The sequence below is a fragment of the Theropithecus gelada genome, chromosome 8, assembly GCF_003255815.1.
Source record: "Theropithecus gelada isolate Dixy chromosome 8, Tgel_1.0, whole genome shotgun sequence".
Taxonomy (NCBI): Eukaryota; Metazoa; Chordata; class Mammalia; order Primates; family Cercopithecidae; genus Theropithecus; species Theropithecus gelada.
The window spans coordinates 53,157,700-53,229,788 of NC_037676.1; positions in this window are offsets into that span (position 1 = coordinate 53,157,700).

Here is a 72,089-nt window from a genome sequence, read left to right on the forward strand (position 1 = left end):
AGCCTCCCGAGTAGCTGGGACTACAGGCACGCACCACCACGCCCAGCTAATTTTTGTATTTTTAGTAGAGATGGGGATTCACCATGTTGGCCAAGATGGTCTGAATCTCTTGACCTCCTGATCCGCCCACCTCGGCCTCCCAAAGTGCTGAGATTACAGGCATGAGCCACCGCAATTGCGCAAATTTCTCTATTTTTGAAAGAGAAGACTAGTTTAAATCATGAATGGCCTTCATCTGTAATCACTTTGTAAACCATTGCCTCTATTTCCATGTGCCTGTATCTTTTCTATAATTGCAAATACGTTCTATATCATTTTCTGTTGCTGTTGTAATTTAAATGTGTTTTTGCCCAATATTCTTTCTTGTGTGCAACCACTATTAGGCTAGCCCACTGGGTGTGGCTCTAAGGTGTGAATTTCTTGCATGGAGACTCCCTAGCCTGAGTGGAAGCATTCACCAGATCTACAGAATATATAAAGCAGTTTGTTAGCTTAGAGAACTTCATATGAAGAAAAACAAGGAGTCGGCAAGCAGACAAGGTAGTAAGAACGTGCCTGAAAATATTACAGCTTTATGTGGTGGAAAAGGCAACTATAGGACTAAAATTATCTCTTGGGAACCCTTTTCATCTGCTGAGTTAGAAGTGATTTGAAGTCATTTCTAAATGTACTTTTTCTAGATGGATATACTCAGGGTGACAAAGAGTTACTCCATAAACAATCTATTGAGATTTGAGATTTGGCGGCCAGATACTTCTTTCTTTTTTTTAACAAGCATTCTCAAGTTGGTTTTTTTTTTTTTTTTAATACATCTCTGGACAGTTTTAAAATGATTAAGCATACATATTAAAACTTACTTATCTTGTGGGGTTTTATGGAATCCACTAGCACTTTTTGGCATAGAGTCTATCGCACTCTATTAAAATTGTCTGTGTATATGTCTGTCTTCCTCCACTACTAGGCAAGAACCATGTCTTTTTTGCTATTTTATGTCCAGTGCCCAGAGAAATAGGATGTAATATAAAATTCATCATCTAAAAATCCAGACTAATGCAGCAGACCAGTCTGTAAATTTAATTAATTTGTCTGACAGTATGAAAATGGAAGAGCTCACTAAAGACAAGAGCCATAATCCAGTCAGTGGTTATAGAGCGATTACCTGCTTTAGGGCTGATTTCACTAGAGGTGGAATTTTTATTGATTTCTACAAGAGAGTGATGTGATGGTTTTAGAATCATTAATGCCAAGGAAAATACCTTGGTGGTGGTGAAACAAAATCAATGATTACTTATGTATTGAAGGAGATACGGCCTGAATGTGTTTCCTCTGAAACAGAAACAGAGGAAGATATTAAACATTATAATGTCTGCACATGATGCTCCACGACCGTCAAATAGTCTGATTGCATATTCCAGCAGTAAAATAATTTTAAATATACTCCCAATGCATGTTTGATTTCAAACCACCAGTAAAGAATAATTCTAGATACTTATCTATTAGTTCAACATTAGCTATACAGAAAGTATTAATATATATTTATATTTCAGATGGTTTCTTGCCCTTATTTTGTCAGATATAATTACATCATCAGTAATTTTTTGATGAACTAGTTAAACCAAATAGTTCTTACTATGAACAGACCAGGTGTTAGTTGTCCTTTTATACTTACTTTATTCATATACTTATTTCAGGATTTCTTGACACAATGCATTTTTATTCTCCTTCATATTTTAAGATATTTTAATTTAGATAATTTTGTCCACCTAGAATACATAAAATACATTGTGTTATGATATTCTAAAATAGGTAAATAAGTAAAAGTTCACCACCTGCCAATACCACCACTTTGCACAAGACCCCTTCTTCCCAGGTGTGCCTCACATAACACATGAAACATGATATGCTGGTCATTAAAAAGAAGTAAAGTCATCAGTGTCAAGCTACACATTGAATAATAAAGAAGCTGAATTTCTTTCTTCTTTTTAGATAAAAATAGACATAACTTCGAAGATCAAATATTTTTCTCAAACCCCAGTAAAACATTTAGTTCACCAGCTGGCGGGGGTCCAAGAACAACATTCACAAGATAGATCATGACTACTGAAGGAACATAAGTAAGATAAATGGAATTAAGATGCACTAAATATTGAATTACTTGAGGTTAGATTTATCTCCTTACAGATATCTCTGCTATCTTATTACATGGTTGTGTAGAAAAGAGTTAACATGGCAGGCCTAGGAGCTGTCCTGTTTGCAAGACTGGCTCTTGAGTGACATCTGAGAACTTAGATTTCAGGAAGACGTTCGCTTGCCTAGCTTGTTTGTATTAACGATGTGGTTTATGCCAAATTCCTATTTTCTTTAGGAGGATCTTAAATTTGGAAGATGCTAAGCAAAGGGTACCTCGAGACCAGCCTCCATTAAAAACCCTGGTTATTAGATTCTTAATAAGCTCAACTGGTAGAAAATATTGCACCTTTTCACAATTCATTGCTGGGGGAATCAAGCACATTCTGTTTGACTTCCTTGGGAAAGGACTTTTGGAAGTTAGTGCCTGTTTTCCCCTGTCTTTTCCCTTTTTGGCTTTTGCTTCGTATCAGCTTGCTGGAATCATAATCATAAGACTCAATACTGAGTCCTGTGAGTCCTCCTAGCAGGCCAGTGAATCTGGAAATGATTATGAAAAAATGGTTTGGTAGATTTGACAGGAAGAAAAAGGCCACCAAATTTGTGCTAACTACATATTAATTTTTCGAATCTACTCACAACTTTGGTCAACTTTATAAACTTTAGTTAATATTATTAGTAACTGCAGATATATCTTTAAGTTGTTAAGGAAGTTAATGATCTGCTGTGCTGCAGCAACCATCGAATGACATGTGTTCTACTTACACCACCACCACCAACTTGCCTTACATTATAAACTTTATGCGTGCTAAGAACTGGGGGTCTGGACCACTTGAATCCTGCTTTACACAAAATAGCAAAACCAAAATTGGTGAAACAGGCTAACGAGATTTGAAATGTTACCAGTCATAGTTTACCTAAGATAGTTTGGAAAGCACAAATGTCAACCCAACTCTGGTTTCTTCTTTCTATTTTGCCATTTCTGCAATGGCAAATAAGCCCAAGTTGCTCTCCTAGATGTGTGTCCACAGTAGTGTGTGGCTAAAGGGCGTCGGCAAGTAAAGTCCAAAATTTGAACACATCAGGAATAAAACTAGACATTTAAATACAGGATTCCATGTAATTTGGTAATCTCATGGTTTTGTGTATGAATTTGGTCAGAATTTTCAAAATACTTTTGAGTAATTTTGTTAATAAATTACTTATTTGTTTTCTCAACTTGCTCACCTACTAAACGCCATTGTCATCTCTCCCTTCTCTCCTCACACGTCTCTGCATTTCTCCCTTCACTAATAATTTCCCTGCACTATTGGCATGTCCACTGCCAAGGTGCCCAACAGACATTTTCTATGCTAGCCATTTCAGCTTTTCCAGCCAGGCAGTCAGCCATACTATGTATTTGTCCTTTTGACTTTCTCTTCCTTACATTTTAATTCATTAATACTATTTTTTCTTAAAGACATTCAAGGTCTGTGGAATACCAGAAACTTAATATTAATTTATTACTTTTTTTTTTTTTTTTTTTCGAGATGGAGTCTCGCTCTGTCGCCCAGGTTGAAGTGCAGTGGCACGATCTCAGCTCACTGCAACCTCTTCCTCCCGGGTTCACGCCATTCTCATGCCTCAGCCTCCTGAGTAGCTGGGACTACAGGCACCCTCCACCATGCCCGGCTCACTTTTTGCATTTTTAGTAGTGATGGAGTTTCACTGTGTTAGCCAGGATGGTCTCGGTCTCCTGACTTCGTGATCCGCCTATCTCGGCCTCCCAAAATGCTGGGATTACAGGTATGAGCCACTGCACACAGACCTATTAAATTAATTTCTATTCAAAATCAATGATATTGTTCCTTTTAATGTATCCAGGGACCCTCGGCTTTCTGCAAAAATATCTCTGAAAAATAAGGATCTCACAAGATTAAAAACCAAGATTTTCATAAAAATTATTAGAACCCAGGGGAAAGTTTCTAAAAATTGAAAGCTCTATGGAAATAAAATGAAAAATACATTGCATAATTTTTTCACAATTGCATGATTTTGACACACCTTTTGCCGTGTTAAAAAATAAATGAAGGATTGACAGTTTCTTAGAAGTCACTTCATCCCTAATACCTTTTTTTCCTCTGGTCGAAGACCCAGGCTTTATACTTAGAAGACAACCAGAGTCTCTGTCATCCACAGATGGGATAAGGTTCTGCATCTCCTCAACTACCCTTTCCCAGCATCATTTTAATTCTATACACTACTTGAAAATAACAAACCATGACTGGGAGAAAATATTATGTTCTAAAGCTTTATAAATTTTGGGGGAGGTATTTATCACCAAAAAGATCATGTTTTGAAAACTGTCATTTATCATGTATGTAATTAGGTTTTCGTATCTGAGAGGAGGCATTATTTTTATTCTCCAGAGGTATTCTAGATGAATGGTCGCACAGCACTGCAAAATCAGCTGAACATCTCATCTTCTAGCTGTCAAAGTTATAATCACTACCAAATAGTATGGTAGTCATGTATGCCTTTTCTTGTTTGAAAAATTGGGTGCTTGAACTTTCTTTATTGAAAATAAAAGTTCTAAAGTGAGTACTATGTAAGGATTCTTCCTGGTCAGATTGCCAGTTGAATATGAGAAGATGAGTCACAATGCCCAGTATTCTTCTTAAATCTAAGAGGTTAGAGCAAATTTTGCTAAACTTTTTCTGTAATGGATCAGTTAATGAAAGCTGTATGCTTTGTGGCCCATATATCAACTCTGTTACTAGAATGCAAAGACAGCTACTGACAATATATAAATGAATGAGCATATTGTATTCTAATAAAACTTTATGGACACTTACATTTGAATTTCATATAATTTTCATGTGTCATGAAATATAACCTTCTTTTAATTTTTTTCAACCATTCAAAAATGTAAAAACCTGGCCGGGTGCGATGGCTCATTCCTGTAATCCCAGCACTTTGGGAGGCTGAGGCGGGAGAATCACCTGAAGTCAGGAATTTGAGACCAGTCTGGCCAACATGGTGAAACCCCATTTCTACTAAAAATACAAAAATTAGCTGGGCGTGGTCGTAGCTGTAATCCCAGCTACTTCGAAGGCTGAGGCAGGTAAATCGCTTGAACCTGAGAAGTGGAAGTTGAAGTGAGCCGAGATTGAGCCACTGCACTCCAGCTTGGGTGACAAGAGTGAGACTCTGTCTCAAAAAAAAAAAAAAAAAAAAGTAAACTTTTTCAGTTTGTGGGCCATAGAAAAATACATGTACAAATATACATTTACAAAGTCTTATTACATAGATAGTCTTATGATATCACAACTTACAAATGGAATCCAAATTCAGTTTAAAAAGAATAAGAATGATATTCAGAGTAAAGCCCGAAAACATTAACATTTTAACCTCTGCAGCAGAAATGTTTAATAATTTACATTTTGACGGATTATTTTCAAATGAGCTGACGTATGCTATTATTTTATTTCCAAAACAAAATTCAGCCTCAGTCACTGATACTTGAAAGGTTTAAATCATCTACAATATCTAATGTATAACAATGCATCTTCACACATCTTTTTTTAAAAAATAATGAACATGTATTAGCTTTCTGATTACAAAACATTTTTAAAACATTAACAAGACTGAAAGTGGTTTATTCTTTTTTGTCCTTCTAGCATTTGATTTTAATAGGGCCTCATTGTTGCTAATTAGCAGATGTTTTTGGCCCTGAGAATGGAAGGCAATTTAGCAAGAAAGGAGCAGAGCTGGACCAAGAGGCAGGCAAGCAACGCACCCTCCTGGGGTAGTAATTGATAGTCTGTAAAGACCACTAAAGTGTTCATGGAGCAAGTCAGAAACCCTAATTTCGTATGTAAAGATTAGCATTGCTATCATCACCAAAGTGATCGGATTCTCTAGCAGACATTAATATCAAAATACAAACAAAATATCCATTAGCCAGAGTCAACCAAACTCTCACTGAGAGTTCGACCAAGTCCAAATATTCTCCCTCTGGGGACAGTGGCATTCTGGATCCCTCTCAGGGGTCCAGAGCTTGCCCATCTGACATAGGTAGAGATCGTGGCTTGGATGAAGCATTTGGACAAGTCTAGGTATTCCTCTAAATATTCGACTTGGGCAAAAGATTATTTTAGTCTTTTCTTACAATATATATGAGAAAATAAATTTGATTTTTAAAATAAAGATCTTTGGAGCTTTTGAATTGTCAGAAATTTACATTCAAATGCAGACTTTATGGAAATGCTTACATTGATAATATCTTTATTTTAGAGACCTGGTCTTTCTGATTCAAGGGAATTTTTTTTTTTTTTTTTTTTTTTTTAGGTGATAGAAATGTATATATTTCCAGTGATTTGTATTGTAAGAATCAATCATCTATTAGATTTCTGTGTTTTGAACTTTGTTCCACTGTAGAAAGATCGTGGGCTTTGAAGTCAATGAAACTTGTTTGAGCCTCAACTCTGCAGGATTCTTCAGGCCTCTGGTGTGTTGCTTCATATCACAAAGCCTGGTTTCCTTATCTTGATTATGTGGGTAGTAAAATCTGTCAGGATTTGTGAAGATTAAATCATGTAAACTGTATAGTAAATATATATGTTAATTCCTCCAATCTGCTGAAAAGACGTTAAGAAAAATCATAATATTTAAAAATCACAGTTAATAAAAATGCCTTAAAACATTATTTTTTATATTTATTTGGCCATACTTGCCAATACTCATCCATTATTATTCAGTTCAGACGTATATTTGGGAAACTATACAGCAGTATGGGAATTTTAAAACTTTATTGTATTTATGTTTTAACTAATTTATTCATTTTTTATTTGTATAAATTGAAGGGGTGCTAGTATAGTTTTGTTACATGGATACATTGTGTGATGGTGAAGTCTTGGCTTTTGGTGTAACCATCACCCAAATATACCCATCATATAATTTCCCATGTTTTTCTTTTTTAACACCAATCTTAAAATAACTGCCAATAATGGAGGTTAAAAATTTGTTAGACATACACATATTTCTTGTATACATCTTTTAAAAAATTGACAAAATGTGACAACTCATTTGAAATAAGAAATAAAGGAAGTTGATAAATGTTACTGCATTAATTTCAGATTTTGAGATTGCATTAATAGAAGAATGTTTCTGATATAAATTGTAAAATTTGAAAAATTTACTTTAAAAAAAGATAAATTTGATTTTTATTTATTTATTTATTTTTATTTTTTATTTTTATTTTTTTTTAGAGACAGGATCTTGTTCTGTCACCCAGGCTTCAGTGCAGCAGTGTGATCATGGCTTACTGCAGCCTAGACTTCCTGACCTCAAGCAATTCTCTGCCTCAGCCTCCCAAAGTGCTGGTATTGCAGGCATGGGCCACTGCACCCAGCCTGAATGTTATTTTGAATAGAAATAGTTAAAGCACTGTTGGCATTGTTAGGATATCTTAAAAGGAAATACTCTCAATTTGGTTTAAGTGTTGGGGTGAGGGAATTAAAGATGGCTGAGGAGAAAAAGTAGCTCATAACTTACAGATAATTTGGGAAGAAGAAATTGAGGTTTTGTACTTGAGTAGGAGTCACTGGAGAAACCCAGAGGTGGAATTTGAAATTTAGGAGGGAGCTTATAGACGAGGTGTAAAGTTAAGTAGCATCTTCACTGCCCTATACTCAAGAGGGCAGATGTGTGACAAGGACCCATTCCCTTGAGTGCAGCTACTTCCAGAGTTTTCAGCTCTCAAATTCCTTCCAGATAGAAGCAACTTCTTACCAATCATTTCAAAAAATCCCTCAACAGTTTCGACTATTTGATAAACAGAAAGTACAACCAATTTTAAAATTAGTAGAAATAACCTTTCCTACCCACTTCTCCAAAATCAAGTCTAAGATAACTCCAAAAGTCATTTATTATTCTAAATTACATTTTCCTTGAGAACAACCTGGATATGAAATGGGTTTAGTTCATCTTTGTTCAATGGGTGTTGCTCACATGTGATGCACAAATGAATGTTTGTTGAATGAATAACAGAGGTAGTGTTTGTGGATCTACAGAAAATCATCAGGACCATGTTATAGAAACAGGGCATGCTGTTAATACTGTATCTAGAAAAGTTTTAATTTCAGGCAAGTCTTTTCTACTTCTGTCTGCTCTAACCTAGGGTTTCTCACCTCAGTACTACTTACACTTTGTGATGATGTCTCTTTGACAGGGGTCTGCCCAGTACCTTGCAAGATGGTTAGCTGCATCCATAGCCTCTGCCCACTGGATGCCAATAGCATCATCCCCTGTTGTGGCAACCAAAATGTCTCCAGGAATTTCCAAATATCTTCTGAGCCCTTGGGGGCCGAGAAGCAAAACTCATACCAATGTATCTTCTGTGCAGTTACCCCAAGATCGTAGCTGTAACACAAACTAAAACCTTTGCAGCCATAGAGCAGAAGTCATAAACCAAAAAGTCCTCTGGTACCATGGGGAGTATGGCAATTGAGGGGTGTTGATCTCACACATTCACTGAAGAGTTAACATTTTGTTTAAAAGAGGAACTTGTTATTCAGGTATTCTTACTATGTGAGCAGAAACCTGTAATCCAGATGTATTTATGAAATTCCTAATATTTAAATTCTAACAATTACTTCAAATGCTATTTGTAAGCATGGTGTCTGCTATACCTATGAAAGTCAAATAAAATGCATGCATGGGCTGTCTTTAGAACTTAGGCAGCTCTATTTCAAAGGGCTGCCATAGAGATAAAAGACAAGGGTACTGCGTATATCAGTGCTGCCAGTATCCCTGGATATTCTGATATTCCAGGAAGGAAATGTAGCCTTGCTTCCAACAATTAACTTACTGATCTAATCTTTCTTTCCATAACCACCATGCTGGGTAGAGGCAGGAAATAATGAGATAAATGTGAGTGTAAAATTTAACTTTTGCCTTAGACATACATAACTGGTTTTTTGTTGTTGTTGTTTTTTGTTTATTTGTTTGTTTGTTTTTCAGTTTAAAGCTGTCTGTTTTAACTTCAGATTCCCTTGGGGTAATTAGTCTTTCAAAAGACTTTTTTTCTTGCCTCCCTAATAGTACCCAGTCAGTGGCAAATTACTTGGGCAGGCCCCTGGACAGTATGGGAGAGAGGTCCTCAGACGTGGTCTCCACCTTTGGGGCGTAGGACATTTATCATCTGGATCTTCCCAGCATCGTCTGGCTCTGCTGCCAGCATTTTACTGGGACCCAGTCTGGAAATAGTCATATTCCAAAGCCACAGAGATCCATCCTCTTAATATCCCAGACTCATCACAGCTTCTTCTAAAATAAAACTTAGCAGTCGTGTAGATGCCAGCACCTCTCTAACTGGCCTGTTATATTCCAGGTTGCACACTGGAGAGCTCAGTTACTCTGCACTGTGTTTGGGGCCCCACTTCTCTCTTTTCTGGGTTTCTATTTTCCGTACACCCAGCTCCATCCTACAACGAGGCCATGGATGCTGGGGGTTAGGGGTTACTCAGGACCTATAAACTCAACCTCTGTTCTTTCTCTCTCTCTCTCTCTCTCTCTCTCTCTCTCTCTCTCTCTGAATCTCTCCCTTCATTTTCTTGGAAATGTCTCCACCTCTTCTCCAATAAAGTGGATTCCTCTTATCATCTTCTCACTTCTATGTATTTGTGCCCTACAGAAGATCTTGACTTGCCAAAACATTGCACTTGTTATATAAAGCAAGAATTTTATCTAGTCAAATAATTTTCTGGCAAGAAACTCAAAGAAGATTGTCTCTGAAGCCCATATGCTTAATTAGTTCTTTCATTCTGTGGTATTCACCCGCCACAAAAAATGGGTGAGGACCATTGATGTGGGTGGTGGGAATTCACAACGCCACAGCCTTCCACAGTATGGCAGCACATTCGCGGGCCTGTGTATCTTTGAATCATTATTTTATATTTCCAGCCTGTGAAGCTGGATGAGTCACGTAATCTCTTAGGCATTTGTTGTGAACAATTCTGAGTGCTCCGTGAGTCAATGGCTCCTGATACAAACGGAAGCGCTGATGTTACCCCCACCCACACAGCAGGGGGATGGTCCTGGGGGCCTCCATCCTCACATGACATCTACACAGCTGTGCTCACATCACAAGTCCAGGCATCTAATGCGTCAGAGGAAGTTGGAATTTCCTTTTTCTCTGTAAAACTTTTTAGTGATTTTCTTAAGAAATTTTTAAAAGTAATTTTGTCTTGATATCACCTTGAGATACTAGGAAATCAGAGTTGCAAATGTTAATTTTTTATTAACCTAATGCAATATTTTAAAACAATGGAAGTAAACTGCCCCCCCAAAAAGCTCTATTTTCTTGTATTATTAAATAGTACTTTGCTCAGCCATTAGTGATAAATTAGCCAAAACAAAACAAAGCAGCCAAATACCCATTTCTGACAGCACCTAGGGCAGAGCCTCTATAATAAGCTGAAGTCCTGGTGGAGGGAAGGGCTTGGGCGAGGAGCGCAAGATGCTGCCCAGGAGCACTCAGAGACTTCAACTCTTCCCTCGGCGATGTGTCTGAAGGTTTTACCCCATCCTCTATCCTATGGTCCAGGACATGCAACATTCATGTTATAAACAATGATGCAGAACTTGGTAAGTCTCTGGCACTGTTCTAGGCATTTTGCAGTTTTCCTAACCAGCTTCTACTGCAGGCCCTGCTACATTCTCCAGTTTAGAGGATAATAGGGCCTGCAGAATAGGTTTGACAGAAAGTAAGGTGGAGAATGTGTCCAAGATCACGTCGTACCACCCAAGTGTTGTACTTTACTCTCACTAAGGATAACTCATCTTTTCCTAAGCCAAGGGTGGCCTGAGGGTGAGGCTGACTGGCTGAGCTCCAATGCACTCACTGTGTCACCCAGCTGCTGCTGAATGCACACTCTCTGCAGACATTTGGGCTGGCTGATCCCCTAGAGAGAGTGGTAAGACCTAATGCTCTTCCATAGTGGGACTGTGGGACATGCCTTAAAGCACTCCCAGGAGGCCAGAAGTGCATGGCAAGGGAAGAGTTTTGTGCTCCTGGAAACTCACACAGTGGCTTCTAAAACTTGCCACCTGCTCTGTGACTGGACATAGGAGGAAGTAAAGGCCACGTCTGAATTCCCTGCACTCTGTTTATTTATTTAGTATTTATTTTTGATTCCCAGGCACATGTGTGGGTTTCTTACAGGCATACGTTGCGTGATGATGAAGTTTAGGATACTAGTGTACCCATTATCCAAATAGTAAACATTGTACTCAAAAGGTAATTTTGCAACCCTTGTTCTCCTCCTCCCATCCCCCCCGTGGAGTCCTCAGTGTTTGTTATTTCCATCTGTATGTCCATGTGTACCCATAGTTTAGCTCCCACTTATAAGTGAAAACATACAGTATTTGGTTTTCTGCTTCTGAATTATTTCACTTAGGTTACAGCCTCCAACTCCACCTGTGTTGCTGCAAAAAAAACATGATTTTGTTCATTTTTATGGCTGCATTGTATTCCATCATATGTACCACGTTTTCTTTATCCAGTCATCCATTGATAGGCACCTAGGTTGATTCCATGAGTTTGCTATGTCAATAGCACTGCAAAAACATGTGAGTGCAGGCATCTTTTTCATATAATGATTTCTTTTCTTTGGTGTAGATACCCAGTAGTGGAATTGCTGGGTTGAATCGTAGTTCCAGTTTTATTATCTCTTAAAGTAAAACAAACAAACAAACAAACAAAAAAGATTGTTAATATCCATATGAAGAAAATGGAACACTTATATACTGTTGGTGGGAATGTAAGTTAGTGCAGTCCCCAAACTTTCTACCAGGTTCCCTCAGGAGTGCTGCCTACATAAGGCTTGTGTCTTCACATTGAGAACTGCCTCTGAACTTCTTTTTAGTAAATAGAACGAACTGCCATGGACGAACATGTCAGCTCCCCCTCCTAATCCTACCTGTTCCAACCTCTAACTATTTCCTGGCAGGCCTTTGCAAAAACTTTATGTGTCACTCATTTTCTCCCTGAATTTTGCCACCAGAGGACACATAGAGGCAATTGAGAGTTTTCATTTTAATTTTTTTAATGCTAAAATTCTAGTTTTCTGTTTGTACCAGGTGAACAGCTATTCACTCTTCATCTTCATAGATAAAATGAAGATATGCAATTTGTAGCGACATGATCACAGGTGGGACAAGGTCGGAGCCAAGAATGTAGTCTATCAACCATGGGACAAAATGACAAGGCCTCTTTTTCTGTGGGGCCTTTGAGAGCCATTTGCAAAAAAAAAAAAAAAAAAAAAAAAAAAAAGGAAGTCAATTTCACTTCTGTCAGCCATGAAGACTATAACTTTAAGCAAGTCATTGATTGCTTGGTCAGATTTGTAGGAAACCAAAGGTTTTTTTTTGAAGCAGAAGAAATTGGGATGACGAGAGAGAAGGAATGACAAAAAAAAAAAAAGTGAGTTAATTCTAAACAAGGTTTTATTTATAACTTATCTACCTGTAAAAGAAGAGGTATCCTTGAAGGAGAACACTGGCTCATGGGAGCCCCTAGTAAGATAGAAATAGTGCATTTTAGAAAGAGGGGACTGTCAACACCAGCTACCCAGGCACCATGATTCTCTACAGCCACACCACCTGTAATGTAGCAGATAGTGAATAGAAGAGCTGCCACAAGATTCTGACTGTTCACCCTTCACACACATAATGCAATGTGCAATGAAAAAGAAGAACATCACTTATTCTTTCATGAGGTACAGTTACAGAGCATCCTGGGTGATTGCATTGGAAGAAACTGCATGTATCCTAATAAATGTATTTTCTTATGTTCAATTCAGAGAAAAGCCAGCCTGGAAGATTGCCTTTGCTAAATAAAACAAGCTGTTAACCTTGGAATAACCTTCATTCTGGGCCCAAAATCAAAACGTTCACAAAAGTTCTGCTTAGCCAGTGTTAATTATTAAGCTAAAAACAATCACAGGAGGCTGATGTTTTTTGTTAGGTATATTGGTTTAAAAGACGATCAGATATTTTTTACTGAGTATATGTGTGTGGCATAGGTAGATTCAATTTTGATCATAAAAACATTTTAAAGGCACAGTTGTCCAATAGTATATTGAGATGTGAATTTACTAATACTGGTGCACAGGTTAGCATACGTTTTTGCAAAGATATGTATGTTCCATAATAAAGTGAAAAACAAAATAAAATAACATATGATGAATGCAAATTTCTAACAATGTTCCATACATTTAACTTGGACTATTATTCTGAGAATATGTCAACATTTTGCAAAACACTCATTTGCAGAAAATTGCTTTATGAACTATGACATAGACACATGGTATACAGTCCTTGTGATATCTCCTGATTTCAGTACATCATGAGATGCGTACCTAGATTTGCATATAGACTGTGAGTTACATTACAGGATTTTGCCGATGTTGAACTTTCTTATTTTACTAAATATTCTGAGGTTGTGTGGTAATTCAGGGCTTTGGAATTATTACATGTTAGTTTAAAATATGTGAGATTGTTAAAATTTGAAAATCATTTTTCTTTATTCTAAAATTGAAATAAAATTTGAAAATTTATTTAAAATAGTGTAACTTAAAAACTAATAATTCCAATATGAAAAATGTATGTTAGGAAGATATTAATTTGAAAAAAGCAAAAAAAATATAATTGTGAAAAAATCAAATCATTTGCATATCTAAACATTGGGAATGGTTAAATAAACTTAACTTTATTCAAGTATAAGTTATTAGGATTTTGCGAAACACGGCAAAAACATGTTTGTTTCTATTTTACGGAAAAAGGAAAATATAGCTTGCTTTAGTATGTATTTAAAAAAGCAAATTCCAGGAATAGGAAAAAAGTGATCAGAGGACAGCAGATTACAAATAGTGGATTTCCTGAGGAATTACAAAATACATTTCAAAATTTAATTTTGAAATACATGACAAAATTTTAAATATGTTAAAAATTTCTCTTAGTGGAATCAGAGGGCTAGGTATTTTCTGGTTCACAGGGAAGCTATAATAAATTGATGAGAGAAGGAGTTTGCTGTGTCCAGGTTGGCTAGTTTTCCCCCTTCTGATGCTGAATTTTGCTTACAAAGTAATATTGCCTGAGATTTGAAGACACTGTCTTTAGTGCAAGTGCACTGCAGTGAGGACAATTTTCTGGGATGGTGAGGTCCCATGAAGAAATGTCTCTTTCTAAAACCGTCCTTGCTTGCCGAGCTCACAGCCCACCCGGCTGCCTACTCTCTTAGGACCCCAAACGGGAGAAGTGCATGGACGAAAGAATTGCAAATGCTCGCATTTCCATGTCACCAAGGTCTTCATGTCATTTTAACAGTGATATAGCAAAAGAAGATATTTCCACACTCTATTAGGTGATCCAAATAATCACCTCTTTATATCTTGATTTACTGAATTATATACAAAAGTGATTCAAAGCAGAGACAATTTTTCATGTACTTAACGTTGATTTCCTTATCTTTCACTTGTACAGACATCTCAACTACTTCTGACCAAAAAATCAAAACCAAAAAGCAATAAAGAGTTTATCATAAAAAGTTCAAAACCTTCATTGAAATAAAATTGTATGCCTGCAAACTAAACCAAAAACAACTTGTTGGAATAAACGTAGAAGAGAGAATAATATCCGAATTAATTTTCTTAATCCTATTGTCTAACTCCAGTGCTCTCTCTTTCTGTGTCTAGTGTGTGTGTGTGTGTGTGTGTGTGTGTGTGTATGTTGTGTGTGTGTTTGTGTGTGTGTGTGTGATCTTTCAGATGGGCATTACAGTGGCTGGGTCAAGCAGGTTAGCTAACTCTCTTTAAAACCACCTGCAGTATCATACAGGAAATCCATGAATGGAAAGACACTACTCTCCCCTAAAAATGTTTAAAAGGCAGATGGCACCAATGAAAATAATAAAGCAGTCCTGTTTTTGAAATCTTTCAGGAGAATAGAAAGTAAAAAGGCCATTGCTACTATATCAGACACAGAAGTGACAAAATAAACCTTCCAGCACTGGAGGATGCACTATGGGAAGCTCCTGTGTGATGTGTCTCCTGTGAGGGCTGCTGCATGCCCCACTATGGAGATGCTTATTGATGGTTGTACCAAAGGGGAGGTACAGGCAGCTGTGGACAAGGAAAGGCTGGCTTTTGCCACAGCCTCTTTCAGTTTTGATTATGGTGGAAAGTTGTACCAATTATCTTACCCACAATTAAGAAAGAGTCTGGAGTGTGAGAGTATAATTCAGAGAAACCAAACTAGAAATGGTAACAGTAATTTAGCAGGGAATACGAGAATAGCAAGTTCAAGGAAAAATTCAGAGGGGACCCAGAATGTGTGCAATATTTATGCAAGCATATAGCAATAATATTTACTACTTCCCTGGGTAGATGCTTCTCGTGGCAATTGTAATACTAGTAAGTACAAATATTTAACTAAAATTTACAAGTGTTTAGACTTAATATTTAACATATATGTGTGTGTGCATGTGTGTGTAGGTATATATAACGTTTTAAGTTAAAATCCCAAGTTAATCAATCACAAGCAGTTGTTTAATATAAAATCTCTAGAATTTATTATAAATATGTCTTGGCTATGAGGAGCATTACTCTTTAATTATATAAATGTATGGAATTTCTAGGTAGAAGTATAACATTTCATATTTTAGAGAAGCAAATGAAAAATAACTCTAAAGGAAAACATTCAGTAAAATGAAATCCTACCTATGCCACCAGCCCAAAGCCAATCCTTACTAGTACCCTAATGCAATTAAATCCAAGAATCTCCTCCCTAAAATAAGTAAATAAGCTCATCTCTTGATTTTGAATCAACTCTCGCCTGGGTGCTCCTCCCCAAGTTGATTTCTTCTTCTCAGAAGCACAGTCATCATGCCTTCGCCTCTCATTCACATCTCAGCCCCATTCAACTTCTATTTCTGTCACTACCACTCTCTTGAAACTTACTTTGTTAAATCATCAATTATACTATGAATAATGAATAACAAAACTAACAGAAATATTGTTACATTATTATTATTATCATCATTGTAGCTTATGGTATTTATTCTCAACTAAGTAATATGCTAAGTGCTTTACATTCCTGTTGTAATTTAATTTTCATAATACCACTGTAAGGTATGTTGGAGGATGGGGTTGCGGGAGAGCATTAGGGAAAAGAGCTAATGCATGCTGGGCTTAATACCTAGGTGATGGATTGACAGGTACAGCAAACTACTATGGCACATGTTTGCTATGTAATAAACCTGCACATCCTGCACATCTATCCCAGAACTTTAAAAAAATATATATAGTTTACTCATGAATAAATGATGCTCAAGGAGAATTCTTAGGCCAGTGAACATAATTTGTACTATAGTGATAATATAATGGTGGATACATGTCATTATACATTTGTACAAACCCAGGAAATGTGCATGGCCAATATTTAAACCTGTGCACTATTTGGAGTAGTCAGGACTATTTTTAAAATACCTACATCCTATTCCTGACGATCTTGATATAATTGCTCTGAGGAAATTGTGTTAGCTTTTTCTTTGAGCTCCTTATTGGCATTGTGAGGTCAAAAGGGTTATCTATTTGTGTTTCCCACTAGAAAACATACAGCTAATTTTGTGACCTATCTGTAGCAAGGTTTGAAATTTTTGTGATATTCATCTTAAAAAAATTAATTTAGAACAGCTTTATATTTACAAAAATTATGAATATAGTAGGGAAATTTCTATAAACCCAAACCTAGTTTTCCATGTTATTAAGACCTTATAATAATATACAACAATTAATAAACCAGTATTTACACTTTATTAACAAAAATCCACACTTTATTCCCATTTCCTTAAGTTTTACTTAATTTTCTTTTTCATAATAGTGTCCCATCCAGGTTATCATATTGTGTTTAGTTGTCATTGCTTAACAGGCTCATTTGGGTTATGATAGTTTTTTTCAAACTTTTCTTGTTTTTTTATTACCTTCATAATTTTTATAAGTACTGAGTAGGTATTTAAAGAGTATTCCTCCTTTGGTATTTTTCTGATATTTTCTCATAATAATACTGGATTTATGAGTTTTATGGAGAAAAGCCAGAGAGGTACAGTGCCATTTTCATCCCATCATATCAAAGGTAAATACTACCAACATGATTTATAACTGCTGATGTTGACCTTGATCAACTGGGAAAGGTAGCATTGATCAGCCTTCTCCACATTGAAATTAGTCATTTTTTCTCTCATATTTTAATTTTGTAAGAAAGTTACCATGCTTATTTTACACATAAAGAGTAGGAAATTATGCTCTGCCTCCTTGAGGGCAGACAATCTACAGAAACTCTTTGAAATCCTTCTGCAAGAGAGATACGTTTATTAATCTCTAATATTTATTCAATCATGAATTTATGTCAGTATGGATTTGTGAATATTTATTTTATGATTTCTGTATTTGATTCCCAAATTACTCTTATCTTGACCACGAGGAACTCTTTCAGTTAACCTGTGTGTCCCTTCAGTGTATTGCTGCCATTGTGTTTGTTTATTACTCAGTATTTTATTACTTTCTGATATGATAGGGTGCTTCAAGTTTATCTTGCAAATTTTCTGTCCAAGTCCTAGAATGAGCCATTTCTCCATGAAAACGCTGTGGTGTTTTGTTTTTGTTGTTGTTGTTGAATACTATTAGACACAAAGATCTGTGCAGTAGATGTGCTGATTATTACTTGAGTGTCGTTGCTTCTAGACCCTCCAAACTAATGGAGAAAGGGAATATATGTGTGTATACACACTGCTGTATTGACACATATCTGTAAATATTCCTGTAAGTAAATATCTGCATCTATATTAAGCTGAAGATGAGCTCATTTTGATACGTTAAATTATCATCCAATAACCCATGAATCATCCCAGTCTCCACCACTTGTTTATGACTTTTCATTCCACAGTGAGAAAACTGGTTCCCACCATCCACAGTACTCAGTACTTTCACAGAATTATTCAATTATGTATACATTAATATTCCAAATTATATGGCCAGCAATAAAAGGGCTTTCCAAATCTGGCTCTTACCTTCTTTCTTCAACTTCATGTTGTCTATTTGAGGCTCACAGAATCTTATATTCTAGAAATCTTTACAATAAACTCATTTTAAACTATACAGTGAACATTCTCGTTGCTTCCCTATGTACCTTCCAAATTTCTATTAACCAAAAAAACCTTATCTCAAATACTATTGCCGCTCAAAAGTCTTCCTTCAATTTAGGAAGTCAGTTCCTGACCCCATCCATTATCTTAACATTGTGGCCATTTTCCTAAAATGAGGTGATTCATATTAGTTCAATGAATATACATTAAATTATTCAATATTTGACATATGAATAATTTTTAATTTATGTATATATTTTTCTGAAAAATACTATCTTTTTTGAGGGGAGCACAATATTTACATTAATATATCACTAACTAAAGTATAATGATTGCATAGTATACTGTATATTATAGAATAAATTATATTTCTTAGACATATTTGGAAAAGTTGAATAATTAAATTCAACTCACTCTATTATAACAAATTGGAAACATTGAATTAATATCTTACACGTAGCCACAGAACGTTTTCCAAAGCCATGATTAAATTTAATTGCTTTACTCTTTTTAGTTCTTTGACCAGATAGACTAGAAAATTTATATTTTCCTTCATAAGGTTTTCATAAGAGATTCAAGTACTTGACTTTCAGGGTTATGAAGTTGAATAAAATACAATAATCTATTCAAATGAGAAAATAAGATTCATTTGTATGATTTAAAATAAGTGAAAATGGCTGATTCTTTTTAATGTATGAAATAATTTGAAAATTAAATTTTCTAATTTAAAGATCATAATTCATAAAATATGCATAATTTTATTTTTAAATAGTGTACCTTAAAAGATTTTCTCCATGCTCTTTCAAACACTGTCAGCACATAATATTCACTCATATAGAAACTCCTTAAATACCGAACACTTCAAAGATAAACCATGACATGAAGCATCTAAAGGCTCAGTGTGAAATTATGCAGTTCTATATTTAACATATCTGTAATTGTCAGTGTTCCTTATGAAATCATTTTTATACTGCCATAGGAAAAGATGGCCCTCATATAAAAACCTTGAAAGAGTATATATAGTAATAAAGTCCATTGGTTATCTTAGATCTTACATACAGTAATCTATGCATAGACTTAATTTGGTTTGAGAAAGAGACACTTGAAAATAACATTTTATGATACAACTTGTTTAGTTGTTACTTAAAGCTTCAATAAGTATCTAAGGTTAGATTACTGGTGAAATAGACTCTGGAAAATTTTTGCATGCAGAAGCTTATAGTTGATGGCCCCTCAGATCAACACCTGATAGAAAGTGGCGGAAGCAGGAATGGACAGCTGTGGTAGATGAATCGTGATAAGATCCCAACAAAGGTCTCAGCCAGTGGGAGTGAGCGCTCTGCAGCTGGGCTCTGCACATGGGAAAAAGGGAGACTTTCAAATAGGTGGTAGGACTTCTCGATGTGGGGGCTGCCTGTATGCATGCGTAATTGTGTGTGTCTGTGTGTGTGTGTCTTTGTGTGTCAGGACACCAATGAATACTAATTCTGTTCTATTTTATTCCATCTGAAATAAATGTATTGTCTTATTTTCTGCTGCAGTTTTCTCTTGGATCTTTACTGTGCAATGCCATAGTTAGCCATTGGGACATTCAGCTGCTTTTCAAAAATCATAGGGAATAAAATTACTGCAATGATTGATAATGGCATTATAATTACTCAAATTCAATTTTTTTCTTTGAATAATCTCTTAAAGGGGCAGTAACATAATCCTCTGTAAGAACAAGGTAGTAGGTATAAGATGAAGACGTGCTGAGGACTTAGTCTCTGTTACACAAGTGAAAGGTCATAGTCATTATTATAATATTCAGTGTCTAATAAAACCGTTTATCTAATGCTTTATTTATTAATCACATCATAAGGTCCAAGCATTAAAGTCAACTAAAAATTATATCTCTTTCAAACAAGGTACACTGCCAGCATCTCCAGTCAGAGTATAATAAAATTGTCTAGCATACAACTGACTGGAACGCTCTTTTAGTGTCATATTTACTGCAGCCCATAATCAAAGCTAATAAAAATAACCATTTAAGGCAGCCAAACAAGAAGCTAGCAATAATGTAAACAATTTTATCACATTAATTTAACAATTAGCATGGTAAAAAATGTTCAACACCTAACATACGCCTTTCAGTGCTCTCATTAGAAATAATTTTCATTCGCTCATACATTCAAACATTAACTCTGAATGCATTTAGTTGACTTTAAAACTGTGATATGTGATTCTCATTTTTATCCTTATAGATTTCTTTCTCTTTAGTGTCCATTGATATTATGAGGCTACACTTTTTAAAAATAATATGTTGCTTTATTTCACTGTCAAAATAAGTGAGGGATGTTTCAGTTTTCTATTAAATGCTTATAAAAAATGATACTTTCTTAGAATTCTTGAGATGAGTCATGATTTTTTTCTGTACTTGGCAAAAAAAAAAAAAAAGGCACAAATTTTTAATTACCAGTTCTCTTGAGGTCTATTACATAGACTAAGTCTTCATAATGCAGAACTCATTGTACACAGAACAGATACAGTGGACAGTTATGCAGAGGCAGGAATTGTACAGAAGGTGAACTGGAACGTATGCTATAGAAAATTCAAAGGTCAAAACCCTGTTCTTTCATTATGAGTGTGCTCAGGGGAAATAACACTCTCTGTCAGTCCTCTCTGACGTCTGACGTATTCCCTGACAATAAGACAATCAGTACCAATATCAGAAGTCTATTAACTCTTTTAGGCGTCTTAGGAGCTAGTAAATATGTTATTTTTATACTGTTAATACTGTGGTATACTACATGCTTAGTATGTCTCTTTAAAAGGCTAGCATACTATTATAAGATGTAATAAACTAGATTTATAATGTCACTGTATATATAATTTATATCCTATTAATTTCCCCTGATTTACTGAGAAGTCTACCTTGGCATTTCAAAATCTGTAACATTACTGCTATGCTTCTGTTTTTGTCCAGGAGATCCCACTTATTTGACAAGGATAGACTTTTGAACATAAACAAAAAAATTGCAAAGCCGTGAGTTCCCTTTTGCATGTATCGGGCATATTGACCTTAAACATAGATATTAAAGATACATGCAAATATACACATCTTATTTTAAAGTTAAAATTTAGTAGTTTTTTCAAACTGCCATCTGCTAAAGACTAGCAGGTTATCAGAAAGTCTCTTTTTCTGACAAAAAAAATCCTACATTTTTTTTAATAAAAAACAGTATAATAAATATAAAACTAGTATTTTAGTTCCCATCACCACTACAGCTACCTAAAAAATGATGCTTTTAAGAAGTAAACAGGATTAGAGCCACTTGATTTTTATCCAAAGATAGCATGCCTGTTCTGCGCTTTGCCCGTATTTGTTAACCTCTTAGAGCCACAGTTCTTCAGGTGAAAACAGAATAAATCTATCTGTCTCACAGAGTTGCAAAGATCAAATAAGTTGATGTATATAAAACGTTAGCAAAATCTTCATTACATAGAAGAATTCAATAAAAAGTCTAACGTGTAATATGGATGATATACACTCTGAATACCTTCATATCTGCAAATATCACTCAGTCACAGCAGGGATGATATCTTGCCTGTGTATATCATTTATTAGTTGCAGGTCTCTATTCTCACTGTTCTGTAGATGATATTTCAATCTTTCAGCTCCTGACATTTCAGATGAGAACACGGACACCTGTCTAATTTTTCCCATAATAGATAGTATGTTCTTTCTAAGATTATCCGCAGAATGTTATCTTTATCTTTGAAATTCATAAACTTGAGAACATGTAGAAATATGCATGGTATGCCACAGTGATTTTCTCTTCTAATCAGTCTTCCCCAAAACACTTGGTGAACTCTTTGAATCTGAAATAGTGTTTCTTTCTTCAGCTCAGGAAAATTACATTACTGATTTAATCATTTTTCGCCCTATCAGCCCCTTTTATACCTAGATCTCTCACTTACATATAAGATTTTCTGAATCTATTGTAGTGAGTTTTTCTTGTAATTTTGCCCTGGGCTTAGGGATACCTCTTCATCTTGATCTTCTAAGACATTAATTTGCACGTAAATAGTCACCTTTGAGTGGATTATATCTACTGATTTTATATGTTAAATTGGAAGACTCGCTTGCAATGTTTAAAAATAATACTGTGTATCTCAAGTACTCTCATTATGTTATTAAATTTTCAAAGTCATATTTATTTTTAGAGTCACATTTCATCAAGAATCTCTACTTTCTATTTCTTCTTCTTCTGCCTGGTTTCTGGGTTCCCATATATGTGTGGTTAGATTATTTTTGCATGCCCCCTGGCTACTGGAGTAAATCAGTGGTGCACCAAATCAGCAGTTTTAAATGTGAATGAAAATAAAGAGGCTTGTGTTAATCCGGCCGCTGTGAGAAGCAGATGCCAGTATGATCCCCATTACGTTCAAGATTGTATCAAAGGAAGTGCCTGTAAGATAAGAAGATGTAGGAGTCAGAGGAGGGCAGAGGAGGGCAGTCCCACTGACTCAGCAGGATGCAGATCCGCCTTGAAGAACACTAGGAAGGAAGGGAGGTTGGACGGAAGATTCCTAGCCTAGACTATGGTACTGGTATAAGGATGTTTGATAAGGCCTGGTGTAAATTGCTCGGCCCAAAATCTCCCATCAGACGAGACCCTGTCTCCCAAGAAGCTGCCTAACTTAGTATTCCTGCTACCTTAATGTCCAGTCATTGGCTGGGAGCAGCCCATGGGAGCTGGGCTCTATAGGAAACCATGGTGATGAATTTTATACTGTGTGAGCTCCAGGCATTGGTCAATTGTGAGTCCCAAAATATAATTTCTGAGAAGTGAATTTCACTACTTCCACTTTTTTTTTTTTTTTTTTTTTTTGGACAAGGTACACTCTGTCACTCAGGGTGGGCTGCAGTGGTGCTATCACCACTTGCTGGAGTCTTGATCTCCTGGGCTCAGATGAGCCCCCCACCTCAGTCTACCAAATAGCCAGGACTACAGGCACACACCACCACTCTCAGCTAATTTTTGTACTTTTTATAGACACGGGATCTCACCTGTTGCCCGGCTGGTCTCAAACTCTTGAGCTCAAACGATTCTCCCCTTTCGCCTCCCAGAATGCTGGGATTACAGGCGTGAGCCACTGCGCCTGGCCCTGCAAAGTATTGTGCACCCAAAAATTATATTCCCCATTAGACTAGCTGAGCCCATTCTCCCTGGTCTCCTTGAACACTCAGTTGCCTGTTCATCTTCCCCTAGATTTCAGGGGCCAGGGAGACCAATCACAGACGCATGTGTGCATGCCTGTTCTATCAGCGGCAGCTGCAGAGCCACCTCAAGGCGCACTGACACTCGGCTGACACCTGCTACTTCCTGCATCCTGTGCTTGCCCTAGGAGGAGTGGAAATCGGAGTTACGGTTAGTCGAGAACAGAGATAGTCATGCTGGCGCCATCTTAGAATTTCTATTGTCTCAAGGATGACTTCATTTCTGTCTTTTTAAAATACGAAATTTTCGAAGGTGAGGACTGTGGTTTACTGCTTATTAAAGTGCCAACATCTGTTGCAATGCCTCTAAATCAGTGTTCTTGAGGGAAAAATTATTTATTAGAATGTAATAGTAACTTAGGTTTACTTTAGTGAACTTGTATTCTGGTAGCTTTATTTGATATTTCTGTTTCGGGGTGTTTTTTGTTGTTGCTGTTGTTCTGTTTTTTGTTTTGTTTTGTTTTTAGTTGACTAAGTGACTATAACCCATGTACCCATATGATCAATACTTTCATAGTACAGAAATTATCGTTCACACATTGCAGAATAGTTTAGGATTTAAGAGAGTTTCAAAACAATTTAGATACAATATTCTTAGAATCATAAAAAAATTAATTTTGTGCATTCATCATAGAAAATACTATTACTTTTTAAAAGTCTCAACCAATTTCACTTTCTAAATAAATTTTGCACAAATACCACCACTCTATTCGATAACAATTATTATCGCAGTCAGCTGTAGGAAAGTTTACTTGTGTAAAAATTAATAACTGTAAATTAGAGTTCAGGTATATCAGAGAAGAACAAAGCCTTGAGTTACGTTTATTTGACAATGTGAATGGAGCAGATTGATAATCCAGGGCAGATTTCTCATAATAGTCTAATAAATAAGAACATAACCTCAAAATAGCTTAAAGTTCTAGAATTACTCTGAAAATATCTTGATTGTGTTTTGTCTCACTTTTCCACTGTGAAAAGAGGAATGACCGCAGTACTGCTCTAATGTTAGAAAATGCTCTAAGGAAAAAAACCTTTTTCTATGACCTTCATATGGTCTCAATTCCCCAGTATTCTTCACTATGCATCTTACTAAACCATAGTTCTTCAAACCAACACTGATAAACCACAAAAATAATTTCTGTCTGTTTCATATTTAGATCATATGCGGATAGCTGTTCCTGAAACTAGCTGAGCTTTGGTTGATGCTTCTTGCTAAAGCCCTATGAAGACTCCACTTATATTTCCTAAGGTAGCATACTTCTTTGGAGGGTTTTTTATACTGATGCGCGATTACAGGTGATCTGGTTGCTTTTCTCTAACAGTTTTAGTGACACGCCTGGGAATATAAGTCAACCTTTTGTCTGCATTCACTTTGACAAGGGTAGAGTCCCTGTGAGCAGAGAGCTAAGTCATGCTCCAGTCATGTTCTCCTCCCCAGATTGAGTACTATATATTTCTTTACTTTTCCTCTTGTCTGCTGAAAGTGTTTATTTCAATTTGTTTCACTACTCAGAGATCTGACCAGCATGGTGAAATCGTGACTGGTTCTGAGATTTTGAAGGTCTGAATATCTATGTTTTTATTGCCCCCCATATTTGAATAGGAGCAATAGCAAGTCTATCGAACAGCTTCCAGATGTCAGAATTCTTATATGTATAATTGTTACTGTATCAATATCATCAGACATTTGAAGTTCTGGCAGAATTTATTTTAATTTCAAAGTTATTTTGTGAAACTATAGATTTACATGCTGTCATAAGAGTAACATGAAGAAATTCAGTTCACTTTTTATTCATTTTTTTCCCAAAGGTAGTATGTTGTAAAACTATAGTGCAATATAGAAACCATTATATCTATATTGGTAAAATTAACTTATTGTATTCATACAAATCCAGTTTTACTTGTATTCATTTGTGTGTGTATTTAGCTCTATATGATTTTATTACCTATGTACATTTGTTTATCCACCAAAGAGTGAAGACACAGAACAGTTTCATTGCAAAGATTCCCTTTATAATAACATCAGTCTTCTCCAAGCTTCCCCAGTCGCTAACTCCTGGCTGACACCAATTTTTTCTCTATTTCTAAAATACTGGCCTTTTAAAAATGCTACACAAATATAATTACATGGTATTAACCTTTGTAGACTGGCTTTTTCATTCAATGTGTATCCCTGGAGATTCATGAAAGGTTTCTGTATTCTTTTTATTACTGCATAGTAATCTTTGGTATGGGTGTACTGCAGTTTGTTAATTCACCTGTTGATAACATCGTACTTCATTCCACTTTTTGTTTATGGTAAAAAAACAAAAATAAAAACAAATAAACATGCTGGTATAAATATTTGTGTCTAGACTTATTGTGAAGATAAGGTTTTATTTATCTGAAATAAAAGCTTTCAGAAAATCATTGTCATGATAAATATACATTTAGATTTTAAGATACAAATTGCTTTCTAGAGTGGCTGTACCATTTTATATTTTTATGAGCAATGAGTCATTCACTTTCTCCACATCCTTGCCTGCATATAGTAGCAACACAAAAAATATATATATTGTAATTTCAGCCATTCTTATAGGTGTGTTATAATTTCTCGCTGAGACTTTAATTTTCATTTACCTGTTAGTTAATATTGATTTCATGTGCTGATTTGCCATCATTAGATAGATAGATATTCTGAAATATCTATCTATGTCTTTTGCTCATTTTCTAATTGCATTGTTTGTATTTTTACTGTCGAGTTTTGAAATTTTTTATATATGCTAAATATTAAGTTTTTCGTGGACATCCATACCCAGTATGCAAATATTTTCTCCTATTGTGTGGCTTATATTTTTATCCTCTTAACAGAGTCTTTTATAGAGCAAAATTTTACTTTTCACACAGTCTAATTTAACATTTTTTTCATATGATAGAGTTTTTTTCAGTGTTAAGTATAAGAATGCTTGGTTTACAGATTCCAATTATTTTCTCCAAAGTCTTTTCTCTAAAAGTTTTGTAATTTTATATCGTATAATTAAACATGTGATCCATTTTGAATTCGTTTTTGTACATGGTGTGAGATGTAAAGGTTTATTTTCCCCCCCTGGGGATGTACTGTGACTCCAGAAACATTTGTTGGAAAGGCTTTCTTTTCTTCACTGAATTATTTTTTATACCTTTGTTAAACATTGGCATATCTCTGTGTCTGTTTCTGGAATTTCTTTTTGATTCTGTTGATCTATTTGTCTATCTCTCTTCCCATACCATAGGGTCTCAATTACCATAGTTATAAAATAATTCTTAAATATGATAGAAAGATTCCTATCATATTATTTTTTATTTCTAAATTGCTTTAGCTATCTGAGTCCCTTTGCTGTTCCACATAAGTTTTAAAATTAACTTGTTATAACTACGAAAATTTTACTGGAATTTGAATTAAATCTTGTGTTTCAATTGAGGGGAATTGATATTTTTTACTGGGTCTCCCATCCCATGAATGACATGCCTCCCCATTTACTTGGGCTTTCATTCATCTATTTCATCAATATTATGTAGATTTCAGCATACAAATCTTGTACAACTTTTGTTATATTTACATCTAATTATTTTATATTTTTGAGTGACTTAAAATGCTGTTGAAATTTTAATTTTGTTGTCCACCTGCTCATTGATAGTATATAGGAGCACAATTGATTTGTATGTTTGTGATGTCTCCTGTTACTTTGCTGAACTAAGTTACTAGTTCTAAATTTTATTTTCTGGTAGATTTCTGGAGATATTCTACATAAATAACCATCTAATTCACAAATAGAGATAATTTACTTTCTGATCTAAATGTTTTAAATTTTCTTTTCTTGTCTTATTACCTTGGAAAGATCTCCAAATGCCACATTAAATCAGTGTGGCATACTGGAACCCTTGCTTGTCTCCTTTCTTAGGGGGGAAATCATGCAGCTTTTCACCATTAGTTTAATATTAGCTGGAGGTTACTGTAGGTGCTCTTTAGCAATTTGAGTAAGTTCCACTCAATTCCTAGTTTTCTGAGTTTTTATCATGAATATGTGTTTAATTTTGTCCATTTTTTTCTGTATAAATTTATATGATAATGAGATTTTTCTTATTTATCCTGTTAATATGTTGAACCCCAAATATTCATGGTGTGTAACCTTTTTTCTTCTGTTGCTGAATTGAATTTTCTAACATTTTGTTAAACATTTTTCCCTCTATATTCGTGAGAGACATTGATATGTAGCTTCCTACTTTTGTGCTGTCTGTTTCTAGTTTTGTTACCAAGGCCATGGTCACTTTATAAAATGAATTTGATGGTGTTATTTCATCCACTTCTTCTTTTTTGTGTAGAATTGGAATTGGTTTTTGTTTTTAACATTTGGAAGAATTATTCAGTAAAACCACTGGACCTTGTGATTTTCTTTTTTAGGGGGAGTTTTCTAATTAATTCAATTTTGTTAATTGTTACAAAGCTATTTAAATAATCTATTTATATTGGGTGACTACTAATAGTGTCTCTCTTTCAGGAAGTGGCACATTTCACCTAAATTGACAAATTTATATATGTAGAGTTGTTCATAGTGCTTCCTATTACTTTTATGCCTGCAGGCTCTATGGCAGTATTCACTGTTTCATTCCTGATGTTGGTAATTTGCACTTTCTCTCTTTTTCATTTCAATCTTGCTAGGGATTTCTCATTTGTATTGTTTTAAGTGGTTTCAGCACAGCTACTTGTTCAAAAAATTAATAGTCATTAAAAAGATGAAAGTCTCAAGAATCCCTTATGGTCAGTCATCAATAACTAGGGCTGTTGTCTACATGAGTTGCATCGATCTGGAGTTCTTAGCAAGTACATATGTGACTAAATAATTAGACTCAACCTCACTGTTGATCAAGGTAAAAGATTCTGAAACTGAAGGAATAAAAAATTTCCGAGGCCATGCTCCCATGAGCTTAGCCACCAACTGTCCCTGTGTACTCTTCTTGAGAAACTGAAGTCGCCCAATGCATGGCTGAAAAACTGCAAGACAATCCTTCCGTTTCCAAGAGCAATTTTTGATGAATTATTTCCCAAAGTATTTCAGCTGACCATTCTTGCACTATCTACACTCTTTCTTTTTAAGTCAGAATACCTTTCAAGGTGTTTTTGTGATGCAGAATTATGAAGAAAGAATTGTACTTAATGGTTCTCTGTTTAATTATTTTTCATATGGTCTAGTAAAGAATCCCTTACACATGGGGACTCTGTTTAGCCTTGAAGAGTAAATTGAGCACTTTAATCTTTAATCACATCTATAAGATAGTCCTATTTTAATTTATATTTGCATAAATTTAATTATACTTTAATGAAGAATGTATGATATTAATTATACTATATATTATTTTGCTATTTTATTTTATTACATTTATTTAATATATTATATTATTTTATTTTCATTATTACTCTATTTTGTATATCATAGTTCTACAACAATTGGCTGAGACAATACTGGTGCAAGTGTTCTATAATCTACACATAAAATGTTTATATATGTATATAAGACGTGGGAAGATAAGATTTTACTCACCTACCCCCTTATCATTTTCCTACAGTAGTGAGCAAAGGTTCCTTCCCCCTGGTCAACATCTCCACTAAAGGAAAATAATGGATATTGTTTTGCTAAGGATGAAGGAGGAAACAGAAAGTCATTTTGACATCCAGTGCACCAGATTTATGATATTAAGCAGTCAATCTTGGCAGTAGAACAGTTTGTTCAAACTCCCATAAATATGATTTTACATATATATATGTGTGTGTGTGTATGTGTGTGTGTGTGTATATATATATATATTTGTATTAACAAGGAAGAAAATGTACAAGGATATAAGGCTGACAAATGTTTGTCACATTGGCTTACTGTGTAAGAAACAGGAAGGAAGGAAGGAAGGAAGGAAGGAAGGAAGGAAAGAAGGAGGGAAGGAAGGAAAGAGAGAGAGAGGTAGAAGAGGACCATAAGTAATAGCTCATATGTCTTGAGAGCTTGTTATGTGTACTAGGTATTATGTCAAGCATTTGATCTATACTGACTTCTTATAACATGCCTATGAGGTAAGTACTCTTATTCACCTGAGCTTACATATTAGGGAACAAAGGCATGAATATATGCTATTAATATAATATTTTAAAGAATGCATAATTAAAAAGTAGTAAAGCTGAAATTTGAAACTGAGAAATCTGCCTCCAAAACTGGCTAAACAGTAGTCCATATTACTAGGTGATATGGTTTGGTTCTGTGTCTCCACCCAAATTTTAATCTCCAGGTGTCCAGGGAGGGATCTGGTGGCAGGTAATTGGATCATGAAAGTGGTTTCCCCCATGCTATTCTTGTGATAGTGATGGAGTTCTCATGAGATCTCATGGTTTTAAAAGTGGCAGTTTCGCCTGTGCTCTCTCTCTCTTCTTGTGTTGTGAAGAAGGTGGCTGCTTCTCCTTCACTTTCTACCATGATTGTAAGTTTTTTGAGAGGCCTCCCAGCCATATGAAACTGTGGGTCAATTAAACTTCTTTCATTTATAAATTACCCAGTCTCAAGTAGTATCTTTATAGCAGTGTGAAAACAGACTAATATACTAGGGTATACTGAATTGTTAAAATTATTTGTTTTTATATAATTTTTCTTAAGGTAGGTTTAAGGACAGAAATTTCCCTTTTTCCATTTCTCTCATGTACAGAATCTATCCAGGTGTCTATCACATCATCATGTTGAAAAAAAAAAACCCTATGAAAATAATTGACTGACAGACAAAGCTGGACACTTAAGAAAATGACAGGACCTCTAGAAAAAAAAAAAAAAAATCCTCCACAAAAGAGTGGCCAAGAGATAGCAAGAATGAAATGGCAGATTATTACAAAAAATATGATTTTATATTTCCAGTTTCACATCTGATGTGTAAAGAGCTTAGAAGTCATTGTTCCCAAGCATAAAGTAAGAAAAAGCTGACTAAACTGAAAATCAACAACTTTTCTTTTACCCATCAGAGAATGGCTGTCATTGGGAAACTGCCTCCGTCAGAGAACTGCCCCACAAAAATGTCCCCACAGAATCTGAAATGCCAAGCACAGTGCTAAGTGCTACTTGCAGAGAGGAAGGCCACTGAAGCCATAAACCAGTTGGACATCATTAAACCATTCACCACTAAGAGGAACACTTCAATGGTCAGTTTGACTTTCTGGAGACTCAGTGTGGACTAGCTTGAGAATGACAAACTACTGGTAGCTGTAGTCTTAGGAGGACTCCATACATTCATACGTTTTACCTCTAGGTAAAAAGATCTAGAAAGATCTCTTTCTAGATCTGGCAGGTCAAGGACAGAATAATCATTGTAAAATAGCTGGAGGACATTCTATATAACAAAGGCATTTTGAGGAGTTGGTGGTGGGAGGCTTTACTGGAACCTGGGAAAAGGCATGACTCCTACTTTGTTTTTCTAGCCTTTCGCCCACCCGAGAAAAGACATAAACAAGCAAAAACAACAAAAAAACCCAAAAAAACTCTTTAGCACCAGAGAAACACTTGTGAAAGTCATAATTCAGAGACACAGCCTTACTCTAAGACTGAAATTTAATCGTAAGATTGTAAACCACTTCCCCTCCCTGATACTTTACCACAACACCAACAGGGATATAATGTAATAATTATTGTTACTATATTTATCACATGTGGAAGAGTTGCTCCAGAATGCTGTCTCTGAGGACAGGATTTAAAGACTTCAATGTCAAGAAGGAAACAAATGACATTAGAAGAACTTGAAGTCTATGGTGCCTATAGCTGTAGTAAACATTAAACACAGCCCAACTCCTGGACAAGTTATCATAAATCCTCATACTGAAAGTCCGTTTTCCTTCATTCCCATTTAGTTCCCATTACCCAACACAATAGGTCAAAAGGCAGGAAATCTGTTTCAGAACAGGCAAATTTAGAAGCTGACACAGATAAGCACAGATGTTTGAATTACCACACAACAGATTTAAAGAAACTCTGAATAATATATTAAAAACTTTAAGAAAAAGAGTAGACAACATTTAAAAAGATGGATAAAAACCACAGGCAACAGGAAACACTAAGACTCCAAAGGAGATGCTAGAAATAAAAAACATTAATTGAAATAAAAACTGCCTTTGATGGTCTCATTACCAGATGGGACAATACTGAGTAAAGAAGCAGTTAGTTGAAGATATGTCCAAAGAAAATTCCCAAAATAAAATGTGAATGCAACCAAAAATATTTCACACTAAAAATTTCACATTAAAATATGCTTCTTTGTCATATTTTGCAATGGTTATTCAGAGGGGCTGCAAACACAAAAAGAGCTGAAAAGCAACCTTTTGTCAAAGAGATTCACACTTGTAGAGACAATCTACATTAGTGAAATAAACAGGCTTTCTCTCATCCCCTTTTTATCTGGATCTAGAAAAAATTAACTCACAGGAATAGGAGACTAAAGTCTGACACTCTATGTGTCTTACAGAGAGACCTAGGCTCCATTCTCCATAGGCTGCCATCTATTTTTCCTGAAAACTGCTGTCTGTGAGGTTCACGTACATCACAAAATAGACTTTGCTTGTCAGGCTATCCTCCCTTCACTGTCACATAACCTGTGAAGCCACCCCCTACAGATCTCTGAGAAACTTGGTTCCAGGCCATTTTTCTTTAGGCTCACTCATTTTCCCTGAAAGTCATTTACTACTACCCCATCACCAAACCTTGCCCCAAGATGGTTTAAGCATAAACCATCTTGCTTTCCTTTGATTTTTCATATATTATATGACTCCTGTGTGCACATAATCAATTTGTCTACCCTTTTTTTGCCCCATTAATCTACCATCAGTTTGTTTTAGAGTTTCAAATGATCAAACCATCAGGAGTTGGGAGGAGGGAAAATAAAATTCTCTTTGCCCCTTCAAATGCAAAGAGAGAAACATGAAAAACAAAACAAAAACAGAACCTTCAAAATTAGGAGCAATTTTGTAATCATAGGAATAACAAAACAGAAAAGGAAAAGCAAATAAACAAACATAAATTATTAAAGTAATAATGAAAATAAATCTTCAAATTAATGACATACTCTAAACCACAGATTCAGGAGTATCAACAAACGCCAAGCAGCAGAAATAACAACAACAAATGTAGACCTAAGTAAATCCTGTTTAAACTGCAGAAAGCTGTGGAAGAAACCATTTTGAAAGAAGAAAAGGGAACAAAACCACATTACCTATAGGAAACAAAGAAAGAATTATAGCAGACTTGTAGTAAGAAACTAAGAAGGCAAGAAGACAGTGAAGTTAAAAAAAAAAAAAAGCCCTATAATTTTATATCAAACAAAATAATCATTCAAATATGAAAGAGAAATAAAAGACTAGCAGACAAATTGGAAAACTAAAGAGGTTGATTGCCAGTAGACTAGCTTTGCAAACATGTTAAAGGAAATTCAATAATACTGTATATGAAGGTCTCAGTGGGGCCTGTAGCATTAAGATTGCAGTAATCCCCTGTGAAGAGCCAAATCAGGCTTTTAAAAGGAGCAGCAGTGAGTGTAATTCTTTTTTGTTTCTAAGTAGGTATATGTGGTGAGTTTTAATCCTTGAAGCCCCTGTTTTAATTTACATTGGATCATATCAAGTATGTTAATGGAAGAAAGGCCCGTGGGGTACAATTTTATTAAGACAATTTGAAAATCCCAAATATTAAAACTGGAAAAAGTTAAAAATTGTGAACTTGAACACAAAGATAAAGACTATGGAATCTGAAAGATAGAGTTTAAATTGAAGAAAGTAAAATAAACAGAACTTCAAAAGTGAGACCTGGTTAAGCACATCAACAAAACAACATACATGCAATCAGTGTGTCAGGGAAGTAGAAGAGACAAAGGAGCAGAAAACAAATTCTAGGAAGTAACAACTGAAAACTTCACAAATTTGAATAAAGATACTGCATTTTCTAGAAACTCAGAGAACTTCAAGTAGGAAAAAGAATCAGATCCACAAAGAGAAACATCAAAATAAAAATAATAAAAGCAAAAGACAAGGGGAAACTTCTTGAAAGTAATAAGAGGAAAAATAAATTGTCACTTTGGAGGAAATTTTGGTAAGATTGACAGCTGACTGCTTATCATAATTCATGGATGTTTTGAAAAGGTGATGGGAGAACATACTCAAAGTGCTCAAGCCAATTCAGTTTCTGGTAAGGGCTCATTTCCTGGCTTGCAGATGGCTGGCTTTCTGGCTATGTCCTCGCAAGACCTTTTTTCATTGTACACACACACACACACACACACACACACACACACACACACGCACACACACCGAGAGAGAGAGAATTGAGAGAAATAAATCTTTCTCTTCTTGTAATGCCCCTAGTCCTATCAGATTAGGACCCACCATTATGACCTCATTGAACTTTGTCTCCTAAGGACCCACTCTCCAAATACAGACACACTGGGGTTATGGTTTCCGCATATAAATTTTGGGGGGGTGGGAAGCACAGTTCAGTTCAATGCAAATCCTATTTCCTAAAAAGCTATATTTTTAAAAAAGTGAAATAAAGACATTCACAGATTTGTTTTTTAAGAATTCATTACTAACAGAACCAGCTTACCATAAATATGAAAAAAGAGTTCCTCAGGCTAAGCAAGTAAATAAAGTTACTTGCTTAACATAAACATAAAAGTTTACTTGACATAAACTTGTAAATAGTAATAATTATAATGATGTTGTATTAGGTTGGTACTATATGTATTTTCAAGAGAGAGAAAGGGAAATTGAGCTATATAGGAATAGCATGCCTGAATATCACTGAACTTAACTTTAATTAAATATGAAGTACATTTTGCTAAGTTAAAGTGTATACAAGCCTTAGAACAACACTAAGAAAAAAGTGTATTATAGTAAAATATATATTTTAAAAAATTTTAAATGTTACATTTATTTTTACTTATGAAAAACAAAGTATAAATGGAGAAATAAAAAGATATGGCATGTGTAGAAAACAAAAGGCAAAATAGCAAAATGTATACACTTATATTAATAATAGCATTAAATATTAATGGGTCAGATAATTCAGTCAAAGGCAGAGATTGTCAGACTGAATTAAAAAGCAAAACAAAACAAACAAACAAAAAAACCTGATGGGTGCGGTGACTCACACCTGTTATCCCGGCTCTTTGGGAGGCCAAGATGGTGGATCACCTAAGGTCAGGAGTTCGAGACCAGCCTGGACAATATGGTAAAACCCCATCTCTACTAAAAATACAAAAAAATTAGCTGGGCATGGTGGTGCACGGCTGTAATCCCAGCTACTCGGGAGGCTGAGGCATGAGAATCGCTTGAACTCAGGAGGTGGAGGTTGCAATGAGCTAAGGTCACGCCATTGCACTCCAGCCTGGGCAACAAGAGCAAAACTCCATCTCAAATAAATAAATATTCAGCATAGGTGAATCCATACAGACAAAATTTATATTGGTAGATGTTAGAAGGTGGAAGGAGGGGGAAATGAAGTACAACTGCTTAAAGATTACTGAGTTTTGTTACTAAAAATGTCTTAAAACTAGATAGATACAGAAGTTGCACAACAATGTACTTAATGCTACTCACTCATTGAATTGTTCCCTTAAAAACAATCAATTTAATGTTATGTGAATTTCACCTCAATTTAAAAAAAATAATGTGAATGAACTCTGTAAACTGAATAAATTTGGTATGCCAAGAAAAAAAAAGAAAAAAGTCAGAGCACGGTCGCTCATGCATGTAATCCCAGCACTTTGGGAGGCTGAGATGGGCAGATCACCTGAGCAGCCTCGCCAACATGGCGAAAACCTGTCTCTATTAAAAATAAAAAAATTAGCCAAGCCTGGTGGCACACACCTGTAATCCTAGCTACTCAAGAGGCTGAGGCAGGAGAATAGCTTGAACCTGGAGGCGGAGGTCGCAGTGAGCAGAGATTGCACCATTGCATTCCAGCCTGGGTGACAGAGGGAGATCCATCTCAAAAACAAAAACAAGATCCAAATACAGGCTATATACAGGAAACATACTTTAGATTTAAAGATACAAATAGATTAATGGTAAAAGGATGGAGAAAAATATGCAAATAGCAACCATAAGACAACTGGAGTGGCTGTACTAATGTCAGACAATATAGGCTAGAACAAAAATGTAACTACAGAAAAAGAAAAATATGTAAGAGCCACAGCTATAAAAATCTTACAAGGAAATATGGAAGTAAACCTCTATGACCATACATTTGTCCACAGATTCTTAGACATGACAGCAAGAAAAGAAAACATGTATGGGATACTATCAAAATTGAAAATGCTTGTGCTTAAAAGGATACTATCCAAAAAGTGAAAAGACAACCAAAAGAATGGGAGAAAATATTTGCAAATCATATATTTGATAAGGGATGTGTCCAAAATATTTAAGACAAACTCTTACAACTCAATAATAAGAAGATATTTTGAAATTCAATGAGAAAAATATTTGAATAGACATTTCTGTAAAGAAGATATACTTATGGTCGACAAGCATATGGAAAGATGCTCAATGTCATTGGTTAAAGATATGAAAAGCAATATTACAATGAGATACCACTTTACACTCAGTAGGAGAGGTGTAATCCTAAAAGTCAGATCATAACAACTGTTGATGAGAATGTGGTGAAAATGGAACCCTCATACATCACTGGTGGTTATGTAAAATGGTGCAGTCAAGTCACTTAGAAAAACTATCTGGCATTTTCTAAAAAGAGAGTTACCATTTGTCCTAGCAATTTCTTTCCTAGGTAGATACCCAAGAGAATAAAACATATATGTCTAACAAAAACTTCTACACAAATGTTCATCACAGCATTTATGATATTCCAAAGGAAAAAATAAGCCAAATGTTGATTAACTGATGAATCAACAAACAAAATGTGGTATATCCTTGCAAAGTAATATGTGTTTGCCATAAAATAAAGTGTGTGTGGTACCATGTGGATGATTCTTGAAAACATAGTGTTAAATGAAACAAGTCAGTAACAAAAGATCACATTATTATCTCATTTATATGAAATCAATGCAGCAAATAAATTATTAGTTTTTTTAGGGCTGAGGCAAATGGAGCATGAAAGGTAATACCTAGAACTACAAATTTTCTTTATGAGTTGATCAAAAGGTTAAAAAATTGATGGGGTGACAATTGAAGACCCCATAAGTGTAATAACACTATTGAATTGTATACTTTAAATGAGTGAATTATTATAATAAGTATATTTCAATAAAACTGTTCCCCAAAAAATCCAATATTTCTACATGATAAAAACTCTCAAAAACAAAGAATAGATCAGAATTTCCTCAACTTGATAAAGAATATTTAGAAAAAAATATCTTAGAACTAACATCTTAATGTTTTGAAACCACACACTTTCCCTTATGACTGGGAGCAAGGCAAGGATGTAGTCTCTCACTATTTGTATTCAACATTATACTGGAAGCCTTAGCTTATGCAATAAGATAAGAAAAATAAATCAAGTGTTTTCAAAGTGAAAAGGTAATATGTAAATCAGTCTTTATTAACGGACAACATTTTTTTATATATAGAAAATCTCAAACTATCACCAAAAAAACTGCTAGAACTAATGAGCAAGTAAAAAAAGATAGCAAGATATAAGATTTATAGACAAAACTCAATTGCTCCTAGCAATGAACCATTGGAATTTCAAGTCAAAAAATACACTTACAATAGTTAAAAAAACTATACAAAATTTATTTATAAACCTAACATAATACATATATGACACATATACATATTATGCAGATAACTATAAACTCTGAGAAAGAATTTGAAAATGACCTAAATTGAAAGGCTTAAAATTAAGATGTCAAATCTTCTTGACCACATTTATCTTCTTGACAAGTTTTGATTCATAGATTTAACTCAATGCCAATAAAACTGCTGCCAACAATTTTTAGATATTGATAAATTGATTCCAAATTTATACAGAGAGGCAAAAAACCTGAAATAGACAACACAATACTGAAGACAATCAGAGTTGAAGGACTAACACTATCTGAATTACATGCTTAGTGTAAAGCAGCAGTTATCAAAACACTGTGGTATTAGGTAAAGAAAAGTCAGATAGATAAGTCAAAGATAAATGAAAGAGATAATCCAAATTAAACCCACACAAATATAATCAACTCCTTTTAGAAAAATAAATAAAGGCATGTCCAGAGGATCCCCACAACACACACACACACACACACACACACACACACACACTCTCTCTCACACAAATTGACTCAGATACAGAACTTACATCTTTCACAAAAATTAACTCAAAATGAATCATAGACCTGAATGCAAAATATAAAACATAAAACTTCTAGTAAAGAAGCCACGTAAGAGAAAATCTTTGTGACCTTGAGTTTTCTAATGAGTTTTCAGATACAACACTAACAGTATGTACCATAATTGATAAAAAGAACAAATTTGACTTTATTAAAATTAAGAACTTCTGCTCTGCAGGAAAAACACTGTCTAAAGATTGAAATCATAAGTCATAGCCTGAGAGATAATATTTTCAAAACTTCCATATGATAACGGACTTCTATCCAAAATATACAAATAATTCTACAAGAAAATAAACAACCCAATCAACAATAGGCAAAGATCTGAAAAACGCTTCACCAAAGAAGATTGAACTTGGAAAATAAGCATATGGAAATATGCTCAACATCCTTTTGTCATTAGGAAAATGCAAATTACAAAAGGAATGAGATTCTACTTCATATTTATCAGAGTGCCTGAAGTAAAACCAAGCAAACAAACATACCGACTACACCAATTGCTTATGCGGAGTCATATAAAGGAAAATTCTTATTTTTTTCCTGGTAGGAATGCAAACTGCTGCAGCCTCTTTGGGAGAAACTTTTGCAGTTTCATACAAAGATACATGTAGTTTTCCATACTCACCAGTGATCGTGCTTCTACCTATTTATCCCAAACTTTTTGAAAACTCAAGCCCACACAAAAACCTGCAAAAACTTTTTCAAGTAGCTTCATTCGTAACAGCCCCAAATGGAAGCACCCAAGATGTCCTTCAATTAGATAAACGGGTTCTTAAAATCCATACAAGTTAACATTATTTAGCATTAAAAGGAAATTAGGTATCAAGTCACAAAAAGACATGGATGAATCTTAAATATTTATTGCTAAGTGTGTGGAGCTCATGGGATTTTTAACTGATCAAGGAAAAATACATGACCATAACAGGCAGTGGTGCACAAGAAACTTTTATTGGGTAGTGGTTGCCCTTCATGACAGATGAAGTCCCTCACACTATGATACTTTCCAGAAACTCGTGGTGAAGGGGCCACCATTCACAAAGGCAGAGGAGCAGAGAGAATCCCAAGGAAGAGGGGGATCAGAGAGGGCCTAATGTATTCAGGTGAGGTCACTCCACAACATGGATGAGAGTGTCTGAACAACAGCAGCAGGTTGGGCCTTATGACTATAATCACTGTCTTATCCATAGGTAACAGCTGTTGGGTGAGATTTCATGGTGTATAAAAAGCAGGCAGGCTGTATATGGCTAAAAATCTGCTTATTTGGGTTGTTTTAGAAACACTGGATGTGTAAAAGTTTGAGTTTAGTAGCCAAGGGCTTTGAGAAGGATCTCAACATGCAGTGAAGAAATAACCTAGGGGCCAATCCACAGAGGCCACCTTTGGCTCATTTACATAACACTAAGTTAAAGAGGCCAGTCCAAAACAGCTACATACTGTGTGATGTCAATTATATTTTGTGAAGGTAAAATCATAGAGACTATAAATGCTTACTGGTTGCCACAGTTATGAGGAGAGAGAAGATTGAAGAGGTGAAACACCAGGAATTTTTAGGGCAGAGAAATTATAGTGTATGGTTTGTTAATGGTGGATATATGACTAAATATTTGTGAAAATCCATAAACTTTATAGCATAAAGAGTGAATCTTAATGTATGCAAATGAAAAAATTCATTCAGGAAATCAGTTATCACTAGATGGAATACGGAATGTGACAAAACAGTCTATCTCTATTGCAAATGTATAAAATAGCAGCTTTTCTGAATGAGGCGGTAGAAAAAGTTACTGAGCTAAGTAACTTTGAAAATGAGTTTAGTATAGAAGAGAAAGACAAAAGAATCTGTGCAACTCTAGTTGATAAAGTTGTTTCTCATACGAATACAGGTTAACAATACAGTGTATACATGTACTATACATGTATGCTGAAATGGAAACTATGTAGATGGACACTGGATTTTATCAGGATGGGAGGTTACAAATAATAAAAAGGAAGATGCTAGAAGGACTTATGTAGTAATGGATTCAAATTGAGATATCTATCGATGTTGGACTTAATATAGATACAGGTAATTAAATTTAGAAATATCTATAGATACGTGTAAATACACAGGTTAACATACACAAATTATTTATTTGTTACATCACCTGAGAGTTCCTAGAAAGAACAATACCCCAAGAACAATGGGACACCTTGCATGTAGACCTTGCTTTCTGACACCCCCACCTTCAGCAAAAGGAAGCAAGGTGCTTTAGCAAAATGATCGTTTCTAGGACTGGAGTGGGAAATAGAGAAGATGAGCCTGGAGGATCTTGTAATTTCAGAAAGTAAGGAAGTGTTTAAAAATTATGGGAATATGCCAAATGTACTTAGGAGACAGCTGCAAGATTTCCCAATGGCCAAAACTGGAAGTATTTGAATAACAAAATGAATAAAATAAGACTGAATTATACCTCAAGGTAAAAAGTAAATGTCCACTACTTCATACTGATTCAAATAAGTGGACGGGATAAATAAATAAATAAATAAATAAATAGGGAGAAAGAGACAAATCTTCTGTACAGAAGAATTTCAAATACTTAGTGTAGGTACTTCAATATCACGGAGTGTCTCTTTGATTCTTCTCATTTCTTAAGTGTTGGCTGCACATAGTGACATTCTTCCAAAGAATGCAGTATGGAAAACGGTTACGAGTAGTAATCTTACAGTGAAGAAACATAACAAACACTTCAGGTAGGTGATTATGGTCAACATCAGTAGCGATAGTTCATGTTCATAGTATGGCCCCTTGATAAGATGGGATAAAAAGGCACTTTACTTCTGTTCTCTCTCTTCCAAAATACATAACTCCAGTATATTGAATCCTGAGAAAAACACTTGGCATCTCTCAATTAAGTGACATAATAGCAGTAAAAACAGTGTGGAAAAAATGCACAAAATGAGTAACTAATAAAAATATGTACATTTTTGAGAAAATGAATTTTACACACATACAAATTATAAGAAAACTGACATCATAATGGTCAATGACCATCCAAAGTTAAAAATATGTTAGGCTAGTGGAGTTTGAATTTGAATCACCATTGACGTGTTTCAAAACAAAACTACTCGAAAAATCCACTACAAATAAGATAATAACCACTCTACTCTAAACAGTGGTGTGTTTCCTTGCAAAAATTAACCTTTTTAGAATAATGGGTCAAGATTGTTCTATTACTTGGAGCAGGGAAAACTCGTGGCTATGTGAATGTTACCCACTATAGATGAGCAGGACAGACCTCAAACATAGGCATGAGGGGGCCCTCAGTAGAGAAAACTGGAGCATTGTTGAAATAATGAGTATCCTCTTCTCATTTAACCTATTTTAAAAAGCACATAAGATGATAGGTGGAGAGGGTGTGAATTGCAGGATGTATTTTAATATATTGATGTGCCAGCAGTGAGTTGGGGCTTCCTGAATAGTGGAATATGGAGTCGGATATACCCTCGTTGCAGCAAAATGACCTTTTAACTTACGAAAATTATAGAAAATAACTATTTAAAGTCTGGAAATTATCCTAAAGGCATAGGCATACAGCAAATGAATAAACATTCATTCAAGATAAACTATTAAATATCCAAAACAACTGTTATAGTCTGGTATTTGAGCCACCTCTTCTACTTTAATCCCACCTTACAGTTTTGTTGCAGAAACTCTACTGTGGTCACTTTACTCAAGGTCTATGGTCAAAACTTTCAGTTCTTCCTCACCTTTCAGTTCTCACTCTAGGGTTACTCTTTCACTCCAAGACGGGGTGTTCGAGGCTGGCATTTCTCACTCTCCTCAGCACCGTGTTGGATCTCCATTCTGACTGGGTACAATCCAAAGGCCTGGGGTTCCATACCCCATCCAGGACCTCCTTACAGGATGAAAGCTCTCCCAAGGCACAGCCTACCTGAGTAGGCTCTAGCCCAGAGTTCTCAGTCTCCCTAACCCCAGCCCACTTGTAGAGTACAGACTCAATGCTGAGGAGGCTAAGCTAAGATGATTAGGAAATACCAGATACCCAGTATACAAGCAAATGGCAGAGGTGTCACTCTAGAAAATGTTTTTTTTTTTTTCTTTTCTTTTCTTTTTTTTTTTTTATTATTATACTTTAAGTTCTAGGGTACATGTGCATAACGTGCAGGTTTGTTACATATGTATACTTGTGCCATGTTGGTGTGCTGCACCCATCAACTCGTCAGCACCCATCAACTCATCATTTACATCAGGTATAACTTCCAGAGCAATCCCTCCCCCCTCCCCCCTCCCCGTGATAGGCCCCGATGTGTGATGTTCCCCTTCCCGAGTCCAAGTGATCTCATTGTTCAGTTCCCACCTAAGAGTGAGAACATGTGGTGTTTGGTTTTCTGTTCTTGAGATAGTTTGCTGAGAATGATGGTTTCCAGCTGCATCCATGTCCCTACAAAGGACACAAACTCATCCTTTTTTGTGGCTGCATAGTATTCCATGGTGTATATGTGCCACATTTTCTTAATCCAATCTGTCACTGATGGACATTTGGGTTGATTCCAAGTCTTTGCTATTGTGAATAGTGCCGCAATAAACATACGTGTGCATGTGTCTTTATAGCAGCATGATTTATAATCCTTTGGGTATATACCCAGTAATAGGATGGCTGGGTCATATGGTACATCTAGTTCTAGATCCTTGAGGAATCGCCATACTGTTTTCCATAATGGTTGAACTAGTTTACAATCCCACCAACAGTGTAAAAGTGTTCCTATTTCTCCACATCCTCTCCAGCACCTGTTGTTTCCTGACTCTTTAATGATTGCCATTCTAACTGGTGTGAGATGGTATCTCATTGTGGTTTTGATTTGCATTTCTCTGATGGCCAGTGATGATGAGCATTTTTCCATGTGTCTGTTGGCTGTATGAATGTCCTCTTTTGAGAAATGTCTATTCATATCCTTTGCCCACTTTTTGATGGGGTTGTTTGTTTTTTTCTTGTAAATTTGTTTGAGTTGTTTGTAGGTTCTGGATACGAAAATTAATTCAAGATGGATTAGAGACTTAAATGTTAGACCTAATACCATAAAAACCCTAGAAGAAAACCTAGGTAATACCATTCAAGACATAGGCATGGGCAAGGACTTCATGTCTAAAACACCAAAAGCAACAGCAACAAAAGCCAAAATTGACAAATGGGATCTAATTAAACTAAAGAGCTTCTGCACAGCAAAAGAAACCACCATTAGAGTGAACAGGCAACCTACAGAATGGGAGAAAATTTTTGCAATCTACTCATCAGACAAAGGGCTAATATCCACTCTAGGAAATGTTGATGAGTATCCCACCCTCCGCTGCTGCGTGGTGGTGCAGACGTTAGATCCAGATGAAGAGGTATGCCTGGAGGAAGCAGAAATCCACGGCTTCCTGCAGGAACTGAAATTACATGGAAAAGGGCATGAAGAATGATATTTCTAATGGACAATATACAAAACAATGGAGGTCTTAGTGGCCATCAACTGAAAACCTACTTGAAGCTCCATGATTCTGGTAATAGCATGTGAAACGTAAAAACAGCTGGAATTTTATCAGAGATAATCAGGGAAAGAGAAGGCTAAGAAAAAACACGTTGAGATCAAAGTCACCCTTGGAGATTGAGAAGGCCGTGTGTGTGTGTGTGTGCACGCGTGCATGCTAGGTTGGATGCACTCAGCAGCAAACAGAGCAGGCTGTGTGCAGGCTTGCAAGCATTCCACAAGCTGCACAAAGATTTTTTGATGCAGAGCAAAGACATCTTTCACACAATGGGCTTAGGTACAACTTCAAACCACACACTGGCTGAACAAGCTATTCAGACTCAACAATTTAATTTCTAGGTATGTACCAAAAAAAAAAAAAAAAAAAAAAAAACATAGGTCCTTACAATAAGTGGTAAACACATATTCATAGCAGCATGAGTCCTAATTGCTACAGAGTGGAAACACTGCAAATGTCTTTGAACTAATGAATGGATAAAAAAATGTGACGTATCTATATAATGGAGTATTATTAGGCAATAAAAATGAGTGATGTATTAATGCATACCACAACATGGATGAACAATGAAAGCTTTATGCTAAGTGAAAGAAGCTAGTCACAAAAGAACATCTATAATTTCATTTATATAAAATGTCCAGAAAGGATCAATCTGTAGAGGACTTTGGGAGGTAAACTAATTTTTAAATATATATATACACATATATATATATGTATATATATATATATTTTTTTTTTTGAGACAGAGTATCGCCCTGTTGCTCAGGCTGGAGTGCGGTGGCACGATCTCAGCTCACTGCAAACTCTGCCTCCCAAGTTCATGCAATTCCCTTGCTTCAGCCACTCGAATAACTAGGACTACAGGCATCCACCACCACGCCCAGCTAATGTTTTGTATTTTTAGTAGAGATGGGGTTTCACCATGTTAGCCAGGATGGTCTTGATCTCCTAATCTCATGATCCACCCACTTTGGCCTCCAAAAAGTGCTGAGATTACAGGAGTGAGCCACCGCATCTGGCCTAATTGGCCTAATTATCTATTTTTTAAATATACAAATATGACTGTATAAGAAGCGGAGATTTTATTTCTCATGTTCTCATTTTCTCTTCTCTTTAGCTTCTTTTGAATGAAAGAAAGCTCAAAACCGAGTTTTGTGTTTTATCTGTATAATCCCTAAGTCCCCATGCAATATCATGCTTTCTCCAATGTAATGCAGACTCTTAAATAAGCTCTTTTTTCAAGGTGTTGATTTAAATCCAGTTACAGTAAACTTCAATAGATACTCAGTTTTTTCATTCAGATAATATGGTGTTGTATTAAGTATAACTAAATGGACTAAATAAATGTCAGGACCCAGAAATCTTATTAAATAGAGATTTTCATTCTAATCTTTAAAAAAAAAGTATCTACTCATTCTCTAAGAGTGCTATTAGCTTATCAAAATCCATCTCACATCTGAGAAATCCAGACATCCAAATCCCCTAGATATGTGAATGATTCACAATTCCACGCAAAATTATTTTTCTGTTGCCACCCTACTCGTAAATTTCCTTTTAGGAGTATACTATAACCCAAGAAGATTTTGTCAAAATTCAATTTTGTTTGTTTATATCACAAAAATAATAGTTTTACTGGTTTTTAAAATTTAAAATATTATAATGTTGAATACACTTCCTCTAAATGACAATAGTCTCTAAAAATATTATCCAATTAACCCGCCCAATAGTTGCCATTGCTGACATTTGCACATATTTATATACACACACACACACACACACACACTCGTATCTTATTTTAAACAACAATATTTTAAATCTTGCTGTGGACTGTAGTGAGGTTTTCTGTTTTTTTTGTTTTGTTTTTATTTATTTATTTTTACCTAAATACGTTTTAAAAGTTAACTATAGCATTTTACTAGTTTTGTTTTTGTTTTTGTTTTTTTTTTTATGTTTCTACTCTTTGTGGATATATCACACATTACAGAACTAGTTCTTTATTGATGGCCATTTATATTAATTCCATTATTTTCCTATTCCAAACAATATTATAAAAATATTATTGGGGTTATATATTTTTAAATACAATCCCTGTGATTGCTTTCAGGAAAAACAAAACAACAACAAAAATGATAAAAAACAAAAAACAGAATAGGCCAGGTGAAGTGGCTCACACCTATAATCTTAGCACTTTAGGAGTCTGAGGCAAGCAGATCTCTTGAGCCCAGGGGTTCCAGACCAGGCTGAGCAACATGGAGAAAACCCATCTCTAAAAAAAAAAATACCAAAATTAGCCAGGGCAGTGGCAGGTGCCTGTAGTCCCAGCTACTCAGGAGGTGGAGGTGGGAGGATTGCCTGGGCCCAAGAGGTCAAGGCTGCAGTGAGCCAAGATCAAACCACTGCACTCCAGCCTGGGCGACAGAGGAACACCCTGTCTCAAAAGCAACGAACAAACAAACAAACACAGAATTAGAAAAATGAAATACCTGGGGAAAAGTCTTTTTGAACTGGGTAAGCTCATTTCTGATAAAACAAAGACAGCCTTGCAAGTGAATCTTCCAGGGAACCACCCGATAGGTCAAGGGAGGACAGTTAGCTGAGAGAGAAGCTGGGAAGGTGTCTAGCCACATCCTGCTCCCGCAGGTGACTGCTGGACTGGTGGTGGTCAACTTGACTTCAGGGCTTTCGGTTTTTCAAAGCTAGAGATAGGGATTGGCCAGTTCAAAAAGCCACATACCTCCCTGTTCTCACCAAGAATTAGCCGCATTTTCTGAATAACCATCTGGGTTTAATTTCCAGAGCCTGAAAATATTGATGCTGCCAGTTTTTGGCGTTTTTGTTGTTTTTTCTTTTGAGGAGGATAGGATTTTCAATCCTTGCCCTGCGATTTTCCCTGACATCTGAAAACAAATTGATCTTTATATGACTCTTGTACTGTAGTATCACTATACTCATTGTTACCTTTCATAGATATTTTGTAGTTTTCTTAACAATTTCTACAATGATGATTCTTTCCCCTACAAATAATGACACTTTTAGCTTTTGTTCTAAATTGTAATCCTTTATTTTTCTTTTTTTGCATTGTCACACTGCCTGGGATGTCCAGAACAGTGTTGAATGAATGTGATAAGAGAAAATAACACTGGCTTTTCTCCAATTTCAGGTAGAAAGCACTTTCCCTATTAAGTATGTTGCCAACTGAAAGTTTTCATCAATGCTATTTATTAGGTTGATAAAAGTTTCTTTTTATGCCCGATGTACTGAGTTTTAATTGTATCATGAATACCCATTAAATTTTTCCAGGACCTTTTGTTCACATTTCTTTCTATCCGGAAGTCAGCAAACTTCTTCTGTAAAGCTCCAGAAAGAAATTATTTTAATATTTCCAGGTAATGCAATCTCTGTCATGCTCTGTCATGACAACTCAACACTGATTTTGTAACACAAAAGCACCAAAGACTGTAGAAAACCAATGGATGTGGCTTTGTAAACGTTGGTAGGCTAAATTTTGTCCACATTTTGGTTGGCCAAGCTAAGATAAAGATAATCATGCAATTTTTTTTTTTTTTTTTTTGAGATGTAGTTTCACTCTTGTTGCCCAGGTTGGAGTGCAATGGCACAATCTTGGCTCACCACAACCTCCACCTCTCAGGTTCAAGTAATTCTCCTGCCTCAGCCTCCCGAGTAGCTGGGATTCCAGGCATGTACCACCACGCCCGGTCAATTTTGCATTTTTACTAGAGATGGGGGTTCTCCATGTTGGTCAGGCTGGTCTCAAACTCCCCACCTCAGGTAGTCCGCCCACCTCGGCCTCCTAAAGTGCTGGGATTACAGGCGTGAGCCCCCGCACCCAGCTGTGATTTTTCTTTTTAGTCTGTTCCGTTAATAGGTAAATTTCACTGAATTATTTTCATGTGTTAAACCAACCTTGTATTCTTAGAATAGATCCCACTTGTTCGTGATAAATAATTATTATTAGATTGTACTTAACTCTATATTGAGTATTTTTTGCATTACTATGGATTCTTGCCTTTCCACATTTGTATTTTTATCTCCTGTCTTCACAGTAACAACCTTACTCCCAAAAATATTGACATTTTCTAGTTTTCTCAAACTTAAAATATGCAATAAGTAGTTTAGAATTGCTCTGCCTATTCAATTACCAGAAATACACCTTCAAATTAATAATTTAAAATTACCAAATAATTTGTTATATACCATGGATCATGACAAATGATGTAAAAACTTTTGTTCCAGTCTGAAAAATAATCACCAAATTATATTTTACCTTGATAAGTGTTGAAGTGGTGACAAAAGAGCATATCCCATTTTGATACAGCTTTATATGCAATGTGTCTTTATTTCTACTGGACTACTGGAGAATAAAGCCAGAAACAGTTTAATGGGAATGTTACTTTCCCTTTTATACATATGAAAACTCATTTTAGTGCCTTTAGGAAAAAAAAAAAAAAAAAGTGTTTCAAATGCTCTCTGAAAAGAGAAAGTACCTATACGCATTTACAAACATATACAACAAAACACTGAAACACTTCTGTAACCTACTTTCTTATTAGTGAATATTGACAAATTTATCTACCTCTTTGCCCTAATCAAGTTGCTATTAAATCATTTCTGAACACATCATTAAGCCAAACGTTATTCTGTTATAAATGTCTCATCTTTAAGAAATAATATATAACTATTCTCATTAGTAGTTTACATAGTTTTTTTGTAGGTGATTTATAATCTTAATAAAGGAATTTAATCTAGCCACTAAGTTTACTGTCTCAAAAAATCATGTGAGCAGGTATTTGTCACAGAATAATATATATCCATCAGATTTGCTTTAGGTGGGCAGCCAACCTTTGACATTTACACCTACTGAGAATAAAATAATGATATAGTTATGTTAACTGTTATTGACAAACGTCAATTTTTTTAACGCTTCAAAAAGTGATTCATTATTCTTCATAAATTCTTAATAACTATGATGGTCTGAATGTGTCCTCCAAAATTAATATGTTAAAATTTAATTAATGTGATAGTAAGAAGAAGTGGTGCCTTTAGGCAGTGATTAAGTCATGTGGGTGGAGTTCTTGTAGATGGTGTTAGCACCTTAGAAAACGGCTTGCAGAGGTGAATCCCTTCCTTCTGTCTCATCATCCATGTGCGGATACAGAGGATGCAGCAACACGGCACCATCCTGGAAGCAGAGGACAGCCCTCAACAGACAATAGACCAGCCAGCATCTTGATTTTGAACTTCCCAGTCTCCAGATCAATAAGAAATAAATTTCTATTGTTTATAAATTACCCAGTCTCTGGAATTTTGTTATAGCAAAACAAAAGGACTAAGACAATGACCTCTTTTTAAAAAACCTTCTCTGTGAATCTAATTCTCATTTTTTTCTCAATGCAAAAAACAACAACACAGGATTTTCACTTTGGGTACATAAATGTGGTAAACGAGTTTTGTTACTTTAGTGTGTATTTTTCAGTGATAATATCCTACTTCCATAAATGTTCTAATTAATATTTTAGGTTTGGTAGAAAAAATTTGAGTCACAAACCCTTGCCTACAGTTCCAATATTATACTAAAGGTTCATAACTTTAAAATCCTAAGTTGGGCTAGGCATGGTGGCTCATACCTGTAATTCCAGCACTTTGGGAGGCCGAAGCGGGCGGATCATTTGAGGTCAGGAGTTTGAGACCAGCCTGACCAACATGGTGAAACTTCGTTTCTACTAAATACAAAAGTCAGCCAGGCTTGGTGGCATATCTGTATAATCTCAGCTACTCAGGAGGCTGAGGCAGGAGAATGGCTGATCCCAAGAGGTGGAAGTGGCAATGAGCCGAGATTGTGCCACTGCACTCCAGCCTGGGTGAGACAGCAAGACTCCCTCTCAAAAAATAAAATAAAATAAAATGCTAAGCTGTATTGTCATAAAAATCATCACAATTTTCTCACATATAGTCATACTACATTCACAATCTATTTCTGAACCAGTAGTAGTAAATCACCAGCAATGTCTTCTAAAAATTAGAAATAGATAAAAGACCCCTTTACTCTTAAGACATAACATTTCATAAAAGCTTATGATTTCTCTATTTTAAGAAATAAATTTTTAGATTTTAACATCTGTGTAATTGAGTGTATCTTTCAATGCATGGAGAACTCAGTCAGCTAAACAGACATCAGGAAGTACTGCTCAATTCATGTGCAAATTTAGAAACATATCCATATTGTCACCAATTTGGAGATATGTGCATTATTAGTTGTACATGTGTTTGGCTTAATTGGCATTTAATGTGTTAAAATAGACTAAAATTCAACATTAAACAAAAGGAAATATGAAAATAAAGCAGAATCTAAGAACGTTTATAAGCAATAAATTTGATGAATATTCATCATCTAGAAGAATGACCACATTTGTATATTAGCTTGTGAATAAAAAACTAAGTGCTTCAATGAACTTAAGAAGATACTTTCAGGTACAATCATGTGTCACTTAATAATGAAGATGCATCTTGAAAATGCATTTTTCGGCAAATTCACCATGCAGACATCACAGAGTATATTTACACAAACCTAGATGGCATAGTCTACTACATACTTAGGCTAATATGGAATAGCCTATTGCTCCTAAGATACATGCTTGTATATTGTGATATTGTATAGAATGCTGCAGGCAATTGGAACACAATGGTAAGTATTTATGTATCTAAACATAGAAAACATACTGTAAAATATGGTATTATAATCTTACAAAATCAGTGTTGTATATATAGTCCATCAGTAAATGAAATGTCACATGGCCCCTGATTGTAACTTTGTTGTGTTCTGAAGATTGCCTGTGATAAGTATCTGATATAAATTAATGTGAGAAAAAATTGCCAAATTCTTCATAATAGATATAAGAAATTCACAACAAAGAAAGTCTGGTGTGACAGACTCATGCATAATCTAGAACTATTTTTAAGACATCAAACACTAATGTGTTAGAAATCTCCTGTCTACTTTCACCAAAAGCTCCTTAATTTCTAATGGGATTTAAATCTTGAGAAAAATAAAACTGTATAGAAAATACTGATTTATTCAGTTTTTGACATGCTTTAAAATTATAATTCAGTGCTACAAAGATCAAGGTCATGAATGCCAATTATGAAAAGTAGCATATCATTGTGAAGTTAAAATAACTGCTGGTCACAAAAAGTTGCTTGCATATTTAAGTTTACCCTGTACAACAATCCCAAAGAATGAAATCTTCCCTAATAATTTTGCTGTGCATTCTGAAAAACTGGATAGGTGTCAGGTGACCTGACAGAAAACTGACTAAAAGTTTTATGGAATTGAGATCCTCCAACCTTTTATTCTAAGCTGCCAAACTATCTTGATTCTTAATGCAGTTCATAGCACATACCAGAAAAGGTAAAAATGATCATGGTGAAAAATATGGCTAATTGATTCTGTCCCTAGCAGACTTTATGGTCAGCTACAGTCTCTCAACATGACAGTCAATAGGCCTCTTAAAAAATCATTTGAAGAAAGAATATAATTTCAAGATTTTTTCTAAAAAATTCCAATAATTCCTGCTGGTATAATCAAGAAAGCACCAGCAATGACCAGGTGCAGTGGCTCACGCCTGTAATCCCAGCACTTTGGGAGCCGAGGCAGTCGGATTATCTGAGGTCGGGAGTTCAAGACTAGCCTGACTAACATGGAGAAACCCCATCTCTACTAAAAATACAAAATTAGCCCGGCATGGTCATGCATGCCTGTAATCCCAGCTACTCAGGAAGGCTGAGGCAGGAGAATCGCCTGAATCCAGGCGGAGGTTGCAGTGAGCCAAGATCTCGCCCTTGCACTCCAGCCTGGGCAACAAGAGCAAAACTCAGTCTCAAAAAAAAAAAAAAAAAAAAAAAAAAAGAAGAGAAAAGAAAAAAGAAAACACCAACATCAAAACCTCCCTAATGAATATCAGTGACATGGAAGACAATACCAGAGCAGGGCATTCTGTTAAGAAAGGCTCTATCATCTCAGCTCATTACAGCATATAAATGAATCATTTTTAGAAAATCATAGACATCAATGACTTTGCATTAAAAAGCTGTAGAAATACTGAGTTGGACTCCAAACATGAAGCTTTTAAGAAATATCTTGATTGATGTATTTATCTTATTTTTTCTTTCTTTATGCAAACAAGTCACATGAAAAAAGAATCTGTGTTTAAATAAGAATTAATTTAAAAGTTCATGAGGATAAAATGTACAAATTTTTAAAATTATAATGTAATTCTCCCTGTGGTGTTTTTATTTAGTAGTACCTTATATAATGGTAAATACTCCAATCTGTGGTATCTTATACTAAATGATATGGTGTCAATATTTTATCATTTAGTCATAAGCAATTTTTAAAAGTCAGATATTTAAAGAAAATATGCCCTATTAGGTTAGTGAAAAAGTAATTTTTGTTTCAGACAGTGGGTTTAAAATCATTATAACTAGTTTCAAACACATCTTTATTACTCAAAATAGGAGCCATTGCAATCAACACATTTTTGTCAACTAGAAATGTTTGTTTATTCCTGTAGTGTAAAAATCCATGCTTCGAGATTCGACAAACTCTTGGAAAGCATTTTCTGCATCCTGCTGGTTGTGGAAGCATTTTCCCTGCAAAAAATTGTCAAGATGCTTGAAAAAGTGGTAGTCAGTTGGCAAGAGGCCAGGTAAATATGGCAGATGAGGCAAAACTTCCAACCGAATTCGTTCAATTTTTGACGCATTGGTTGTGTGATGTGCAGTCCTGCGTTGCAGTGGAGAATTGAGCCCTTTCTGTTGACCAATGGTGGAAGCAGGCATCGAAATTTTCAGTGCATCTCATCCATTTGCTGAGCATAATTTTCCAAGGTCATGGTTTTACCGGGGTTCAGAAAACTGTAGTGGATCAGACTGGCAGCAAACCACCAAACAGTGACCACAACCTGTTTTTGGTGCAAGTTAGGCTTTGGGAATTGCTTTGGAGCTTCTTCTCAGTCCAACCACTGAGTTGGTCATTACTGACTGTCTTATAAAATCCACTTTTCATCCCACATCACAATCTGATCGAGAAATGTTCGTTGTTGTTGTGTACAATAAGAGAAGGTGACACTTCAAAACGATGATTTTTTTTTTTTTTTTTTTTTTTTTTTTTTTTGGTCAGCTCATGAGGCAACCACTTACTGAGCTTTGTCACCTTTCCAATTTTATTCAAATGTCAAACGACAGTAGAATGGTCGACGTTGAATTATTTGGCAACTTGTGTAGTCGTAGGAAGATCAGCTTTGATGATTGCTCTCAGTTGTTCGTTATCAACTTCCAATAGCCAGCCATTAAGCTCCTCATCTTCAAGGCTCTCATCTCTTTGGAAAAATTCTTGAACCACCACTGCACTGGACATTTGTTAACAATTCCTGGGCCAAATATGTTGTTGATTTTATAAGTTGTCTTCATTGCTTTACAACCCATTTTGAACTCAAATAAGAAAATAGCTTGAATTTGGTTTTTGTCTAACATCATTTCTATAGTCTAAAGTAAACATAAAATAAACAAGTGGTGAGTCATTAGCAAAAAAAATAAAGTGAAAATTGCCCATTAAAATGATGTATAACATGACCACATTTACTTAAGAACGTATTCCAATATCAAATGGCAAATTCCAACAATGCAAAAACTGTATTACCTTTGCTCCAACCTAGTATCTTGAGGATCAAGGAAATGGCACTAAATATTTTTCATTGTGTTCATGAAAATAATTCATTAGCAATAGCAGTAGCACTCAACAGAAAATAAGATAAATACATAGAAATGAGATATATATAAGCATATATATATACACACACATATAAACATATACGACAATATATATCTGTGTCTCTATGCGTATATACATTGAGTTAAAAGAAATTTGGCCAGAGACTGTCTCTTTTTCTTGAGTTTCTACATAAAAACTGCAATGTGACTTAGAAGGTAAGCCAATTGAAAGCCTAACTTAGCATATTTTTTGTAACAACTGAGTCTCTGCCAATCACAGTAGTTGAACTTCAGCCAATCAGAGGCTGCCAGCTGGTGACCATGCCCAAATAAGGCCTTTTGCTGTTTCTGTACCTCACTTCCATTTTCTGCCTAAAAATTCTGTCGACTCACATTGCAGAACTTGAGGAATGCTGTGAACAACTTTTGCTTCTGAAAACTGCCCAATTTGCATCACAAATGTTCTTTGCTCAATTAAACTTTAATTTGTCTAAAGATTTTATTTTAATTATGTGTGGGTGTGTGCATGTGTACATCCACGTGCAGGCATGTACATACACTTTTAGCAAACCATCAGGCTGCCCACAGGTATGATATTAACTCTTTTATTAATTGTCTTTTATTGTCACTATATGCCTAACAACACACAGAGAAAGGATCCCTATTATCAAGTGGTTTGCATGTCCATGGCATAGCACTGTAAGATTTTATTTTCCCATTTATGGCAAGAGTTAAAATGAGTTACATGACTTTTTTTTTCACACTCTTCTATAAAATAGATTTTTCCATTGCATGTTTAGTTATTAAATTCCATTTTTATGATTGCTTATATCAATTGTTATTGCTGAATTCAAAAGAGTTAAGAGAGAAAGTGTTTCTCTCAACTTATAAAGAATCAATGAAGTTTAAATTAAACATAAGTTTCAAACACTAACTAGCTGCCATTTTGCCAGATACAATGAATAAAATGTGAATAAAACTCAGTTCCTTCCCTGAGGAGGTTTGTGTTCTAGGGCTGTTACCTTTGACTACAATTCAATGTTGTAGTGAGAAACAAATCTGTTAAATTAAATGTTATCAGCTTTTGGGAAATTACTTCCTATTTGTGAATTCACTGGACATTTACAAAAGCCTACAATGTATCAGATGCATTATTAGGTACAGGAGACACAAAGATAAATAAAACATAGTTGCTGTACCCAAGGAGACTATAACTTTGTTCACAATATAAACACTATTAATATATAATTATACTGCATTATATATTAAGATATAATTAATACATATATATTAAGGTATATATTGATGGCATAACTAATAAAAATAATGAATGCTTATATGTGTTAGACACAATATTAAGAGCTTTGCATATATTATACCTGATGAGGTAGTTGTATCATTATGATTACCATTTTCAGTTGAAGAACTTGAGACACAGATATTGAATACCTTAAACAGCTAGTACTGTTGTTCTAGAATTTGGACCCAGGAAGTCTACTTCCAGAGTAGGGAAGGGACAAAGTAATGATAATTAAGCAATAGCTATCATAGTAGTTTAAGCAAAATTATGAAGAAAGAACAATTCACTCTTCTTGAGGTAATTGGAAATGTCTAAATAAGGAAACCAAGATTAAACTGAATTTTAAAAAATAAATCTACCTGTATTTATTTTTCTTTTTTTGAGACGGAGTCTCACTCTGCCACCTAGGCTGGAGTGCAGTGGCAGTATCTTGGTTCACTACAACCTCCGCCTCCCAGGTTCAAGCGATTCTCCTGCCTCAGTCTCCCAAATAGCTGGGACTACAGGTGCGCACCACCATGCCCGACTAATTTTTTTGTATTTTTAGTTATTGGTCAGGCTGGTCTTGAACTCCTGACCTCGTGATCCTCCTACCTCAGTCTCCCAAGGTGCTGAGATTACAGATGTGAGCCACCGCACCCGGCCTCTGTTTATTTTTCAAGTTATAAGGCTATACACATGTATCACATGTATCATGGTTCCACTCTTGTTACAAAAAATATATATGCCTCACAATAAAAGTAGTATTAATTTAAATCCCCACTAACTTCTTCACTTCTTAGATGTGTTCCCAGAAATGTTAAAACTTCTACATGCTTTAACATTTCTCATATATTAAAAGAGGATAATAATACCATATTTGAAGATCTCACTGCCAAGTATCTATTAGTGCTATATTTTTAAAAATGGCTACTAGGCAATAGCAAGGAATATGAATTAACACCCACTTTCAGATTCCATGTTTTGAACATGTGGTCCCAAAGCCAATGTTTTATAATTATGGTCACCATATGTCTGGATTTTGAGATCTATTACTAATTTCAAATAACCATTTTAATTCTTTAATATTTTTTAAATTACGAATTAGAAAAAAGAATTTTCAACCATATGTCAAATGGCATAATCATTGTACTTAAACATCTGTGACTGTACAATATGAGATGACCTGGCTCTCCAACTGAATTAAATACTGAAAAATGCTAACTTTCTCTTTTTTTGTTCTACTGTCACCGGGCTATTGACTCAGGCCAGGATTTTCGTAACCATTTCTAGTGGACACCTGCCCTTTCAATCTTTTAACATGTTTCATCTGTGCCTCTTTCTATGAATACACACTTTTGGAAGTGGGAATCTCACATTATATGTTGTCGCTCATTAATTTCAATTGAGTAGGTCTCATTTCTTTTCCAAAAATTCTAGGAAAACTCATTACATTCCTCTATAAATTGACTACGGATCATATTTCTTTTATGAAATAATATGATTAGAAAAAGTAAAGTATTATAAATAATCTGATATAATCACTCATGACTTGGTGAAAATCAGGAATATGGTTTAAAAAAAATTGTTTTGAGAGCCCCTGACTTTAATATAGACTAGCTGTCCCCCCAGTGTCTATGCCTAAGAATGGATAGCTGCTGACAACTGCATTAAGAATGGCATAGGGTCAAGGTTATTATGATTTCTCGTGATCTCGTTATTAACCAAGTAAAGAATATATTGTAGAGGGGAAAAAATGGAATTTTTGTACGTCAGCCACAGATCTGAGGAATCTGGCATACATTCTGGGTTCTTAGGTAAAACCCAGTAAAAGTGACACAAAATGAACCTGTGTACCACACACTCTCTAAACTTCAGAATGTTGCTTTAGCAGCCTGATTGGGTGACAACTACTGGTGAATTCTGATTTGGAAAACAAACCAAAATTAGCATACAAGTCTTCTAAACTGTATTAGAAATTTTGTTCTTTATATATAAATATTCCAGAGGCACATTCTTTGGATAATTTAAAGATTAACTCCTTCACAGATTGGCAATAGGTCTGACTTCCCAGGCTCACTCCAGTTGATAATGACCATCTGAGACCAGTGTTGCCAGGATTCAGGCAGGATCCTTGGGCTTAGGCAGGAAGCTTGCCAAGCAATGTGGGCCAGAGGCACGCACACTAGGTGCATGTGGTCCTGATCCTCAGCTCACCTTCTGTGTCCTAAAGCACAAGATGCTGTCCAACCATTTTTCTCCACTTGATGTGAGGAAAATCAAAGAAAACAAACCCAGAATACTACATATAGGATGTTTTTCTGTGGAAGGAATTTAAACTTGGATAATCTGTGATTATAAGAAAATAGTCAAACTGTTGTTAGATATTTAATATCAGTGTAGCTTATGGGGAGAACACACGATTTGTTTTTTCTCATTTAAAATGAAATCATTGTAGAATGAAAAAATTGGTTTTAAGGGAGAACATTTTAATATAATTTTACATAACTTTCACAATGCCTTTTTTCCAAGAGTTCAATACTTGAAAGATGAACTTGATGAAATATTTAAATGTGTATATTGATAATATATTAAAAGTGACATATTTAGACTTACTAATGCAGCATTTTATCTGCCCAACTAAAGGTGACATCAACTTCTATCTCTTCTGGACAGTTGGTACAACTTGGGACTTTAAACCTGGTAATAGAGTGGTAGCTGGGAAGTCAGGATGTGAATAAGAGACATGGTGAGTGGGTATGGGCTCTCTATGACATAACATTTTAAAGGCAATTCAAAGTATATTTATAAGAGTCTTTGAAATTCAAGGCATATTCTTTGAAAATAATAGAAACTCTGTAACTAGATTTAAATAAGAAAAATGTAATTATAAATTTAAGATCAGTTCAGCCAAAGGAAAATGAAACTCATCAAGCAAGAGCACTTAAAATGATTTTTGTTTATGTTTTCCCTTTTCAAGTATATAACAAAATTTGGATGAGGGTATTTTTCCTTATCCAAATGAGTATTATTGACACTTGTGTGTCAATAATATTATTAAGTTGTTTATATTTCTGAAATCTAATGCCAGGAGAATAAATGCTAACATCTCTATCACATAAATTAATAAGAAATGATGCTGTAATAATCAGGAATTGTGAATGATCAGAAAGATCAAATGTTTCCAGAAAAATATGGGGTTTTTTTTTCAGAAAAAATTTCCAAACTATTGTTAAAAAACAAAAAGTAGTGAAAGTATGACTGTCATATTCAGGTGATGTCTGTTACTCACATGTGGCACATCATCACCTCACTACAAACTCTCATGCTGTCAGAGTTGTGGTGACTACGCTTTGAGAAGACAGAAGTAAAAGTTGATTTTAGTAGTAGAGAGAGTTAAAATGCTGCACACCTAAGCCATAATAAACCACTTTCAATGTATTATATATGAATAGTGTGTTTTAAAAGTCCTCATTTTTATACAATGATATATGCATTGCATAATTTATACATTCAAACACCAAACACTGGTAAAAACATGGTCTTGTAAATTTGTACAGCTAACTATAGAGATTCTGCCTGTGCCAATAAGGGAACAAACAAAGAATAAGCTTTTTTTAATTCATGGAAAGAAAAAAGATAATGATGACTTGAACTTCCCCCACTAGCCTCTGTGAACATTGAACACAGCTGAAAATATAATTTTCCTCAGGTGCCTGAAAGATTTGCAGGATTTATAGAAATTCAGCAGGGGAACACATTAAGTGTGTTTCCGGCAGCAGGAAGCTTCTGTACTTTATGGCTTTCTCCTATGAAAGTATATTCCTCAGAAGATATATTTTAAGTTACATAAATCTAAAAATATACAAGTAGCATGTTTTTATTAGAGGCGAATACAGGAGTCTCTCTGTAAAATATGCTTTGATTTTCTTCATCACCTATATTTTCTATATTGAGAAATAGATATTACTTCTTAAAATAATTCCATAACAAAGCCATTCAGTATTTTTTTCAAATAACTCGAAATTTCACGATGTTAGTTGCAGTCAAACATTTAATATCACAGGGGAGACATAAAAGAGATTCTCAATTCATTTTCGCTGAAACAAGGAGAGTATTTATAACCTTCCAAACAAGAGATCTGGAAATAGGACTGCTTGAATAATGGTATGGCAAAGCTCTAGATTCAGTTCTCTGCATGTTCAACTCTACCTTCCTTGACATGTTGGTTCATTCTAAATCTCACAGCAAGAACATTGCTACAGTTTCAAGAATCAAATCCACTGATAATACAGGACACAGGGCAACTAGAAAGTGCAACAGCCTATCCAACGTGTTATCTTCATAGTTTCAAGTCATTCTTTAACCAGTTACTCTGAGAAAGAGATGAGAAAGAATGAGAATCACACACATGTTGAGGAATCAAACTCCATAACTTTCATCTCTTATCCCTTGCCTAAGATACTAGGATTGGAACTTTCTTGGGAAGAAACCTGGGGCTATGAAAGTAAATTTAATAAACACCATGTATATGTTCAAAAGGAAATGGTTTTATTTTTCACCTACCAATCACTTAAAAAAAATCTCTTTTCCAAATGGAAATAGTTAATAAATAATCTACGATAACTAACAAGCAATAGCATCTGAAAGACAACCAAGACCCTGTTTTTAATAAAAACTTGCTCTGGGCTGATTTGGTAAAACCTAAAGTCTAGGATCTTGAATGCACCATGTAAGACTTTTATTTAAGTTTTTATTGTCATAGTCAATATGATAAGCTACTATCTAACATAGTTATTATATTTTGCCTTATTTTGCACAAATGACTCTATGTAGAACGTGTGTTTTCAGGTTTTGGTACATTGAAAACAGAAGTTTTAGAAAGTGAATGATATATGTCTTAAAAACTTCACTAGAAAAGTGCTTGGAATAAAAGCATGATCTAATAATAGGGTATATAGGTTTTCATTAACTAGCTAGGGAGATTCCATCTGTGTCAACAGGGGAGCAAACACAGATTAACCTTTTTCTTAATTCATGGAGCAAAAAGAATGAAAACCTGTATTTTTTCAAACTACCTCTTTCTAAACAGTGAAAACAGCTGAAGATATAATTTTCCTCAGGCCTTTTTGAAAGATATGTGGAATTTACAAAAATTCAGCAGGGGACCGTATTAAATATGTTTCCATCAGCAGGAGTATTCTGTATTTTATGGTTTTCTCCTATGCAAATATTAAAGTTGAAGGCAAGTACATGAAAAATTGTTCATAATTTTAAAGGAAACCTTGAACTGATAGCCACATTCCTCCCTTTTGTGGGAAGAAATGAGCTTTCATTATACCTTACGTTTTGATCTAAACATTCTTCTTGCTTTGAGAAGATAGAAGTAAAAGTTACTATTAGTAGTATAGGGAGTTAAAATGCTAAGTCATAATAAGCAACTTTCAATATATTATATATGAGCAGTATGTTTATACATGTCCTGATTTTTGTACAATGATATATACATTTTATAATTTATACATTCTAACAGTGAATGCATATATTCAAATACTTGGAGCAGTATTTTTAATATGTCATTTGAGAAGCAAAACAAGAAAAAAGTAAATGAAAGTGTAAAATCAGGAAGGTGTTTTCGTATTTCATTTTTTAACTGTGTTGCTTGTTGTAGAAAGAGAAATGTGTATGACAGAGTGTAATGGTAATGGCAGGTAGGAGCGATTTTAAAAACATCAGTGTCCCTGGTACACTATGCCACATAGTGGTAGCAGTGAGAGCAAAACAAAAGCACCAGTAAATGAAAATCATCTCTAGTTTGGTGCTTAAACCCTAAAGAGATCAGCGGATAATTTTAGGGTCTCAAATTATGGTAAATATGTCAATGTCCAATTCTTGTCAATTAACTTACCAGAATTACTGTTTGGTGATCAATCAGGCTTTCAAGTCACAGCCAACCCGCAGAACCCCTGGAACTTATGAGCGGTGCATAAAAACTATCAACATATATCATAAATGAAAACAAAATGTATACTTAGGCAGGAGAATACAACCAGAGTAAAAAAAACCCAAAAGTCAGTCTGGATAAACTAGAAGACCCAATATAGACAGTAATTGATAAACAAAACTAGATTTATTTATCTCTGAGGAACAGAAGGAAGTCATCAGAGTCAAGCATTAATATCAGAAAATCCTGCAAAATTATTCTAGATTACAGAAAAATAAGCTTCCAGACCATAAAATATTTACAAGGTATGCATAGAATTTTGAGTGAAAATTACTGTAGAGTGAGTGATTGTCACATCAGACTATCAAAAAGTTCAATAATGCCAAAATAGAATACTAGAAAATATATTGTAGGAGTTGAAATCATTAAAATAATTTTTCCTGTTCTAAAAGAGATTAAGTCTGGAGGTTAACTGAAGACTCAAAGAAAATTATAAATCTAAATGTGTATATTAAATATTGGCAGGTAACTACCCCAAAAATGCAAAGTATAATGGCTAAACCAATGGAGACAAAAAGAACAGAAATATTTTAAATGCAAAAAGAAGTTGATGGCTCTCATCAAACTCTGTAAAACTTTAGAGCTTGCAATTTCATTTGCCATTATTGTCAGGTTGTAGTTTGAACACATATAAATAACTAATTTAATAAAGTGTATAAACCCTTTTCCTGTTTCCCTTGAAAATAGTTGCTGGTGGTGTTTGTGGCCGTAATGTTTACCCTGAGGTAACTTTGCCACGAAATAGTTCTCTTTTATTATTATTTTCACATAACTCTAGGATATCAACTTTGGAAACAAAAGACATCATTCTATTTATAGTATTCTGGTTTCAGTAGTGGGATTTCCATTTACAAATTGTAGTAATTTTCGATTGCCAAAAATGCCGAATCCTAGAAAACGTAGCACTCTTACTCATGAATTCTCAAACAGTTGCTGGCTGAAGATTCATTTGATGAATTCAATTTTTTCCAAAATAGACAATTCTGATGATTCAGACAATTCTGCTGTTATTTCTGTTTAGAAATAGCTCCAAGAACAGCTGTTATATTTTATTTTCACGTTGAAAATCAGTCAGATTTGCCTCAAAGAGTGTGTTTATGTGAAATTAAATGAACACTGGCACCAAACTCTATTTTTTTTTCTAAACAGGCAAAAGGGTTAAACAAAATGAATTATAAACTAGCTTCAACTGTCTTCATTATTACATAAACCTTTAATATAGTCTGGTCATTAAATTATTAATATCCATACTATTTTCATTAATTTTTAAGGTACTGAAATTTGGATCTCCTCATTTACTAAATATGCACATCAAGGAAGAAAATGTTTTTGATTGTTTTATGTTTAAATACTAATTGGGCTCCCCAGGGCATAAACTAAGAAAACAACTAAAAAAAAGTATATTAAGGATGTTGGCATTAAAAGTCAAACTATGTAAAATATTTAAAGATGTTTATTCTGAACCAATATGAGTAATCATGGTCCAGGTAGAGTCCAAAAAGGTCCTAAGAATGTGTGCTCAATGTTGTGTGGCTACAGTTGGTTTTATACATTTTAGGGAGACAGAATTTATAGGCAAAGACATAGATAAATACATACAAGGTATACACTGGTTCAGTCTAAAGAGATGGGATATTGTGAATTTGATGGAGGGGCTCACGGGTCATAGGTGGATTTAAAGATTATCTGTCTAACATTTGGTTGAGAGAGATACACTTTGTCTAAAGACTTAGGAAGTCACTAGAAAGAAATGCTTGAGTTAAGATGAGGGAGTTTGAGGAAGCAACAGTTCTTGGTATGTAGATGAAGCCTCTATATAACAAGAACTCTACATAGCCAACTTCAAAAAGAATAGGTAGTAAATGTCTCTTTTGAGACCTTAAAGGGTATCAGAACCCATTAAATCTCTCCTAAATCCAGGAAAGAACTAGAAAGGGAAGGAGATTTTCTACAGATGCAATTTTATCCCACAAGAGAGGGCCATTTCAAAATATGTCCAAGAAATATATTCTGGTGTACAATACTTTTATTTCCTTCAGGGCCTGCTATTTGTCATGTGATGCTATAGCAGAGTCAACTTGGAATTTAGTATCTTATTGCCACAAAGAGTCTATTTGGTCAGTTTCGTGATCTCTGTGTTAATGTTAATGCTGGTCAGTTGTGCCTAAACTCCAAAAGAGAGAGGGTATAATGAGGCGTGTCCAAACTCCTTTCCTGTCATGATTGAGAACTCCGTTTTTCAGGTTTCACTTGGCCCATAAGGGGTCCACTCAGCTGGCTGGGGCGCTTAAGGTTTTCTTTTTGGTTTACAAGCGGAACTGGGAATTAGAATAATGCATTTAAGGGATTTTTAAGTTCTAGCTTTGACATGTAAAGAGTTTAACAGGTGTCACTCTTATCTTTATAATAACAACAAAAGAACAGACTGAAGTTTTATGATTTTATTGGGCCAATCGGAAAACTGAAGTTGGAGGGAAAAATGACACCCTGAAATCTGGAGAGACAGACAAATCCAGATAAATACAGAAACAGATCTGTTTACCTGGAGCAGAAGTGCTGGAGCTATTAACTGGTACAAGCCCTGTAACAGTAATTTTGACGAATCATGGGGAGGCTGGATGTGGGCTAGTGTGAGGCTGAGAAGCTTCTGGAAGCTGCAGTCTCATAAAGCCAGTTGCACTTTCCAGGGCTTTAACGCCAGGAACCCACCAGCTTCTCACTGTAAAGATCCAAATAAGATCCCCATACGACTCTGGAAGAGGAGAGGAAGAGCTATCATTGTGAAATAGCCTAGAGTACTGGCCACAACAAAGTCCACCCTCCAGGGAAACACTTCCTAGGGACTTTTCTCACCCGAGCAAGGGCATTCCTCAACCTCCACTCACTCTGTTCTGACTGTCTCACATAAGGAGAGAAAAAATAAATCTCCATCAAAGTTACCGCTCATAGTCACAGGCCCATGAAGAGACAGATATAATCATAAGATTGTAGAAATCTTTCTCTTCTTTGTACTTCACAACACCACCAAGGAGGACCCCATAAAACAGTGATTTAGAGCTTAAATGATTTGAGAGAGAGACAGGTGTATCACAGAAACCGAAAGCCAAAGGGAGGCACAAAAACAAGGACGCTAGAGGAACTTGAAGCCAACGGCACTGACAGTAACAGCAAACATTAAATAAAAAGCTAAAATCCTAACCATATTAGCATAAATCATCACAAGAAAGGCCCATTTACCTGAGTTGGTATTAACTGATACAGCATGCTATCATTCTGTGAAACCATAAAAGGCACCCAAATGCATGAAAAAATAGAATTTGAAGGTAAAAAAGCAAGCATTAGAAACAGATTCAGACATGATATATAAACGTTGAAATTTTTACCTAAAGAAATTAAAATTGATACAGGAGCTAAAAAGAAATTATTTAGGCAGATAGTGAGGGTAAGAGAGCCTCAGTGGAATTTCCTTTTAATAAAAAGCAGCCCCCAAATAATTTCTTTTCTAAAAAAAAATTAGTCTAAAACATCAAGCTACAAACACAGGTAAGCAAACTAGAAGCTTGCATAGGTAAATGCCAGCAACTGTGCAAATAGAAATGGTATAACTGAAAACCAGGAATGTTCAACACGAGGCTTCATCTTCCCTTTACTTTGTCACCATGTGTGCAGTAAAAAGCAGGCAACATGGCGCGGATCAGGTAGAAAACCCATCTGCATAACAAAAGATTAGGGTGGGGTGGCTAGCTTCTTCACACACTGTGTAAATAGCACAGCTGGTCCAACCAATCCTTTGCACCCTATGTAAATCAAACACAGCCTTGTCAAGGTCATCTATAAAACCAACCTCATCTTGCCACAAACAGGGAGATCGATTTGGAACACTCTCCCTCTTCATGAGGGAGCTTTTCTCTTTTGCTTGTTAAACTTTTCTTCTTTGTAGAGGCATGATCTCGGCTCACTGCAACCTCTGCCTCACGGGTTCCAGCGATTCTCCTGCCTCAGCCTCCTGAGTAGCTGGGATTACAGGCACCGGCCACCACACCCTACTAATTTTTCTATTTTTAGTAGAGACCATGTTGGCCAGGATTTTCTCCATCTCTTGACCTCATGATCTGTCTGCCTCAGCCTCCCAAAGTGCTGGTATTACAGGCATGATCCACTGCCCTAGGCCCAAATTTCTGTTCTTAAATTCATTCCTTGTGTGTCTGCACCCTTGCTTTCCTTGGTGTCAGGCAAGGAACCTTGAGTATTACCCCAGAAAAACAATGCCGCTTCGAAATGACTATAATTAGTATGATAAGGGCTTTAATGAAAAAAATGTAGACAGCATACTAGAATATAAGGATAATGAAAGCAGAGATAAGGTAACTCTAAAGAAAGAATAAAATGCAAATATTAGAAACAATAATAAAGAAAAATTTCAACAGCACTAAAGAATGCCTTCAATGGGCTCAACAGTCAAAGAATCAGTGATCTTAAAGACAGATTGATGGAAACTTTTCAAGCAGAAATACAGAGATAAGAACAAATGGGAATGGAAATGGGGGGAAAGAATATCCAAAAATAGAATTACAAGAACCGTGGAGCAATTACAAATATGTATGTGATTGGAGTACCAAACAGAGAAGAAATAAAGAATGGAGACATACATTTGAAGTACTAATAGACAAGAATTTGCTAAAATTAGTGACAGAGACCTGACCAGAGATCTAGGGAGTTCAACAAACACAAAATAAAATAAAACCAAAATATCCACGTTGATAAAGCTACTAAGTGGCGAGTGGCACATACAGCATGGGTACACTGGACACCAGGAGGATTCACGTTCCAGGAAGGGTGGCGAAAGATGGTGGGAAGTTTTATCATGCTATGCACAATGCATAGAATTTTAAATGTATATATATTGTTTATTTCTAGAATCTTCCATTTAACATTTCAGGCCACAGTTGACTGCGAGCAACTGAAACCAGGAAAAGTGAAACCACAGATAAAGGGGACAGCTCTATTTTATATGATCCCACTTTATAATCTCCTCTGGCTTGTAAATTTAACACAAAGAAAAATAGTTACAAACATTAATGTAATGACACCAATATTTCACCCAACTACGCCAATGTTAATCTAATTATGCCAATGCTACTTTAAATCTGAATGGTTTAAATATAAATAAAAAACAAAGACAGTGGGGTGAATTAAAAAAAAAAACAAATCTTTGTTATCAATAAATAATTTCATTTTAACTTAAGACTTAGATAATTTAAAACTCATGGAATGGTTTTAAAAAGAAAAAGGAAAGACACAATACATGTAAGGAATAGAAGAATCAAATTTCACAATAAATTATGCCTAACATACATAGAATACTTCAGTCCCAAACAGCAGAATGTACATTCTTCTCAAATAAAATTGCACATTCTTCAAGATAGACCATATATTACAGCTGAAAACAAGTCTCATTATGTTTTATAGGATGTATATTCAAATTATCTTCTCTGATTGCAATAAGATGAAATTAAAACAAGCAAACAAACAAACAACAACAACAACAAAAACAGAAGAAAACCTGAGGATTTGTTGGCAAGATAGCTGAATAGGAACAGCTCTGGTCTGCAGCTCCCAGCGAGATTGATGCAGAAAGCGGGTGATTCCTGCGTTTCCAACTGAGGTACCCAGTTCATCTCATTGGGACTGGTTGGACAGTGGGTGCAGCCCAAGGAGGGCGAGCCAAAGCAGGGTGGGATGTCACCTCACCCGGGAAGTGCAAGGGATCAGGGAAGTGCAAGGGATCAGGGAAGTGCAAGCTCCTCTAGCCAAAGGAAGCCTTTAGGGATTGTACCATGCACTCTGGCCCAGATAACACCCTTTTTCCATGGTCTTCGCAACCCACAGACCAGGAGATTCCCTCCCGTGCCTACACCACCAGGGCCCTGGGTTTCCAGCACAAAACTGGGCAGCCATTTGGGAAGACACGGAGCTAGTCACAGGAGTTTTTTTTTTCATACCATAATGGAACCTGGAATGCTAATGAAACAGGACCATTCACTTCCCTGGAAAGTGGGTTGAAGCCAGGGAATCAAGTGGCCTGTCTCGGCAGGTCCCACCCCCAAGAAGCCAACAAGCTAAGATCCAGTGGCTTCAAATTCTCATGCCTGCACAGCAGTCTGAGCTCTATCTGGAACACTCGAGTTTGGCGTGGGGAGGGGCATCCGCTATTGCTGAGGCTTAAGGAGGTGGTTTTACCCTCACAGTGTAAACAAAGCTGCTGGGAAGTTAGAACTGGGCAAAGCCCACTGCAGCTCAGGAAGGCCACTGTGGTCGACTGCCTCTCTGGATTTCTTGCTCTCTAGGCAGGGCATCTCTGAAAAAAAGGCAGCAGCCCTAGTCATGGAATTATAGATAAAACCCCCACCTCCCTGAAACAGGGTACCTGGGGGAAAGGGTGGTTGTGGGCGCAGCTTCAGCAGACTTAAACCTCACTAACTGGCAGCTCTGAAGAGAGCAGTGGATCTCTCCCAGCACAACATTTGAGCTCTGATAAGGGACAGTCTGCCTCCTCAAATTGTTCCCTGACCCCCCTGTATCCTGACTGGGAGACACCTCCCAGTAGGGGCTGACAGGCAACTTACACAGGAGAGCTCTGGCTAGCATCTGGTGGGTGCCCTTCTGGGACGAAGCTTCCGGAGGTAGGAATAGGCAGCAATCTTTGCTGTTCTGCAGCCTCTGCCAGTGATACGCAGCCAAACCAGGAAAACTGACAAAGAGAAAGGAATAGTATCAACATCAACAAAAAGAATGTCCACTCAGAGACCCCATGTGAGGGTCACCAACTTAAAAGACCAAAGGTAAATAAATCCATGAAGATGGGAAGAAACCAGCGCAGAAAGGCTGAAAACTCCAAAAAGCAGAATGCCGCTTCTCCTCCAAAGGATCACAGTTCCTCACCAACAAGGGAACTAAATTGTATGGAAAATGAGTTTGATGATTTGACAGAAGTTGTTTAATTAGTTAGTGTACCTGAAAAGGTACACTAATTAACTTCAGCAAAGTCTCAGGATACAAAATCAATGTGCAAAAATGACAAGCATTCCTAAACATCAGTAATAGACAAACAGAGAGCAAAATCATGAGTGAACTCCCATTCACAATTGCTGCTAAGAGAATAAAATATCTAGGAATAAAATTTACAAGGGATGTAAAGGACCTCTTCAAGGAGAACTACAAACCACTGCTCAAGGAAATAAGAGAGGACACAAACAAATGAAAAAACATTTCACGTTCATGTATAGGAAAATCAATATTGTGAAAATAGCCATACTGCACACAGTAATTTATAGATTCAATGCTATCCACATCAAGCTACCACTGACTCTCTTCACAGATTGGAAAAAACTACTTTAAATTTCATATGGAACGAAAGAAGAGCCCACATAGCAAAGACAATCCCAAACAAAAAGAACAAAGCTGGAAGCATCAGGCTACCTGACTTCAAACTATACTACAAGGCTACAGTAACCAAAACAGCATGGTACTGGTACCAAAACAGATATATAGACCAATGGAACAGAACAGAGGCCTCTGAAATAATGCCACACATCTACAACCATCTGATCTTTGACAAACCTGACAAAAACAAACAATGGTGAAAGGATTCCCTATGTAATTAATGGTGTTGAGAAAACTGGCTAGTCATATGCAGAAAGCTGGAATTAGATCCCTTCCTTACACCTTATACAAAAACTAACTCAAGATAAATATTAGACCTAAAACCATAAAAACTCTAGAAGGAAACCTAGGCATTACCATTCAGGACATAGGCATGGGCAAAGACTTCATGACTAAAACACCAAAAGCAATGGCAATGAAAGCCAAAATCAACAAATGGAATTTCATTAAATTAAAGAACTTCTGCACAGTAAAAGAAGCTATCGTCAGAGTGAACAGGCAACCTACAGAATGGGAGAAAATTTTTGCAATCTATCCACCTCGCAAAAGGCTAATATCCAGAATCTACAAAGAACTTAAACAAATTTACAAGAAAAAACAACCTATCAAAAAGTGGGCGAAGGATATTAACAGAGACTTCTCAAAAGAAAACATTTATGCATCCAACAAACATATGAAAATAAAGCTCATCATCACTGGTCATCAGATAAATGCAAATCAAAACCACAATGAGATACCATCTCACACCAGTTAGAATGGCGATAATTAAAAAGTCAGGAAACAACAGATGCTGGAGACGATGTGGAGAAATAGGAACACTTTTACACTGTTGGTAGGAGTCTAAATTAGTTCAATCATTGTGGAAGACAGTGTGGCGATCCCTCAAGGATCTAGAACTAGAAATACCATTTGACCCAGCAATCCTATTACTGGGTATATACTCAAAGCATTATAAGTCATTCTACTATAAAGACACATGCACACATATGTTTATCACAGCATTGATCACAATAGTAAATATTTTGAGCCAACCCAAATGCCCCTCAATGATAGACTGGATAAAGAAAATGTGGTACATATACACCTTGGAATACTATGCAGCCATTAAAAAGAATGAGTTCGTGTCCTTTGCAGGGCCATGGATGACACTGGAAACCATCTTTCTCAGCAAACTAACACAAGAACAGAAAACCAACACAGCATGTTCTCACTCATAAGTGGGAGTTGAACAATGAGAACACATGGACATAGGGAGGGGAGCATCACACACTGGGTCCTGTTGGAGGGTGAAGGGCCAGGAGGAGGGATAGCATTAGGAGAAATACCTAATGTAGATGATGGGTTGACAGGTGCAGCAAACCACCATGGCACATGTATACCTATGTAACAAACCTGCACACTCTGCACATGTACTCCAGAAATTAAAGTATAATTTAAAAAAAGAAAATCTGTAATAATTCACAAACGTGTGGAAATTTTTAAACACACTCAACCATTGAGTCAAAAAGAAATCACAAGAGAAATTTAAAAAAATTTAGTAATGACTAAAATTTAAAAAACCACAACATATCAAAACTTTTTGGAGCAGTGAAAGCAGTACTCAGAGGGAAATTGGTAGCTGAAAATGCCTACGTTGAAAAAAAGAAAGATCTTGGATCAATAATCTAACTTTACATTTTAAGCAAATAGAGAAAGATGAGCAAATTAAACACAAGCTAGCTGAAAAAAAAAAAAATCAAATAATGCTGAAAAAAAAAAAACTAAGTATCCAAATATAAAAGAATGAACACAGTCAACCACACCCAAATATTAGTACCAAAAAAAAAAAAAAAATCAAAGTCCAAAATATAAGACCTAAAACTGTAAAATTTCTTAGGAGAAAACATTGGGGACATTTTCTTGGACATTAATGTGGGCAACTTGCATGGATCAAACAAAAGAAAAAATTGATAAATTGAGTTTGCACTTTTGTGCATCAAAAGTTACTATCAAGGAAGCAAAAAGACGACCAACTGAATGGAAGACACTGTTGCAAATCATATTATCTGATAAGAGATTACTTTTCAGAATATGCAAAATAACTTCTAACATTCCATGACAGCAACAACAAAATAAACAACCCAATTCAAACATGGGCAAAGGATTTCATAGAAATTTTTCCAAAGAAGATATGCCAAGGGCCAATAAGTTCGTGAATATATTCTCAACATTATTAGTCAGTAAGAAAATGCATATAAAACCACAATAAAATATAGCAAGTGTTGGCATGTAGGATGTGAAGAAATAAGAAAACTTTTGTATTGCTGATAGCAGTGTAAACCAATGCAGCCATTGTGGAAACCAGTTTCCTCAAAATTTAAATATACAACAACCATATGAGTCAGCAATTCCATGTTTCATTTTTTTGGTATCTATGCAGAAAAGCTGAAAGTAGAAACTTGAACAAATATGTGTACACAAATATTCATTGTTGCATTATTCAGAATCACCAAAAGATGAAAAGGACCCAGGTGTTTATAAAAAGAGGAATGGACAAGCAAATATGGCATAGTCATATGATGGAATATTAATCAGCCATTAAAAAGAAAAAAATTCTTATGCATGATGTAATATGCCTGGACCTTGATAACATTTTGCAAAGTGAAATCAGCCAGACACAAAAGGGCAAATATTGTAATTCCACTTGTATGTTGTACCCAGAATAAGCCAATCCAAAGAGGCAGAAAGTAGAATTTAGGTTACCAGGAGCTAAGGAGGAGAAAAGAGTGAAAAGTTATTGCTTAACTGGTACAAACTGTTCTTAGGGATGATGAAAATGTTTTTGGTATAGACAGTGGTAATGAGTTCACAACATTGTTAAGGTATTTATAAAATACCTCTGAGTTGTACACTTAAAAATGGTTAAAATGATAAATATTAAACTATGCATGTTTTACCACAATAAAAAATAACTGGCAAAACAGATATGGCAATATATAAAAACATTATATACCATGACAAGGTGGAATTTTTATCATGAATTCAGTTTTGTAATTTTTTAAAATACAGCAACATATACAAATATATTAGGTACCATAGAAAAGGGAATTTTTTTTCTTACGTATGCAAGGCTTTGTTTCGTATTTTATTGTATGTAATACACCATACAAAGGACAAAGGGCAAAACCACATAATCGTCTTAATAAACAGAGAAGAAGTTTGACAAATCCAATATCCTTTCAGAATTGAAACACCCAACAAACTAAGAATTGAAGGTAACAAAAGAAAAATAAAAGAAAAAGGAATTGAAAGTGACAAAAGTAAAATGTCTGCTCTTGCCTCTTCTATTCAACATTGTGTTACACATTCCAGCCAAAGAAATTAGGCAAGGAAGAAAGATATTTGGATAAACGCCCCCCCCCCCCCCCCCAAAAAAAAGGAAGGCAGCAAGGCAGGCAAAAAGGAAAGAAGGAAAAAAGAAAGGAAAGAAGGATCTCTATTTGCAGATGAAAGTTCTCAGTAATTTGTTCAGAAAAAGCTATTTGAAACAATAATAAAGTTAAACAAGGTTTCAGGATAAAAGATTATTATAAGAAATATTTCTATAAAGTAGCAATGAGCAATGGAATTATGAAAAACTTCCATTTGCAATAGCATAAAAATAACAGCGTATTAGTCAGGGTTCTCTAGAGGGACAGAACTAATAGGATATAAGTATGTATGAAGGGGAGTTTATTAAGAAGTATTGACTCAAATGATCACAAGGTAAAGTCCCACAATAGGCTGCCAGCAAGCTGAGGAACCAGTAAGCCAGTTTTAGTCTCAAAATCTCAAAAGCAGGGAAGCTGACGATGCAACCTTCGGTCTGTGGCCAAAGGCCTGAGAGCCTCTGGCAAACCACTGGTGTAAGTCTGAGAGTTCAAAAGCTAAAGAACTTGGAGTTTGATGTTCAAGGGCAGGAAGCATCCAGCACGGGAGAAAGATGAAAGCCGGAAGACTCAGCAAGTCTGCTCTTCCATCTTCTCCTACGTGCCAGCTCCATGCTGGCAGCTGACTAGATGGTGCCCAATCAGACTGAGGACGGGTCTGCGTCTCCCAGTCCACTGACACAAATGTTAATCTCCTTTGACAACAGCCTCACAGATA